The 71,472-nt window shown below is 47.3% G+C and overlaps 1 protein-coding gene across 1 annotated transcript; it reads left to right on the plus strand.

The window, feature by feature from the left end:
* Positions 5,788-40,914, plus strand: LOC100621771 (arylsulfatase F-like). The gene is made up of 11 exons (XM_021080179.1): positions 5,788-5,982; positions 7,121-7,179; positions 8,786-8,935; positions 11,884-12,005; positions 13,808-13,930; positions 21,658-22,081; positions 26,596-26,732; positions 32,195-32,329; positions 36,084-36,246; positions 38,157-38,278; positions 39,431-40,914. The coding sequence occupies exons 2-11, from the start codon at positions 7,169-7,171 to the stop codon at positions 39,781-39,783; spliced, it is 1,740 nt and encodes a 579-aa protein (XP_020935838.1). The 5' UTR covers positions 5,788-5,982; positions 7,121-7,168; the 3' UTR covers positions 39,784-40,914.

Here is a 71,472-nt window from a genome sequence, read left to right on the forward strand (position 1 = left end):
TTTCTCCCACTGCCAGATCCCCACACGTGAGAGTTTGATGTGGGGCTCCGAACTGTCACTCCTGTAGGTGAGTCTCTGTGAAGCAGTTAGATTCCAGTCTGTGGGGCTTCCTACCCGGGAGGTGTGGGGTTGTTTATATTGTGAAATCGCCCCTCCTGCCTCTTGATGGGTCCTCTCTTTGTTTTCAGGAGTAGGACATCTTTTGAAAGTTTCTGGTACATTCGGTTGAAGATTGCTCATCATTTGTAAATTTTGTTGTTTTTAGGAGAGAAGTTGAGCTCCAGTCCTTTTTTTTTTTTTTTGTCTTGTCTTTCTAGGGCTGCACTTGTGACATATGGAGGTTCCCAGGCTAGGGGTCTATCGGAGCTACAGCTGCCAGCCTATATCAGAGCCACAGCAATGCCAGATCTGAGCCGTATCTGTGACCTACACCACAGCTCATAGCAGTGCCGGATCCTTAACCCACTGAGCGATGCCAGGGATTGAACCCCGCACCCTCATGGCTCCTAGTTGGATTTGTTAACCACTGAGCCATGATGGGAACTCCCAAGCTCGAGTCCTTCTATTCCACCTTCTTCCCCAAGCCTGATTTATTCCTGTTCCTGCCACCACGTCCCCCTCCCCCTGGCCCCTGCCTGGTGCGTGCATTGAGTGAGTGAGCAGAGAGGGCAGCCCCTTTGTCTGGAATCCTCCTCCTCCTCTGTCTGGACTCACTCATGTCTCAATTGGCCATCAGGCTCACTTGGCTTTGCAGAGGCTTCCCACGCCATGCCGGCTGTGCCCCAGATGGATTTGCTCCAAAACAGAAGCCTGGGCATGTCTGTCCTGGGCCTAAATCATAGCCTAGTGCTCCTTGCCTGCGAGCGAAAACCCAGCTTCCATGGGATGCCTGTAGTTTATGATCCTGGCTCCCCCCCCTCCCGAGAGAACACTGCCCTCTATGACCGGTCTTCCTCCCCCCTTGAACCCCAGACTTACCTGGATCATAGTGCAAGAATTCCCTTTTCAGAGATTCCACCTGTTCAGGCCCTGGTGGAATTTCTTCTGCAGAGTTCCCAAGCGTGCTCTCCTTTCCACCCTGGATGTGTGCCATTTTCCTTGGTGCTCTTTGCTGGCACTTCTTCACTTCCATACCTCTCTCCTAGTCTGGGTTTTAGGGCTCTCTGGGATTCTGCCTCAGCTCTGGAGCTGGGGGGTCCACGCCTGGAGTCCCCCGTATCATGGGCACTCTACAAAAAATGGTCTGAAGGGATAGCGTGTTGCTTTGAGGGAGGGGCAGGTCTGCAGGTTGAATGCACTTTTGGATGCTTTTCCTGGCGAACATTGCAGCATGCAGTTCTTTGCAAAGCGATCGATGCTGAGGCGTGTCTGAGACTGGAGAGCATTCAAGGACAATTTTGATATCCGAGAGGCAAGAAGGGTTAGGCACAAGCTACATTCCACATCAGAAAGGGAGTGCGTGTTCTTGGATGTTGCTCACCTGAGAAATTCATCACCTGTCATTTGCTCCCTTTGTCTCCAGGCACAGTGGGCCAACCTGTGTCACTTAGGATGAGTTATGGAGCCCGCAGCATCTCATCACATGAAGCATGCAGATAAGGACAACCTCGCCGGGGAGCATCTGAGATCCTTGAGGAATGTGGCTGGGAGAGTCCCTCCGAGCTGCTTTGGTGAGAGCTGCTTTGCTTCGTGTCTGCACACACAGAACCGCAAAACCGTGATTGCATCTGCCAGGCTCCTGAATTCTGGGGTAGCGGGAGGTTAAGGACCTGAGGACAGCAACCCACGAGAGGCAGCCCACGGGTTATAATCTGACGCTGACTCCTGTGAGAGATGCCCCCTCCATTCCTGAATGTGCAGAATCCACATGTTCAAAGAAATGCAAGCTTTATAAGGCAGAACCCCCTATCAATCAATTTACTTATTTATTTTTCTGTTTAGGCCTGTACCTGCAGCATATGGAGGTTCCCAGGCTAAGGGTGGAATCAGAGCTGCAGCTACCAGCCTGTACCACAGCCACAGCAACAGTGGAACCCAACGAGCTCATGGTAACACTGTGTCCTTAACCCACTGAGCGAGGCCAGGGATCAAACCCGAATCCTCATGGATTCATTTCCACTGAGCCACAAAGGGAACTTCACTATCACTTTCCTTGGGAGACTCGATTGTGCTCAGGCTCCCCCTAGCTAGCATGGACTCAGTATCCTATAAAAAAGCCACACAGCAGAGCTCCCATTGTGTCTCAGTGGGTTAAGACCCCAGCTAACATCCATGAAGATTCGAGTTCCATCCCTGGCCTTGCTCCGTGGGTTAAGGATCCGGTATTGGCGTGAGCTGTGGTGTAGATTACAGATGCAGCTCAGATCTGGTGTTGCTATGGCGGCGGTGTAGGCCGGCGGCTACAGCTCCAATCTGACTCCTAGCCTGGGAACCTCCATAGGCCACAGCTGTGGCCCTGAAAAAAAGAAAAAAGAACCCAGAAAGCCACACTGCAGGTGTACAGTGATATCACTTGCCCTTCTCCTTCGGGGATCGTGTCCTAGTGCCAATTTGGAACTGTTTGCGTGAAAATCAGGTCCCCACGACTACCGGAGTTGTCGACATGCCCTTTCTAACCATGATCCATGAGGGTTTTGTTTCTGATGATACAAGTCAAGAAATCTCACCCCCAGGAAGGCAAATATACCATATGATGTCACGTCTATATATGGCATCTAAAATACTACAAATGAGCGTAGTGACAAAATAGAAACAGACTCATAGGCACAGAAAACCAGCTCGTGGTTACCAAAGGGGAAAGGGAGGGAGGAATAATTTAGGAGTCTTCGGAGCTTGGGATTAACCCGTCTATAGAAAATAGATCAGCAACAAGGATTTGCTGTCTAGCACAGGGAACTGCAGCCAGTATCTTGTCCTGACCTCTGATGGAAAAGAAAGGCCAAGAACACATTTACAGGAGTAATTGCAGGACTTTGCTGTCCCCGTGCAATGCATGCAATATTATAAATCAACTCCGTTTCAGTGGGGGAAAAAAAAAGGAACCGTTGCCTCAGTTTGGGCGAAAGGCTTGCTCCGTTTTCATCAGTTCTTTGGTCTCATCTGCCGATCTTTCTTCCATGAAGAAAGAAAGCACAACCGCTGTCCTACACCGTAGTGGCATTCGGTCAACACCCTCCATTGGAGAGCGTGAATCAGACTTTGAAACGGGACCAGCCTGGCCACGCTGCCAGCGTTTGTAACCGAAAGCGGCAGCTGGCAGGCTCAGGGTGTGCAGAAAATGCAAAGAGCCCCAAGTCCTGTTGAAACAAAGGACTTAAGACAGGACCCAGCAAGTCCCCAGCGACGTGCAAATGCACAGGAGCAAGAAAATTTTCTGGGGTGGAAGGAAGTGTCCTGGGGAAACCCCCAGAGGGAAAACTTCACCCACAAAACAAACCAAAAAACCCATGGGCGGGACAGTCAGAACCTTAGCGGGTGGAAGAAAAAGAAGCCATGGAACGAATGTATGCCTCTGATAGGAATTGAACTGGGCTCCAATAAAAGAGGAGTATATGAAATTCATTTCCGTGTCCATGTTTCAAATACGTACATTTTCTTTTTTTGAGATTTGCAATTTTTTTTTTTTTTGGTCTTTTTGTCATTTCTTGGGCCGCTCCCGCGGCATATGGAGGTTCTCAGGCTAGGGGTGGAATTGGATGTGTAGCCGCCGGCCTATGCCAGAGCCACAGCAACGCGGGATCCAAGCCACATCTGTGACCTACACCCCAGCTCACTGCAACGCCGGATCCTTAACCCACTGAGCAGGGCCAGGGCTCGAACCTGCAACCCCATGGTTCCTAGTCGGACTCATCAACCACTGAGCCACGACAGGAACTCCAAGATTTGCTTTTTAAAAAAAACTCTATTATGGAAATTTTCAAATATTCCAAAGCAGTGGGCTAATAAAATGAACCTGGACTTGTCTACGAAATGCAAATCAGGGATGCAGGTGACCGCATTTGCATATCATTGCAACGTTATTGCCTTATTATGGTTAACCTTATTTCATCTCTAATCCTGCCTCCTGTTCTGATTCCTTTGAAGCAAATAGGATGTATTATTTCATCCGTAAATATTTCAGTATACATCCCTAAATAATGACTTTAAAAACATAGTACCAATACCTTTTGTACTTTTAAGTAATTAAGAAGAATTCCTTAATATTAAATATGTTCCTATTTCCCTGATTGTATCATTTTTTTAAACAGCCTGTATGTTTAAAATAGGATGCCAATAAAATCTGTATCTCGTTAAAAAAAAAAAAAAGAAAAGAAAAGAAAATACACCTCTGAGATATTTCAAACATGCTTGTCAGGGGGCTGCTGCAGGATTTGGTATTTAAGACATTTTTATCCTCTGTGATGTATTGCGCCGGATGAAAACTCTGCCGTTTGAGGCTCTCCTGACAGAGACCGGGTCCCAACCTTTTTTTAAAATTTTTTTTTTTTTTAATTTTAGTTGATTTGCAATGTTTGGTCAACTTCGGCTATACAGCAAAGAGATCCAGTCCCACCTAGATATACATTCTTTTTCTCATTTTATCTCCCATCCTGGTCTAACCTAAGAGACGGGATAGAGTGCCCTGTGCTGGACAGCAGGAGCTCATGGCATCTCCATTCTCAAGGTTGAAGTTGGCATCTACGGACCCCAAACTCCCCGTCCATCCCACTCCCTCCCCCTCCCCTTGGCAACCCCAAGTCTGTTCTCTGTGGCTGTGCGTCTCTTTCTGTTCTGCAGAGAAGATCGTTGGTGCCATATTTTAGGTGCCACATAGAATTGATGCCATGTGGTGTGTGTCTTTCTCTGACTTGTTTCACTCAGTCTGAGACTCTCTAGTGGCAGCCCTGTTGCTATGAAGGTGTCTTGTAAAGCACAGCTGCTTTACAGCTGTCGTGCTAGTTTCTGCTGTGCAGGAAAGTGATCTCATGATATATACACACATACAGTCTTTTAAAACTATTCCTTTCAATTATGGTTTATTGTAGAGTTTCCTGTGCTGGACAGCAGGACCTCATGGCTGATCCCTTCTCAGAGTCCCCGTTTGCATCTCTGAACCCCAACTCCCCATCCCTCCCACTCCCTCCCCCTCCTCCTTGGCAACCACAAGTCCCACACAGAGACAATTTTAATACAACCTGTCATCTGGAAAAGCAGTATTCTGGTGAAAGAGGGCCGTGTAGGGGGAGCATATGCAGATGGTTGGCAGACCCAACTTGCCTACCTCGTTGATTTCTTTGCCTGACTGCTCATGAACTTCTCCTTGGGCGTAGAGTCCCTGCGTGTTTGTTCCTCTATACCCACCTCTCATGTATAATGCCGGGTTAGGGGTTATGGGGTATTCCTTCTCTGACTTCACGACAGCCACTATCTGGGGCATGGCATTGCCAATCGGGATACTGCCTCTTTGCCACAGTCCCTCCCTGTGACCTGTCTTGTAGGACGCGATTCAGAAAGGATCCCCAGGGCAGACGCTGTATCCTTCTCTCCTTCTCGAGGCACCCGGACCACCCTAAGGCCACGCTGGAGACCAGCATCCAAGAAGCAGAATCCAACCAGCTCCTCACACTGGGAAAGCACGTTCCTCCTTGGGAAAGCCAGGCTTCATTTCACCAGAATGAATCACTCTGGTGAGAGTCACGGCTCAGAACACTCAGTTCTGACAAGGGTGGCAGCAGGTATTATGCTGAATTCATTTTTCCCCCCTGGACTTGTCAACACGAGATGCAAATGAGGGGTGCAGGTGACCTCATTTGCATATCGGCGTGAAGGACCTGGAGGAGCAGAGAGGGGAGCCACCATACCTCCTCCGGCTGCATGAGCTGGTGGTCCATGCAGCACAAAGCTCCGTGTCAGTGAGAGGAATCAGAAGGGCTAGAGCTCAGGTGGACTCCTGGCAGACAAGGAGCAAAAATCTGAGAGCTCAGGTGACAGCACTACTGGCAGGTGGGTTCAGAGGGGCTGCAGGGACATCCCTTCTTAAGGTTCCTCTCCTTCCCCCCCCCACCCCGTGGCGATGGGCAGTAGATGACCTTGGGATTTTGAAAACTCCTGTGGCTATTTTTTTAGACCTCAGTGGATCAGCTCACAGATGGAGAATTTGATTCCACGTCAGCATTTGACTGAGGTCCCCCCTTCCTTTCTGTTTCTTACCCTATCTTTTTTTGGGGGGGGGGGTCTCTGTCACTTGCTTTGGGGAGGCCATTAGCATGCTGTTCTGGTATCTTTTTAAAGCACACATTCCCTTAATAGCCAGTACGAGGAAAGACACAACTTTCTTTTCTTTGATTGCCATGAATTTTCCTTGGTCCTCATCGAACCCCCTACCCCCGATTTTATACAACGATTAGCTCTCCTAACATCCTGCCATATCCTGGTTTGGATTGGGGTTAACACACACAAAAAAAAGAAGAGGTAGATCCGTCAGGTAAGCTTGTCATTTCAGGAGATCCACATGCATCTGCCCTGTAGACTTTCTGAGCTTAAACCTTTAGGTTCAGCAGTTCCTGAGACTCTTCACATGTCACCTGGGCATGTTTTAAGGTAGGTGTTGGGAGTCAGAAAATTTACTCAGGAGCCAAAGGGAACCAGGTAACCCTAGCATTTGGCACAGCAGGAGTTCTATAAAAAGAGGCTCACAGAGCCAGCATGTCCTGGATGCAGGGTGCATGCCATGAGATTTGGAAATCCAGTTTCAGAATGTTAGCCGAGCCTCCGCTCCCAATTCCAGAGAGAAATCCACAATGGACGCTAACTTTTTTTTTTTTAATTAATATATATATATTTGGTCTTTTTAGGGCCGCCCCTGCAGCATGCGGAGGTTCTCAGGCCAGGGGTCGAATCAGAGTTGCAGCTGCCAGGCTACACCACAGCCACAGCAATGCCAGATCCAAGCCACGTCTTCCACCTACACGACCGCCCACGGCAACGCGGGATCCTCAACCCACGGAGCAAGGCCAGGGATCGATTCTGCGTGCGCAGGGATAGCAGTCAGAGTCGTTTCTGATGAGCCACGGCGGCAATTCCTGCACCCTAATTTAATAAGCTTGCACATAACACCTTTTTTTTTTTTTTTTAAATCCAGGACCTTTGATCTTCAGCCAAAGAACAGGAAGCGGCTTGGACGGACGTGATGAATTTCAGGTAAGGGAGTCGGGCTTGAGGGGCTGAGCCTGCTGAGTGTCCTGGACAGGTTGGGGTCCTCGGTGACTTGCGTATTCCAGACAGAGGCCCTAACGCCATGTTTTCCTTCTGCGCTCAGACTGATTCCAGCGCGTCTCTGAGAAAGAATAGGAAGCAACACAGGTATTCGGCACAGCACGGGGCATTGCATCCACTGTCTTAGAATAAACTACGAGGCAAAAGACTAGAAAAACAAAAATATATATATACACGCATACAACACCAAATAACTTCGCTGTACACCGGAAACTAACACAACGTAGTAAATTGACTCTATTTCAATTATACCAAAAATAAAAAAATAGATGAGCGATCGAGGCAGTGGAGCCCAACAGAGACACATTTCCAACACACTTAATCTTTTGTAGCAATATTGTAAAAACAGGAGATGGGAACAGCCATGCCACCAACTCCGGGCAGATAGAAAGCGTCTCTGCCCTGCTGGTGATTCGGAAAAGCCCTGGGGAAAAGGTTCGTGTTCCGCAGAGAGAGGCACCATCTCCCGTGGGTCCTGTTGGTTGGGAGTCAGATAAAGGAGCAGCTGGGGGCGGGCGGGGTGGCCTGTGACACCTTCTTTCCTTCCTCTGGGGGGGAAAAGATGCGAGAGGGGGTTTGAAATAGATACAAACACGAGCTGGCGCTGGAACTGAGTGTTCAGGGGTTGCAGAGCCATGTCGCGGGGGGGGGGTGGGGGTGGTCGGAATCCAGCGGGAAGCGAATTCACTGCCTTGCTGAGAATGTGCCACTTCAATTGGGATGGAGCAAAGGGGTGGAAGTGGACTAAAAATTGGTGTCTGGATGCCAGGCTGGCCCCTTTGCAGAATTCAGGTCCTGGGCCCTTCTTCACGGCTCCTTTCTTCTGTGGAATCCCCCTCCCTTCCTTCTTTTCTTCCTCCCCCCTCCCCTTCTTTAAATTTTTATGGCTGCACCCGCCGCCACATATGAAAGGTCTCCGCGTTGCAGAGTTGCAGCCGCAGCTGCGCCAGATCCTTTAACCCACTGCGCAGGTCCGGGGATCAAACCTGTGCCTCCACAGCCACCCGAGCCGCTGCAGTCAAGAGTCCTAGCCCACTGCATCTCGGTGGGAACTCCTCTTTATCTTTATTTACCTTGCTTGTTTCTCTTCTCTCCGAGCAAAGGTCCTTTCAGCAAAGCTCCTCCTTGCACAGGTGTCTCTGTTCTGGTGTGAGGGGGGGATGCTTAGACGCCGGTCATCAAGGGAAAGTTCTAAGGACATGTTCCCTTTTCCAGGGAGGGACCAAACCTCCTGAGTTTTCACGTCTTCTGTTGGAGGAGCGCTTTGCCTCCGGGTAAACGTTTTCAGACTCCCCGCCTCGAAGGGCAGATGGTGTATTTGAATTGTGAGCCCAGGAAAGCCTCTCTCCGGGCCCAGCGGGTACCCTTCAACAGCGGCAGCCAGGACTTGGCAAGAGAAATTCATGAGCCTCGTCTGTGTGTGCCTGGGGAGGGTGGGCATCTCCAAGGAGCCCTGTGAGGTCTCCAGGAGACTGGAGTTGAATGTGGCTCCCTCAAGCTCCTGCCTGTAATATCCATGTTTGCTTTTCAGGACCCTCTTGTTCTGCCTGTCTTGGGTGTGTTTCCATTTAGACACCTGCCGGTCCCAAGTGGTAAAGGATGAGAAGCCCAATATTGTCCTGGTAATGGTGGATGACCTTGGCATTGGAGACCTGGGTTGCTATGGCAACAATACCCTTAGGTATGGTTTCTTACTGAATCCTGTTTTGTGTTTCGGTTTTATTTTATTTTTTTTTTAGGGCCACACTCAGAGCATATGGAGGTTCCCCGGCTAGGGGTGGCATCAGAGCTGCAGCTGCCAGTCTACACCACAGCCACAGCAACACCTGAACCGCATCTGTGCCCTATGCCGCAGCTTGCAGCAATGGGGGAATCCTTAACCCACGGAGCGAGGCGAGGGATTGAACCCTCATCCTCACGGACACCAGGTCTTAAACCCCTGAGCCACAATGGGAACTCCCTGAATCCTATGTTTTTCATCCCTCGTTCAGCATTGGAAGTTCATATGGTGTCTGACTGCCTCTACAGGCAAAAGGAAATTGATTTGTTTTTGTTGTTAAAGAAGCAAATATTCACTGCAGGACTTTTGGGGTGGATTCTTAGTTCTGTGCGTACTAGCTGTGACAGCTTGGGGAAGTGACTTGACCTTTGTGTGCCTTATTTTTCTCTCTTTTTCTTCTTCTTCTTCTTCTTTTTTTTTTTTTTTTTTTTTTTTTTAAGGCTGCACTCTCGGGATATAGAGGTTCCCAGGCCAGGGGTTGAATGGGAGCTGTAGCTGCCAGCCTGCGCCACAGCCACAGCAAAGCCAGATCGGAGCCGCATCTGTGACCTTACACCACCGCTCACGGCAACGCTGGATCCTTAACCCACTGAGTGAGGCCAGGGATCAAACCCGCAACCACATGGTTACCAGTCGGATTCCTTTTCTGCTGTGGCACAATGGGAAGTCCTTTTTTTGTGTGTTTTTTGTTTTTGGTCTGGTTTGTATTGCTTTGTTTTTTTTTTGGTGTGTACATGTCTTGTTTTTCTTTGGGATTGAGTGCTCAGGGAAAGGGCATTATCTGTGATTTCATACATGCAAAGCCCTTAAACTGTCCCCTGGCACGTAGCAAGCCCTCTTTGATATAGACTGTTGTAAGGTGGGGTGATTTTGTCCTAGATTAGGCATAGTTTCACAACTCATCATTTAATGCTTCCTCATTGGGGGAAGCCAACAGACTGTTTCACGAGGTGTCGTAATTGAACAGTGGGCATTCTGAAAGAAAAACATCAACAGGAACTCAGAGCTTTCTGATGGATTACAGAAACCTCCTGCATGAGCCACGCCTAGGGAAAGCTTAGAACTTCATGATTAGACCTATGAACTGTATACACGTGAAGAATTCTTTCCTGGTATACCCACGCTACAAATCTCTGATTTGGATTTAAAAAAAAAAAAAAAAAAGAGCTGTTCTGAAAAAGTAGATGTCAAAATTAATTATTGCTTTCTTTTTTGGCTGCACCTGCCGCATGTGGAAGTTCCCAGCCAGGGATGGAACCCTCACCTCTGTGCTGACCTGTGACGCAGCTGTGGCTATGCGCATCCTTAAACCGAGGCACCGAGGCTCCCATGATGTCTAGGACTCATTATATTTCAGGTTCTCCCAAGCAGACGACCAGTCTGTCCCACTCATGTGTCCCTTTGCTTCCCTGCAGCCCCCAGACATCTGTACAGTTCATCCCCAGCAGGGTTTTTCCACCTTCTCCTCGAGCAGAGACATGTATCAGTGGAGGGTGTGGTCTGAATTTCTACTTAGGTCTGAAGTCACCTAAGGTCTGTAAGCGATTAGCCTTAATTAACCAGAGACCCTTAAATATTGTAGATCTAATATCATTAATTATAAATTAAATATATAATGTATTTATTTATAATTAAATGCATAATCATTTGTATAATTATCATCGACTATAATCAGTTATATAAAATTATATTAACTGTAGTTAAATATATATTTAATATATCACATATAAATACTTTTAAAGTTTATTTATATGTACTTATAGATATACTTTATATATACATATATAATTTATATATACATGTATAGATACTCACACACACACACACATTTTTTTTCTTTTTGTGACCACACCTGCAGCACATGGAGGTTCCCAGGCTAGGGGTTGCATCCGAGCTGCAGCTGCCGGCCACAGCCACCGCCACAGCTGCAGCAACACTGGATCCAAGCTGCATCTGCAAGCTATGTCACAGCTTGTGGGAATGCTGGATCCTTAACTCACTGAGCGAGGCCAGGGATTGAACCCACCATCCTTCACCCACTCAGCCCCTAGAACTCCTCCACTATATCCTTTTTGAAAAGGTCATACAATCCTCAGTAGATACCACAGTGCAAAAGGAAATTGCACTTGTCCTACCAAAACAACAGCTGCCTAAACGTAGGTATTTCACCCTCATGGGGGGTGGGGGCGGGAAGGAAGAAAAGGAAAAGGAGCATTGTGGGCAGGTTTCTGCTTTTTTTTTCCCTTCTGAGTTCAGAGAGTTGCGGTGAACAGACAAGTTGGTTACTTTCAGATTTCTCTGCTCATTCTCTCTCTCTGTCTCTCTCTCACTCTCTCTCTCTCCCCTGTCTGTTTCTCTCTCTCTCTCTGTTTCTTGTTCTCCTGTTTCTCTTTCTCTCCTGTCTCTCTCTCTCTGTTTCTCTCTCTCTCTGTCTCTCTCTTTTTTTTTTTTTTTTTTTTTTTTTTTTTTTTTTTTTTTTTTTTTTTTTTTTTTTTCTATTTCTCTCTCTCTCTTCTCTGTCTCTCTCCCTCTCTGTCTCTCTCTGTTTCTCTCTTCTCTCTGTTTCTCTCTCTCTCTTTCTCTCTCTCTGTGTCTCTCTCTGTCTCTATTTCTCTCTCTCTCTCTCTCTCTTCTCTCTCTGTCTCTCTCTCTGCTCTCTCTCTGTCTCTCTCTCTCTTTCTCTCTCTCTGTTCTCTCTTTTCTCTCTCTCTCTCTGTCTCTCTCTCTGTCTCTCTTTTTTCTCTCTTCTCTTTTTTTTTTTTTTTTTTTTTTTCTCTCTGTGTCCCTCTCTGTCTCTCTCCTCTCCACCACCTGTCCTCCCGTCTATCTTCCTGACTCCCTCCTCCCAGGACCCCTCACGTGGACCGCTTGGCCAGGGAAGGTGTGCAGCTGACTCAGCATATCTCAGCAGCTTCCATGTGCACGCCCAGCCGATCTGCTTTCCTGACGGGAAGATACCCCATCCGATCAGGTGCGTCACCCGGGGAAGCCTGCGGTCCCCTCAGCATGTGGGGAAACAGAGGTATGGCTGGACGTGTTGGAAAGTCCCCAAGGCACACGCACACATGTAGCTCAGTCAGGTTTTTCTAACCTCAAGATGACGCTCTTATTCAGAGAGTCCGGTGACGGGGTACGGGCTTGGCTTTCTCCCAGGACAATAAACGGGAAGCTGCCCTGGATGGGAACAATAAACTGAAGGTGTCTGCCTGGATCCAGGCTATGGTGAGGAAAATGAGTCGGATGTGTCACACTTCTGTGGCAACAGTGTAGCCATTGTATGGATGGAACTGTCGTTTTGTTTATCCATTCATCAACCCACAACTGGTGCAGTTTTGTCCTGCTGCTTGGCTGTTAGGCATAGCACCAAGGTGAATTGCCTCTTCAAGTGTTTCTGTAGACACCTCGTTTCCGTGCTGTGGATACAGACCTAGGAGGGGGATTGGCTGGGTTATATGGCAGACCCCAGAGGGATGGTGGGCTCGGTTCCAGACCCCCTCTACCAAGCAAATATCACAGCAAGGTGATGACACGAATGTTTTGGTTTCCCAGTGCCTATAAACGTGAGGTTTCCACTATGCAGTAGTCTACTAAGGGAGTGAGGGCATTATGTGTACAGACATGTACAGGAGTTCCCATCGTGGTGCAGTGGTTAACGAATCTGACTGGGAACCATGAGGTTGCGGGTTCGATCCCTGGCCTTTTGGGTTAAGAATCCGGCATTGCCGTGAGCTGTGGTGTGGGTCACAGATGTGGCTTGGATCCCATGTTGCTGTGGCTGTGGCTTAGACCAGTGGCTATAGCTCCGATTCGACCCCTAGCCTGGGAACCTCCATATGCTGCAGGAGTGGCCCAAAAAAGCAAAAAGACAAAAAAAAAAAAAAGAAAAGAAAGAAAGAAAGAAAAATCATGTGCAGACCTTCATGAAAAAAGCTTTATGGAGTCCTCTTGTGGCTCTGTGGGTTGAGAACCCAACGTAGTGTCTGGGAGGACGCGGGTTCAATTCCTGGCCTCCTTCAGTGGGTTAAGGATGCCGTGATGCCTCAAGCTGTGGTGTAGGTCACAGATGCAGCTCAGATCCAGTGTTGCTATGGCTGTGGTATAGACCTGCAGCTGCAGCTCCGATTCAACCCCTATCCCAGAACTTCCACATGCCACAGGTTCAGCCCTACATAGCAACACAAAAATACTTTATGGCTAAGAAATGCTCACCTTCCTCTGAGCCTTTGGCCAGTCCCAGTAGTAACATCAAAATGTTTCCCATCACAGGTAGCAACATACCTGTGGTCATAATAAGAAGGTTGAAATCCTCTGAGCACTCTCAAAGGGGGATGCTGAATTACGAGGGGAGCAAAGGCTGTTGGGAAAAAATGGTGCCGATAAATTTGCTCGCTGCAGGGTTGCCCCAAATCTTTAACTGGACAAAAATGAAAAAGAAAAAAAATCTGTGGAGTGCAATAAAACCGGGTCTGCCTGTGCTTTGAAAGGGGAGCAGGATGGTTGTGGCTGATGGGCACAGGTGATGGATGGGTGATTTAAGAGGGCACAGAGCATCTGTTCACAGGTGCTATTGTCAGTCTCTTCTTCAATTAACCATTGAAGCTGTCCCTTCAATGCCTAACGGTCTCCTGGAAGCTTTTATGCCCAGTGAGATTTATAATATCCTACTTAGCAGCATCAGATAGCACATGTCTGCCTTCCAGAAAGCTCCATAGCTCTCCCACGCTTTCGCTGACTCATCCTAGCTGTATGATTTTTCCCCCACCTCCCTTTTAGGAATGACTTCTAATAGAATTTCCCGCGTCATCACATCTCTTGGAGTCCCAGCCGGTCTCCCTCTGAATGAAACCACCTTCGCAGCCTTGCTCAAGAAGCAGGGCTATCACACGGCAATCATAGGTAAGATGCCATTGCAGGGTGGACCCGGAGACGTGCTCCTACCTGGACTTCCTGGTTCCCTGAGATCTTTCTTTAAAAACAAGGCTGCATCTTGGCTATGGCAGAGAAGACCCTTCTTCCGACCCAGGCCTGGGCCATCTGCCATCTTGGTCTCTGTGTGTCTTTGTGGTGCAAGATTAAGCTGTATCCATCTCCTGTGGTCTTGTACCGGCTAACGCCTGTCCCTGGCTTTCCGGAACGATGTGTTCTCACCATGGCATGTTGGTCACTGGAGACCCACCAGGCCCCCTCCCATGCATTTCTCCCAAAAGGACCGTGTTCATTTCAGACATAGCTCAGGCATGGCTCAAGACCCCTTTCCCACCTGACCCCCACCCCCCGCTTTGCCAGATGTCCCCATGCTTCGTGCTTCTGTATCACCCCATGCATCTCATCTTTGCAAAGACTCCTCTGTCCTGGGATGGTCTTTGTCCATAATCTTTTGCAGACTCTGAAAGCCTTCATCTCAACAGCCACATATCATGTGAGAAATGTAGGCATTCCCATTGTAGCTCTGCGGTAGGAACCTGCCTAGTATTCACGAGGACACGGATTCCATCCCTGGCCCTGCTCAGTGGGTTAAGGAGCCAGTGTTGCCATGAGCTGTGGTGTAGGTTGCAGACACGGCTCAGATCCCAAGTTGCTGTGTCTGTGGTGTAGGCTGGCAGCTGCAGCTCCAGCTCAACCCCTCTCCTGGGAACCTCTATGTGCCACAGGTGTGGCTCTACAAAAAAAAAAAAAAAAAAAAAAATGCCATGGCATTCACACAACTGGCTTTATGCATTGTTGACTTTTTTTTTCTTTTTATTTTTTTATTACTCAGATGAATTTATCACATCTGTAGTTGTGTAATGATCATAACAATCTGATTTCACAGGATTTCCATCCCATAGCGCAAGCACATCCCCCCACCCCCAAAAGTGCTTCCAAACAAACTTTAAACTATTTTGTTTGAGTTCTGTGAAAAATGTCCTTGGTAATTGGATAGGGATTGCATTGAATCAGTAGATTGCCTTAGGTAGTATAGTCATTTGGATAATATGGACTCTTCCAATCCATGAGCATGGTATATCTTTCCATCTATTTGTGTCCTCTTTGATTTCTTTCATCGGCGGCTTATGGTTTTCAGAGTACAGGTCTTTTGTCTCTTTAGGTAGGTTTACTCCTAGGTATTTTATTCTTTTGGATGCGATGGTAAACGGGATTGCTTCCCTAATTTCTTTTTCTGCTCTTTCATTGTTAGTGTATAGAAATGCTGTCAATTTCTGTGTATTGATTTTGTCTCCTGCGACTTTGCCAAATTCGTGGATGAGCTCTAACAGTTTTCTGGTAGAGTCTTTAGGATTCTCTAGGTATGGTATCACGTCATCTGCAAATAGGGATAGTTTGACTTCTTTTCTTTCCAATTTGGATTCCTTTTATCTCTTTTACTTCTCTGATTGCTGTGGCTAGGACTTCCCAAACTATGTTGAAGAGTAGTGGCGAGAGTGGACATCCTTGTCTTGTTCCTGATCTCAGAGGGAATTCTTTCAGCTTTTCAGCATTGAGAATGATGTTCGCTGTGGGTTTGTCATATATGGCCTTTATCATGTTGAGGTAGGTTCCCGTTATGCCCCCTTTCTGAAGGGTTTTCATCAGAAATGGGTGTTGGATTTTATCAAAGGCTTTCTCTGCGTCTATTGGGAGGATCATATGGTCTTTATTCTTCAGTTGGTTAATGTGGTGTATCCCACTGATGGATTTGCAGATATTGAAGAACCCTTGCATCCCTGGGATAAATCCCACTTGATCATGATGTATAATCCTTTTAATGTATTGTTGGATGCAATTTGCTAGTATTTGGTTGAGGATTTTTGCATTGATGTTCATCAGTGAAATGGGCCTGTAGTTTTCTTTTTTTGTGGTATCTTTGTCTGGTTTTGGTATCAGGGTGATGGTGGCCTCATAGAATGAGTTTGGGAGTATCCCTTCTTCTGCAATTTTTTGAAATAGTTTCAGAAGGAGAGGTGTTAGATCTTCTCTGAATGTTCCATAGAATTTGCCTGTGAAGCCATCTGGTCCTGGACTTTTGTTTGTTGGAAGTATTTTAATCACAGTTTCAATTTCAGTTCTTGTGATGGGTCCTTTCATCTTTTCTATTTCATCTTGGTTTAGTCTTGGAAGATTGTACTTTTCTAAGAGTTTGTCCACTTCTAGGTTTTCCGTTTTATTGGCATAGAGTTGCGTATGGTAGTCTCTTATGACCCTTTGTATTTCTGGGATGTCCGTTGTTACTTCTTTTTCATTTCTAATTTTATTGATTTGAGTCCTCTCTCTTTCTTGCTTGATACATCTGGCTAGGGGTTTATCAATTTTGTTGATCTTTTCAAAGAACCAGCTTTTTGTTTTATTCATCTTTTCTGTGGTTTTCTTTGTTTCTATTTCACTGGTTTCTGCTCTGATCTTTATGATTTCTTTCCTTCCACTAACTTTAGGTCTTGTCTGTTCTTCTCTAGCTGCTTTAGATGTAAAGTTAGCTTGTTTCTTTGAGCTTTTTCTTGTTTTCTGAGGTGGGCTTGTATTGCTATAAACTTTTCTCTTAGAATGGCTTTTGCTGTATCCCATAGGTTTTGGAGTGTTGTATCTTCATTGTCATTTGCTCCTAGGTCTTTTTTAATTTCCTCTTTGATTTCTTCAGTGATGCATTGGATGTTGAGTAGCATGTTGTTTCGTCAACATGTGTTTGTGTTTTTTGCAGTTTTTTTCTTGTTGTTGATTTCTATTGTATAGCTATAGTGTTGTGGTCGGAAAAGATGCTTGATATGATTTCAATTTTCTTAGAGCTACCAAGGTTGGACTTGTAGCCCAGGATGTGATCCATCTTAGAGACTGTTCCATGTGCACTTGAGCAGAATGTGTATTCTGCTGCTTTGGGATGGAATGTCCTATAAATATCTATTGAGTCCCTCTGGTGTAATGCATCATTCAGGGCCTGTGTTTCCTTATGGATTTTCTGTCTGTTTGATCTGTCCTTTGCTGTAAGTGGGGTCTTAAAGTCCCTCACTATTATTGTGTTATTGTCGATTTCTCCTTTTAAGGTTGTTAGCAGTTGCCTTATGTGTTGTGGTGAACCTGTGTTGGGTGCGTAGATATTGAAAATTGTTAATCATCTTCTTGGATTGATCCTTTGATCATTATGTAATGTCCTTCTTTGTCCCTTAAAATATTCTTCATTTTAAAGTCTATTTGATCTGATATGAGTATTGCTACTCCAGCTTTCTTTTGATCCCCGTTTGCCTAGAATATTTTCTTCCATCCTCTCTCTTTCAATTTGTATGTGTGCCTAGAAGTGAAGTGGGTCTCTTGAAGATAGCATATATATGGGTCTTGTTTTTGTATCCATTCAGCCAGTCTATGTCTTTTGGTTGGCACATTTAGTCCATTAACATTTAGGTAATTATTGGTATGTATGTTCTTATTGCCATTTTATTAGTTGCTTTAGATTTGTTTATGTTGGTCTTTTTTCTTTCCTTCTTCTCTTGTTCTTTTCTGCCTAGAGAAGTTCCTTTAGTATTTGTTTTAAGGCTGGTTTAGTGTTGCTGAATTCTCTCAGCTTTTGCTTATCTGTGGAGGTTTTGATTTCTCTTTCAAATCTGAACGAGAGCCTTGTTGGGTAGAATAATCTTGGTTGGAGGTTTGTTCCTTTCATCACGTTGAGTATATCATGCCACTCCCATCTGGCCTGCAGAGTTTCTGCTGAAAAATCTGCTGATAACCTTATTGGGGTCCCCTTGTGATTTGTTTCTTTTCCCCAGCTGCTTTCAAGATTTTCTCTTTGTCTTTAATTTTGGTCAGTTTGATTAGTATGTGTCTCGGGGTGTTCCTCCTTGGGTTTATTTTATATGGTACTCGTTGTGCTTCCTGGAGTTGAGTGAGTGGTTCCTTCCCCATGTTAGGGAAGTTTTCGGCTATTATCTCTTGGAATATTTTTTCTGTCCCATTCTCTCTCTCTTCTTCTTCTGGCACCCCTATAATACGGATGTTGGTGTGTTTCATGTTGTCCCAGAGTTCTCTGAGACTCTCTTCATTTGTTTTCAAGCTTTTTTCTCTGTTCCGCATCTGTAATTTCTACTAATCTGTCCTCCACCTCGCTTATTCTCTTCTGCCTCCTGTATTCTGCTGTTAGCTGCCTCCAGTGAATTTTTTATTTCAATTATTGTATTTTGCATCCTTTCTTATTTAAGTTTTATATCTTGTATCTCGTTGCTCAGTGTTTCCTGCAAGTTATCCATCTTTGCCTCCAGTTCATTTCCAATGTCTTGCATCATCTTAAGCATCAACAGTCTCAAGTCTTTTTCCTGGAGGCTGAGAATCTCCTGATCACTTAGCTGATTTTCTGTTTTTTTTTTTCTTTCTCCCTCATCTGAGGTATAGTTCTCTGTCTTTTCATTTTTATAGGTTTTTGGTGTTGTGACCTTTTACAGATAATAGAGTTGTAGCCTCTCTTACTTCTGATGTGTGCCTCCCTGTGGCTAAAGTCAGTATGGGGGCTTGATGTAGGCTTCCTGATGGGAGGGGCTGATGCCTGCCCCCTGGTAGGTGGAGCTGATTCTAATCCTTCTGGTGGGTGGGGCTTAGTCTCTGGATGGGATTGGGGCAGCTGTGTGCCTGAGGGGTCTTTAGGTAGCCTGTTTCCTGATGGGCAGGGCTGTGATCCCACCTGGATTGTTGTTTGCCCTGGGGCTTCTCAGCACTGACTGACTAATGGGTGGGGCCCGATTTTCCCTAAATGGCCCCCTCCAGAGAAAGGCAGCTGCTGAATATTCCCCCCCCCCAGAGCTTTGCTTCCAATGTCCTTCCCTCACAACAAACCACATTCACCCCTGTTTTCCCAGGATGTCCTCCAAGAACTGCAGTCAGGTTTGACCCAGATTCTTATGGAGACCTTGCTCTGCCCTGGGACTCAGTGCATGTGAAAGTCTGTGTGCGCCTTTTAAGACTGGGGTCTCTGTTTCCCCCAGTCCTGTGGAGCTCCTGGGCACAAGCCCCACTGGCTTTCAATCCCATCCCAGGATTTAGGGGTCAGTTCAGAGGTGAAACCGTGGTGCTCTTTGGGGGTCATGACCCCAGTTTGTGGTTAATGGTACCCCAGTGACCTGGCTTGGTGGAAGCTGACAGGTGAAAGGATGTGAGGGCAGAAACCAGTCTCACCTCGCCAGTCTCAGGGATGAGGACGTGGATTCTTCTGAGGGCTGAAGGACAGAGGGGATGTTCTGACGTGAGGAGTGTTGTCCGAGAAGGTCAGGTACCTGCCCCAGCTGGGCACATTCTCTTGCTGCGTGGGCCTCCACCCACCTCGCGGTTTCATTAACACTGGACCACGGGGGGTGGCCTTCTCCCAGCTCGCCATCGGAAACCCCCTTGATTTTTGTATTTTTTCTTTTTTTTGTAAAGTGCCAGAAAGTCGGTATTTTGATTTCTGTGCATGTTTTAAAAATTAACGTATAGTTTATTTACAATGTTGTGTCAATGTCTGCTATATGGCAAAGTCAGCCAGTTATATGTATGTGTGTGTGCATGTGTGTGTGGGTATACGTATATGTTCTTTTCTCGTACTATATTCCATCATGGTTTAGCCCAAGAGACTGCATGGAGTTCCGTGTGCTGGACAGCAGGACCTCCTGGCTTCTGCATTCTCAATGGTGTAGCTTGCATCTGCTCAGCCCACACTCCCTGTCCATCCCATTCCCTCCCCTCCCCCTCGGCAACCCCACGGCTATTCTCTGTGTCTGTGAGTCTGTTTCTCAGACCTCTTTGATTTGGTAACAAGCTGGACGTGGACAAGAAAAGCCCATCCCAGAGAAGATGCAGGACAGAAACCTGCCCCACCACCATGGCCTCTCAACCACCTGCCCCCGCGGGCCCTCAGAGAGGTGGACGTGCCTCCTCCAGGCAGCCCGAACGATTTCTCCATTTTAGAAGACGCACGTTAGCACAGTCTCGGAGAGTCCACACGCCAGTAGGACTCACGGGAGCTTCTGGTTATGGGTCAGGGTGTGGCAATTTTTACAGCATAAAGCCCTTCCTTCAACAGAGAAGAACATCAGTAGAGGCCCTATGATTTCTGTCCAGTAAGATAGCCATGTATAAATCCTCCATTATTTGCCTCTGTCTATCATCTATCTATCTATCCAGCTAACCATCTACCCCTACATATCTGTCATCTACCTATCAAATCATTGTCTATATATCTATCTACCCATCCATCTGTCTGTCTGTCCATCTATCTATTCATCCATCTATCTGTCTATCTATCTAACTATTCTTCCATCTATCTATGTATCTATCTGTCCTCCATTAATCCATCTATTCATCTATCTATCTGTTCATCCATCTGTCTATGTATCTATGTATCTAGCATCTATCTGTCATCTATCTATTCATCCATCCATCTGTCTATCTATTCATCTGTCTATCTATCTGTCTGTCCATCCGTCTATCTATCCATCCCTCTATCCCTCTATCTGTCATGTATCTATCCGTCCATCCGTCCGTCTATCTATCCATCTATCTATTCATCCATCTGTCTGTCTATCTATCTATCTTTCTGTCCATCCATCTGTCTGTCCGTCTCTCTATCCATCCGTACATCCGTCTATCTATCCATCTATCTATCTATCATCTATCTATCTATCTCCCCGTCCATCTGCCTGCAGATGAATACTCCATTGACCATATCTATCTACCATCAACCATTCATCTATCTGTCCATCCCATGTCTATCTGTCCATCCATCGTGTATCAGCTAACTTGTCTCTAACTTGTGGCTATAACTGAGCTATCGATGTAGCCACCCCGGAGCCCACCCATCCATCCGTCTTCTGTTGTATCCACCTCACTATTGACCTGCTGACCTACCTACCTCTCCATCAGCCACAGTATCTTTGTCTCTCTCAACCTGCTGACCTACCTACCTCTCCATCAGCCATAGTATCTTTGTCTCTCTCATGTTCCTACTTTGTGGCCATGACCTTGTCCTCTCTGTGAATGAGAAATCGCCCAGGTGACATCCTTGCTGCAAACCCACAATGATATTTCTCTCCATTTATTTTCCATCCTCTCTGGTCACTCACAACCAGATCTCAACACAAACTTATATGAGCTAGGGAAACAAACAAACAAAAAAACATGAGTCTGTGCTGAACTTGGATTTTTTTTTTTTAAGGGCCACAGGTGCAGCACATGGAAGTTCCCAGGCCAGGGGTTGAATCAGAGCTGCAGCTATGCCACAGCCACAGCAGCGCCAGATCTGAGCCACATCTGTGACCTACACCACGGCTCACAGCAATGCCAGGTCCTTAACGCACTCAGGCAGGCTAAGGATCAAACCCACATCCTCATGGATTCTAGTTGGGTTCGTCTCCACTGAGCCACAACGGGACGTCCCGAACGTAGATTTTTCAGCCAAAGAAAAAATATCTGCTCCATTAATTACTGCTTTTCTCTTTCTTTTGGCCATGCCGTTGGCATGCCAAAGTTTCCTCTGCCATATCGGTGGCAACACCAAATCCTTAACCACTAGGACACCAGGGAATGCCTGCCTTCTCCATTTTTGTGCTTTGATGGACTCTTTCAAAGGGAGAAGGGTCTCATATGCTCTTTGTGACGTGCCAGGGTATCATGCCTTGCTTGTGTGTGTCTGATTTCAGGCAAATGGCACCAAGGCTTGAATTGCCACTCCCGGAATGACCACTGCCACCATCCCTCCAATTATGGGTTTGATTACTTCTACGGCATGCCGTTCACTCTGGTCGCCCCTTGCTGGCCGGATCCTTCCCGTCAGACAGAATTAGCCATCGCGAGCAGAATCTGGCTCTTTGTGCAGCTGATCGCCGTGGCAGTGCTCACCTTGGCTTTGGGGAAGCTGAGCGGCTGGATTTCCGTCCCCTGGTTCCTCATCCTCGTCATGGTCCTCTTTATCTTTCTCCTGGGCTACTTCTGGTTTTCCAGCTTTCACTCCTCTCTCTACTGGGACTGCCTCCTCTTGCGAGAGCACAAGATCACCGAACAGCCGATGAAGGCAGAACGGGCTGGGTCCATCATGCTGAAGGAGGCGCTCTCGTTTTTAGAAAGGTAAGGCCCCTTCAAAAAAAGAAAAGAAGAAAGAAAAAAAGAAAAAGAAAAGAAAAAAATCCATGGGCTAAGGATGAAAGAATGAGTATTGAAAAAAATAGCAGATGCTGACACGAACTACACTGAGTCCAGGGATGGAATTTCCTGTGAAGGCCATGGTTCGGGCTACACAACGATAGGGCGTGTTTGGAAGGCCACCTGGACCTCCAAGGGCAGTGTCGCTAAGTCTTTGCTATGAAAAGCACAGCTGCTCTGTGGTTCCTGAAATTCATATTCTCTCCGACCAAGATCCGATCACACTAGAGTCAAACCCGCACATTGGTCTTAAAATTCACGGTGCATGTGACAGTGGGAAGTACAGGTGCTTGGGAGTGAGACACTAGGATATGCTGACCATTTCATTATCTCCCTGTTCAGGAAAACCTTGGCAAATTCAAATCAGAACGATTGTCTGTCTTCCTTCCTTCCTTCCTTCCCTCCTTCCTTTCTTTCTTCCTTCCTTCTTCCCCCCACCCACATCTTTCTTCTTGCCTCTTTCTTCCTTCCTTCCTGCCTCTTCCTTCCTTCCTTCCTTCCTTCCTTCCTTCCTTCCTTCCTTCCTTCCTTTCTCTATCTCTCCCTCTCTCTCTTTGCCTCTCTTCACCCATGGCATGCAGAAGTTCCCTGGGCAAGGGCCAGGGGTCAAACCTGAGCCACAGCAGCAATAACGCCAAGTCCTTAACCGTCAGGCCACCAGGGAACTCTGGAAGGGTTATCTGTGAGCATGTGACAGCTAAGGGATGTTATGTTGAGAGCATCACGATGGCCTTTATGAAGCCCCACTGCATCCAGCACACGGGGAACTTTCCCTCATGAAAATGAGAGGGGCCCCTTCTAGGAAAAGTCCGCAAACATGTTTTTCATTAGCTCTTTCATCATTGGTGGAGGCTTTGAGCTTCACCCCGTACCGTCTTGGGATCTGGACTTCAAGGAATCATTTTCACTGAGTGATGGGAACAAGCCCATGGTGAGAAATAGGGGCGTGTGGGCATCAGCGTGGATGCCGTTCTTTCATGCTGTAGACTTTTGGATACATCAGAAGAAGCACCCTTGATAAAATGATAGCTCACCTGAATCTTCACAGGTGAGTCAGAGCCAACTGAAAGGAAGGAGCAGGCTGGCATTCCTGGCAGAAGCTGAAGCATTAGAAAAATGGTGTGTTTGCAAAGATCCGTGAGCCTTTGGTCTCGGAATAGGATGAACCCAGCCAGGCAGCATCAGAGGAAGTCTTGTGTGTTTGAGGGTTGACTCAACTTGGAGTCTCTTAAGGATTGAAGGGACCTTGTGGAACCCGAAAATGAGCATCATCTTTACCCTTTTGCCGTTTAGAGACCAGGAGAGCGAGAACTCTATTTGCATTGTAGATGCAAGAGGATGGCTGCTTTCCTGTAGGGCAAGGAATGCTCCAAGTTCTGGAAAGCTGGACAAAGAGGTCATTAGCATATTGTGAGGTGGCCCCCAGCCCTTGGAAGCTTCAAGAGGCGAGCTGCTTGGTGAATCAGCCTTGGGACCACAAGCTGGTGGCTCAGGGTCACAAATCCGGAAATAGCTTTCACGTGGATTCTTGGTGCGTGGTTTTCTGAGGGCTGCTGTGACCCGTTTCCTCTTCATGTCTGAAAGTGATATAAATGTATTATTATATGATGGTGCTTGAGGTAAGAAAAATCAGAAATTCATCTTCTAGGGCTAAAATCTGGGAGTTGGCAGGACTGATTTCTTCTGTAGGATCTGGGGAGGAATTTCTTCCTTGTCTATTCTGGCTCCTAGAGGCCGCCTGCTTTCCTTGGCTGTATCACTCCCTGTTCTGCTTCTGTTGTCACGGATCCCCTTATTTCTTCTGATTTCTGATTCTATTATTCTTAGAAGGACTCTTGTGACTGCATTGGGCTCCACCCAAATAAGCCAGGGTCATCTCCCCACATCAAGGTATGATTGACTTCATCACACCCTCAAAGTCCCTTCTGCCATGGAAGATAACGTATGCACAGGGATTGGAATGAGCGTGTGGGCATCGTTAAGGTGGAGCACTGTTCAGTTTGGGTTAAGAGTGGCATTTTGGGAATACTACACAGTCATGAAAAAGGCTGTTTGCCACCACACGGATGCAACCAGAGATGATCCTACTGAGTGAAGTACATCAGACAGAGAAAGGCACATACCATATCATATCACTGCTATGTGGAAGCCAAACTATGACACAAACAAACCTACTTTCAGAACAGAAACAGACTCACAGACATAGAGAAGAGCCTTGGCATTGCCAAGGGGAGGGGGCGGGATGAATGGGGAGTTTGGAATTGGTAGATGCAAACTATGACATGGAGAATGGTTAAGCAATGAGGTCCTGCTGTCCAGCATAGGGAACTCTGTCTAGTCTCTTGGGATAGACCGTGATAGAAGATAGTATGAGAGAGGCAATGTATATCTGTGTATGAGTGGGTCACTTTGCTGTCCAGCAGACATGGACACAACACTGTAAATCACTCTATTTTATAAAAGAATTAAAAAGAATGATGTTTTTGGAAAGAGACGGATCTCAGGGCAGTGAACCCTAAGGTGAAAAACGATCTTCTCTGGTCCTCTTCGTGCAGACACTGAGGAAAATCATCCTGCAGAAACCCATCTCATCTGTCTCTAATAACCTCTGTTGATGTTTCCTATGCTTTTGGCTTTAAAGTATTAGTTTCTCGGGGCGTCCATGAAAAAGCACCACGAGCTGAGTGGCTTACGATGACAGGCATTCATCCTCTTACACTGCTGGAGACCAGAAGTCCAAAATCAAGGTGTCGTGTTCTAGACTAGAAGATGCCTCCTTACCTTGTCCAGCTTTGGAGGGTTGTCAGCCGTCACTGTTCTTCTTTGGCTTGTCTATGTGTCACTCCAATTTTTCCCTTTGCCTTCCTGCTATTTTCTTCCCCTGTGTGTGTGTGTCCTGATGTCTGTCTTCCTATGAGGACACTGGTTATGGGATTTCCAGACCCACCTTCATCTACTCTGGCCTCATCTTACCTAATCACATCCCCCAAAGATCCTCGTTCCAATTACGAACACATTCTGAGGTTGCCGGTGGACATGCGTTTTAGAAGGATACTCCTCAAGCCAGCCCCTTCTGGTGCAACTCTTAAAGAGAAAACGCCCTCTTCCTCCCATTCCTTACTCTCTGCAATCTCATCAGAGCATAGTTTTCCCTAAGGCAGTTGCTTAACTTGTGTGCTGCCCTGCTTTGCTGACAGCATGTGTTTTGTGCCTATCTTTAGGACTTGAAGTAGATCAACAGCTTTGCATGCGTCTCCACACGGAAACCAGAGGTGTGAGGACAGCTTGCCAGGTGGTGTCTGTCGTTGCTTGCCCTGGGGTTGTGAAAGTGCGGAGTTTCTAATAAATCCCGCCTGTGCCCCCATTCCTGTGCCTCTCTTGGAGTGTGACCCTAGTCGGGCACTTTGAGATCCATGTGAAAGTGTGCCGCATGCAGCTGGATTTGATTTTTAATTCCCTGGCTGCAGGTGGGTCTTCTTTTATTTCTTGTCTTTTTCATTTTAGGTGATGGCAAGATATGAAATATAGTTCCCTCTGCTACACAGAAGGACTTTATTGTTTATCTATTTTATATACAGTAGTGTATATCTGTGAATCCCAAACTCCTAATTTATCCCTTCCTGGCCCTTCCCCTCTGGTGAACATAACTTTTTTTTCAGCGTCTGTAAGTCTGTTTCCATTTTGCAAATAAGTTCAAATGTGTCCTATTTTAGATTCCACAGATAAGTGATATCATGCGGTATTTGTCTTTCTCTGTCTGACTTCACTTAGCATAAGAATCTCTAGTTGCATCCATGTGGCTGCAAATGGCATGATGTCATTCTTTTTTCATGGCTGAGTAGTATTCCATCACATATGTGTACCACATCTTTTTTAGCCATTCCTCTGTCATTGGATATTGAGGTTGTTTCCATGTGCTTGAGAGGGATAAACTAGCCTATTTCTGTTTCACAAATGCATGTGTATCCTTGTTTTAGATTCCGCATGTAAATAGTATCATATGATATTTATTGTTGTCTGTCTGACTTTACTTAGTATGAGAATCTCTAGTTGCATCTGTGTTGGCACAAATGGCACGATTTTGTTCTTTTTAATGGCTGACTAGTGTTCCATTGCCTATATGTACCGCATCTTCTTAATCCAAGCCTCTGTCAATGGACACAGGTTACTTCTACATCCTGCCATTGTGATGGTCAGGCAGGGATCCTTCTATATGCATTCATCCTACACGTGCACTGGGGAGCCATCCAGATGCTGGAGGGTCCTGAAATCCTCCCCAGCTAGGATGTCTTTGCAAGGGGCTGTCTGGCGCCTGCATCCTCTCTTGCTGGGTGTGGAGAGGAGAGGAGGGAGGAGGCTGAGGGGTTTGCCCCAAAACGACGTGGCTTGCTTTCCCCAGGTATTGCAGACCCCAACGGATGTGGTTGATGTTTTCTCAGGCACCAGGAAGGACCTTTCCTCCTCCTGTTCTCCTTCCTGCACGTCCACATCCCTCTCCCCACGACGGAAGCGTTCATCGATGTCAGCGAACACAGCTTGTATGGGGATAACGTGGAGGAGATGGATGCCATGCTGGGTGAGTGGCAGGACCCACGTGGTGCCTTGATAGCTCAGGTTGCCCAGAAACAGCCTGTCAAAAGGACATTTGGGATGCACGTTTCACGCGTGAGAAGGGTCACTGCCACCAGGTGGAGTTGCCCTTTGAACCCATGACATAAGAGTGGAAGGTCCGGGACAAAGTCGGTGGCAACACGGCGTCCTGTCTCATACATTCTTTTAGCCCACCTGGCAGGGTGCCCAGAGCTGAGGTGGGGGTTGATGGGCAGCGTGGAGCCTGGACCCCAAACCCTCTTGGGCTGATATAGTGAGAGACAGGGCGGTGGCTGTTCCCGGAACCCAGGCAACGCTGAGCAAAGCAGACTCGGCTTTTCCGGCTGAAGGATGTTGGAATGAAACACAGCGAGGGAAACATACAGGTGCTTTGGAAGTCAGGCCCGACCAAGGGAAGCCCTTCAAGCGCTGTCAGTTTTGCGCCATCTTATATATACGAAATCTTTGCAAAGCATAAATTATTATTATTATAGATATTTTAATCAGATATGTGCACACATGTATATCTATGTAGGTGTGTGCGTGTGTGGTGTGTGTGGTATGTGTGTGTGCTGGAGAATGTGTGTTGATGGGAAGTGTGTCTGTGTGTGTATGTGTCCCCTTCCCAGTTTCCACCCCTCCACCAGGACGGGACCACAACACCCTGCTCTCCAAAGCCCTCTTGCTCATCTTCCTCTATCTCCGAGTTTGGTCCCACTTACCCTTTTTGACAGGGAATGAAGTGACTAATTCCAACCCAGGATGTGAGAACTACAACCAACAAACAAGACCCCCCCCGCAAAGAAAAACAAATCACCTCCCACTTGCTTTGAATTTTTTAGTTAATGGAAAGTTTCCAAAATATGCAAGTTCATAAAATGAATGCTACAGCAGGGAGGTACCCCCAAATAAGCTACTTTGGGGGTGGTTGGATTTCAGTGGGGTTTTCTTGGTGGCACTGGGACAGCAGTACACATGGACCGGTGTGTCGAAACCAGGTGAGCAAGCCATGATGTTTGAAAGGCATATTTTCACCAAAAAAAAAAAAAAAAAAAAAAAATGGTACAGGGAGTTGCCTGCCATGGACACTCACAGGCTTTTTTGTTTTCACTTCATCTTTTCTGCTTTCAATTGCCCCTGCGTAACCCTGATTCAGATTTTTTTGACAGCACGTAAAGTCAAGGACAGGATTATTCTTTGCTCATTTTGGACCTTTTATGACTCTTTCTTGTGGTGGTCGGAGGTGGGTCGAAAGGGAGAGGCCAGTAGTTCTGAATACGTATCTCGATGAAAGAAATCGCTGAGAAAGGGATGAGTGGATAACGTTGCTTTCCACCAGCTTTTGTTCCTACGCTGCGTCTTCGGCACGCATCACATGGATCGGATGCAGTTGCCTTCTCCTCCTGCCCCTCTAAGCACCTAGAAAGTACCCGCCTTCACACCCACGGTGTGTTCGGCTTGTGGACTTGGGTGGGGTCCCGCCGGGAGCTGGGGTCTGCAGTGCCCACCAGGAAGGCACGACGCTGTGTTAGCATCCAACACGTGAGACCCAGGGGACGACACTCACAGGCTTTGTGTGTGTTCTGCCTTGTGTAGGCAGAACGGAGCCTTTGCGGGAAAAATCCATCACCTGTTTCGATGGGTCGTTTCAGAAAAACCGAGAAGTTCATTTAACCCCCCTCACCCCACATCTACCCTGGAAGCTGTCCAGATACCCCCACAGTCAGGAAATGCCATTCTCCTTGTCAGAAAGGCTTCTTGGCAGCGGTTCAAGGCTGGGACGTCCCTTGAGGCAGCCGGTCTTTAAAATGACTTCCACACAACCGTCGATCCCAGAGATGGTGGAATCTGTGGATTTGCATCGACACGATGATGCTCGGCCTGGAGGCAGGGGCGTGAACCACGGAGGGGGTGTGCTAGCGTGGTCCCCATGAAGGCTCTAAGAGATGGAAACCGTCTCTGGCATTGTCATGTCATTATCCCCCTGGACAGGTGAGGGAACAGAAGCAGCCGGTATTGGTGACTGACTCCAGGTTGCAGGTGAGACTGGACCCCTAGCTGCCTGGCTCGGTGGTGCCTGTGTGGAGCAGAGAGCTTATAGACAGAGGTGACGCAAAGAGATGGGCTCTTCCGGAGAGATTCTCTAGATCATCAGGCTCTTGGGTGCTGCCATCGCGTGGGAACCAGGCAAACTCCAGGAACTTCAGCGCCTGGCTTCCTCCCTTCCTCCAGCCCAGGCAGAGGCTTCGGAGGCAAATGCCACACGCGGCCCCACCCAGGGGATAACCTTGGGTGCCTTATGCGTCGCACGTCCCTTTCAGCACCTCTTGTCTCAAGAGCGTGTTTCTCAAGAATGGTAAGCAGAGGCTCACTGTCTGAAGGGAGGAGGAGAAAGGGTTGGACCTGTTGGCACACGGTTACCCGTCTTGGGATTGGGCGGCAGTGGGTGGGCAGGGTGTGCCGGGGGCAACAGAATTACCACTGGCAGGGCAGACAAGCCTGGGAGAGTGCAAAGCTGTCTTAGAAAGTTGTGTGTAGCATGACACACAAACGGATATACAGAGAGAAATGCAAATGGATAAACATGCAGCAGAGAAATTGGCATATGTATCATAACATCTAACGTTTTATTATATAGGCAATATAATATGCTCTATACATCTAGCATATTATATGAATCATACAGTATTCTCCAGCATAGTATGTAAATAATGTATTCTACAAATAATATGATATATATGTCTAGCATATTATTAAATAATAATATATATATTTTAGCATATTGTATAAATAATGCAATATATATCCAGCATATTATATAAATAATACAATATACATTTCTAGAACATTATATAAATAATGGATATTTTATCATGTTATGTAAATATGATATTTAGCATATTTTATAAATCATACAGTATTCTCTAGCATATTATATAAATAATATACAAATAATACAATGTATAACATATTCTAGCATACTATATAAATATACATTTTAGCATATTATATAAATAACATATATGTCTAACATTATATAAATAATACAATATATATTTCTAGCACATTATATAAGTAATATATACTTTAGCATACAGTATATATTTCTAGCATATTGTGTAAATAATATGCTATATACTTTAACATATTATATTAATAATATAATATATAATATGTGTTCAGTGTCATATATAAGTAATACAATATATATCTAGCATATTGTATAAATACTGCAGTATATATGTCTCATATTATATAAAAATATAATGTGTAACATGTATTTCCAGTGTCAACTGAAGTTTCAATGTAGGCAATTACATATTTACACCTCCCCAGTTACTTTCAGTATCTTAGTATTCAGGGAGCTTTAAAAAATAATTAGGGACGGGAGTTCCCGTTGTGGCACAGCGGAAACGAATCCGACTAGGAACCATGAGGTTGTGGGTTTGATCCCTGGCCTCGCTCAGTGGGTTAAGGATCCGGTGTTGCTGTGAGCTGCGGTGTAGGTCACAGATGTGGCTCGGATCCTATGTTGCTGTGGCTGTGGTGTAGGCCGGTGGCTACGGCTCCGATTCGACCCCTAGCCTGGGAATCTCCATATGCCACGGATGCGGCCCTAAAAAGACAAATGACAAAAAGAAAAAAAAAATTAGGGAGTTCCTGGTATGGCTCAGCAGGTTAAGAACTTGACTAGTAGCTATGAGGATGTGGGTTCGGTCCCTGGCCTGGTTCAGTGTATTAAGGATCTGGTGTGGCCATGAGCTATGGTATAGGTCACAGATGCAACAGATCTGGCATTGCTGTGGCTGTGGTGTGGGCTGGCAGCTGCAGCTCCTATTTGACTCCAACCCCGGGAACTTCCATATGCTGCAGGTGTGTCAGTAGAAACAAAAAAAAAAATAATTAGCAGGTGGCCATGGAAAAGTTAGAAATACCTTCTTAGCATATACATGTATATGTTCCATATATAATATAATATATAACTTTATATGTGGGTAATATACATTCATAATATATATTTGATACACACGAATTGACACGTGTTTCAGTTGCTGCTAGAAATATATAAAAACTGTATGAGCAATGTACATTGAAAGTTATATATATTTAATACATAAATTTACATATAGACAACACATATTTCAGTTGATGCTGGAAATATACTTGCTGTGCTTTTGATATAAATTTAATATTTACACATAAATTCACATATATATTTCAGTTGACACTAGAAATATATCTATACTGTGTTTATAATGTAAATTTGTATCTCTAGAAAGGTGTTACCAGTGTCTAATTCTTGTTTTAATCTCTCTAAATGCTAAGAATGGAAACATCTCAAAGTACCTTGATATCTGTCAAGAATACAATTATGTTGAAAACCCTGCCGTCTAATAAAATAAATGTCAGTCATGTTATGTATACTATTACTAAAATGTAATTATAATCATGTTATGTCATGTATTATGTATTATAACATTACTATATATGATTAAAATATAAGTACATAATGACTCATATTTTAATATATTATGTTCCATAATTATAGATTTTCTACATTATTTTGCTCTGCAAATTATACACTATATGCATACATAATAACAGTTTTTTAAGATTTTCTGGGATCTCAACATAGACAGTTATATCCATCTCCGCTAATGTCAAATTCGGCTCTTATTCCAGGAACACATGCCTTTAAGTTTTATGTTGATTGCATGGGTCAGGTGATCCAGAAAAAAATAGGTCAAAATTATAATAATAATAAAGTCTTTTATAGCCGGTGTTAATGAAACAGTTTCAATATTTTACCCATAGGCATGATGCCAGCCCAGCGTTTTCAACTGATTTTATTCTTAGGGTTTGGAGAATTTTAAAATATTTATTATTATTGTTATTATTATTATTTACGGCTGCACCTGTCGCATATGGAAGGTCCCAGATCAGGAGCTGAATTGGAGCTGCAGCTGCCGGCCGACACCACGGCTCCTGGCAACACTGAATTCTTAATCCACTGAGCGAGGCCAGGGGATGGAACCTGCATCCTCATAGATGCTAGTCGGGTTCTTAACCGGCCGAGCCACAACAGGCACGCCAAGACTTTTTAAAAATTATTAAATAGATACTAACCATGGAAATAATTATATGTTTTCCAGCACCACCAACCTAAACGTACACATTTGTAAATTTACTGGGAAATCCATCGTGTTGTATCATGGAATATATATACACATTAATATATATATAATGGTTTTAATATACATAAAAACTATGCATAAAACTATATATATAAAGACACATATATGTATATATATAAACTAGTAAAAAAGAAAAGAAAGTGGCACATCTTAGATGGGAACCATTTTTGCAATGAACCCCCACTGGGACCTCGTAAAACCCACGTCTCACGACACCCTTGGGTTGACGTGTCCCCGTTTCTTCTCGCTGCAGGCAAGCTTCTCGACGCCATCGATGACTTGGGACTGACAAACAGCACCCTCGTCTACTTCACGTCCGACCACGGAGGACACCTGGAGTCCAGGGTGGGCCACATCCAGCTGGGAGGCTGGAACGGGATATACAAAGGTGAGGAGAGGAAGCCACTGCCTCTGCTGGGGACGAAGCTCTCCTGTGGCCCTTCTGATGAAAACCCACCAAATGAAGAGATGATGGCAGGGAACACCCAACAAGCTCCTTCCTTCCTTCCTTTCTCAATGTTTTTAGGGTTGCACCTGCAGCACATGGAATTCCCAGGCTAGAGGCTGAATCGGAGCTGCAGCTGCCAGTCTACGCCACAGCCACAGCAAGGTAGCACCTGAGCTGCGTCTGCAACCTACACCACAGCTCACGGCAACGCTGGATCCTTAACCCACTGAGCAAGGCTGGGGATCAAACCCGCATCCTTATGGATACTAGTTGGGCTCATTACGGCTGAGCCACAGTGGGAACTCCCAAACATGCTCGTTTCATTTCACACTTATTATTATTGTTATTAATATATCAATGTTGATGGATGTCGAGGGCCAGTAACCAAGGAAACGAGACTCAGATCTGGTAGCATTGCTCAGGAAGGTAGCTTTCAGGCTGGCAGGACAGTGAAGACACATCTGGAAACTGGCTTCCCGGAGTTCCCATTGTGGCTCAGCTGGTTAAGAACCTAGTGTACTGTCTGTGAGAGTGTGGGTTGGATCCCTGGCCTCGCTCTCTGGGTTCAGGATCCTGCATTGCCGTGAGCTGTGGTGTAGCTCGTAGATGCAGCTCAGATCTGGTGTTGCTGTGGCTGTGACGTAGGCCAGCGGCTGCAGCTACGATGCAACCCCTCGCCTGGGACCTTCCATATGCCGCGGGCGTGGCCTTAAAAAGAAAAGAGAAATTAAAAAACAAAGAAAAGAAAAGAAATTGGCGTCCCCAGGAACCCTGTAAGATGACAGACTATTAATGCCGGGGATGTCTTTAAAGGAATAGAAAATCTACATATTGATTAATTTATAAGACTGTTGAGAAAAGAGCCAGTAAGAGCAAGTATGATGGCCAGGGTTCCGAGGAGGGAAAAAAAAGCTCCTTGGTTATTAAGGATGTTTTGGTTTCTCTCGTCCAGGATGTGACTCAGCAGAGAAATTGGCCAAGCTGGTCTCAGGTTCCACGATTCAATCCACATATACTGATTGTGAGTCCTAAATGCAGCCTTTAGCTGAGGACAGCTGTCCCTCACCAACGCAGTGGCCTGGTTTATAACAAATCCCCTGATAGGTCCAAGAAAATTATCTGCAAGATGTTCAGGACATGTTATGTGTATTGAAAGAGGTTTTAAAGCATTTTCTAGAGGGGAAAACACTATTGTTCATGCAAACATGCAAATGTTAAACGTATTATTTTTATTATGTTCTTTTTAAGGCGGCACCTGCAACACATGGAAGTTCTCATGCTAGGGGTCGAATCGGAGCTGCAGCTTCCAGCCTACACCACAGCCACGGTAACACCGGATCCAAGCCCCGTTGGCAGCCTCCACCGAAGCTCACGGCAACGCGAGATCCTTAACCCACTGAGCAGGACCAGGGGTTAAACCCACTAGTACCCCTCATGGATACTAGTCAGGTGTGTTACCTTTAAGCCACAACGGGAACTCCAAATGTGTTATTAGAACCTATAATTCATGCACCCCAGTCTTGGATCCCGTAGGAAAGGAATGGGTCGGTATTCATGGATTTTTTTGCGTAGATGAGATAAAGCCTCTACCTGGCGGAGGGTGTGACTTAGGAAGCAAAACCAATCCATCATGGAAAGTTTTCCTGTTGAAATTGTCTTTTTTGCCTGTGAGAAGGTTAAAAAAAAATCTCCGTTTCTCAACAAGTGAGGGTTTTAAACTCCACTTTGAGTCATTTCATGGAAGGATAAAGCACGGTGAACACTGTAGGCTGTCCATTGCACCTCATTTAGTCCAGGGAATTTGGTTTAAGTCCACTTATCTTGGTGTTGTTACCATTGCCTGCTGTTTGCATTCTCAGGAACGCCCTGATCTGATGATAAATGAGCCCATACCCATACGATGGCACTTCAGTGAGTCTTCAGGGTTCTGTTGTGGCTCAGCAGTTAATGAACCCAACTAGGATCCATGAGGATGGGGGTTCGATCCCTGGCCTCACTCAGTGGGTTAAGGATCTGACGTTGCCGTGAGCTGTGGTGTAGGTCAGAGACATGGCTTGGATCTCATGTGGCTGTGGCTGTGGTGGAGGCGGGCTGCTGTAGCTCCAATTCGACCCCTAGCCTGGGATCCTCCATATACTGCGGGTGCAGCCCTAAAAAAAAAAGAACATCCCCACCTTGTATGGACTTTAAATTGTTGTGGAGGGAGGCACAGCTGAAAAAGAAAGTATACATAAATTCTGTGATAGTGGAGAAGGCGGTGAATACTATAGAAAAAAATAGAGTGGAAGCAAAACAAAGACGGGGGACAATCGAGCAAAAAAAAAAAAAAAGTCAGGTGGGAAGCATATTTGCTGTTGTAACTTTTTTCCTTTATTTGTATCAGAGTTGATATACAGTGTTGTGCCAATTTCTGCTGAACAGCAAAGGAACCCAGTCAGACACACATATATCCATTCCCTCTCTCATACTATTCCATCCTGGTCCATCCCAAGAGACTGGATAGAGTTCCCTGTGCTGGACAGCAGGACCGCATGGCTCATCCATTCTCAGTGTCATAGTTTGCATCTGTGAACCCCAACCTCCCCGTCCATCCCACTGCTTCCCCCTCCCCCTTGGCGACTACAGTATTTCAGAGGGTTCTGCGGAGAAGGTAAGTTTGAGCTGGGAAAGAAGCAGCTGTCAATCTGACAGAGCAACATTCTAGGCAGAAAGATTAGCCAGTGCGTAGAGCACAGGGAGCTGTACCTAGTCCCTTGTGATGGAGCAGGATGGAGGATAACATGAAAAAAAGAAGGTGTCCGGAGTTCCCGTCATGGCGCAGTGGTTAATGAATCCAACTAGAAACCATGAGGTTGCGGGTTCGATCCCTGGCCTTGCTCTGTGGGTTCAGGATCTGGCGTTGTCATGAGCTGTGGTGTAGGTTGCAGATGTGGCTCGGATCCCACGTTGCTGTGGCTGTGGTGAGGCCGGCGGCTACAGCTCCACTTAGACCCCTAGCCTGGGAACCTCCAGATGTGGTGGGTGCAGCCCTAGAAAAGACAAAAAGACAAAAAAAGAGAAAAAGAATGTGTGTGTGTGTGTGTATATATGTATACACACACACACACACATATATATATGCCTGGGTCACTTTGCTGTGCAGCAGAAATTGACAGACCATTGTAAATCAACCATAATAAATTTAAAAAAGAAAGAATAGCCGGTGCAAATGCGCCATATTGAATATAATCTTATTTAAGAAGAATAATGAAAAAACCAAACAGCTGTCCAAGATCAAGCATTCCGTGAGTGTGTACTGTTGACCCCATCAGGCTCTGCCCAGCACAGGCACTGAGCAGATATTACAGCAGAGGTTCCTTTATCGCTTAGTTAAGGAGCTCCTGTCATGGTGCAGGGGAAACGAATCCAACTAGGAACCATGAGGTTGCAGGTTCAATCCCTGACCTCGCACCGTGGGTTCAGGATCCAGGTTTGCCATGACCTGTGGTGTAGGTCAGAGAGGTGGCTCGGATCCCGCATTGCTGTGGCTGTGGTGTAGGCCAGTAGTTGTAACTCCGATTGGATCTCCATATGCCACGGGTGTGGCCCCCTCAAAACAAAACAAAAAAAAAAGCAAAAAAATACGATAAAAATATCGCTTCGTTAACCCTGGGACTGTTTTAACTGGGACTTGGTTGCCTTGCCCTGAACACAGGTGGCAAAGGAATGGGAGGCTGGGAAGGCGGGATTCGTGTTCCTGGACTGATCCGGTGGCCTGGAAGGTTGCCAGCTGGAAAAGTGATTGAGGAGCCGACCAGCTTAATGGACATCTTCCCAACTCTGGCTGCCGTGTCCGGAGCAACTCTGCCGCAAGACAGGTGATGGAATACCTATCTAGACAATTATTTGTGCACAGAGCTCGTTTTTCTGCTTTAAGCTGGAGCACTTGGGGATAAAGGAAATAGATAAACTCAACCCAGCAGGTGCGCTTTCTCACCAACCCCCCGGGCTGATTTTGCCCTCATTTATGGCTACGACTGTTGAGTCTTGTTCATGGATCCAGGCTTATGTGGCTGTGATCCACGTCGGACACTTTGAAGTTGTCGACCGGAGGAAAACAGACACAGATCCCTGGTCTGGGAACTTTCGTATGCTGTGGGTGCAGCCAAAAAAAAAATAATAATAATGATAATAATACTTGTTAGAAGGGAAGTGTTGAGGGCTGCAAATTTCACAATGATTTTTTTTCTCTCTCTCTCTTTTTTTCCCCTTTTGTTCTACCCAATTGTGTGGAGGGTTTCTTGCCCTTTTTGGAGGTTTAAAGTTTTCCACCAATGTTCAGTAGATGTTCTGTGTACATCGTCCTGTGTGTAGATTTTTTTTTTTTTTTTGGATATGTTTGTGGGAGAAGGTATATTCCACGTCTTTAATGCCTCCATCATCTTGATCCTGCCTCCTTCACAATGATTTTTTTTTTTTTGTCTTTTTAGGGTCGCCCGCCCCAAGGCATATGGAGGTTCCCAGGCTAGGGCTCTAATTGAAACTGCCCCTGCCAACCTACACCACAGCTCATGGCAACACCGGATCCTTAACCCACTGAGCGAGGTCAGGGCTTGAACTCACATCCTCACGGATCCTAGTCAGGTTCATTACCACTGAGCCATGACGGGAACGCTCACCATGATTTTTAAATGTTTCCTTTCCTGTGGTTGTTGATCGACTCATCCACTGGTGGACTTTTGAGTCATTTCCCCCGTGCATTTTGCATGATATGGAAGAGCCATCCTTGTTTTTAATCCCTAAATAATGTGGATAATAATGGATCTGCCTCATCAAGAGGTGATGGACATGGGGGTGGTTTATTGATTTGGATTTTATGATGAAACTTTGCATGCAGCCTTCATGTGGACATACAGTTTTTAAAAGTCGGTTGAGTGAACGCCCAGGAGTGCAACATTTGGGACTGATTTCAAACGGGCTGCACCATTTTGCATTCCCACCAGCAATCGGTGGGGTTCCAGTTGCTCCACATCCTTGGCGACCCTAACTATAATTATTATTATTTTTTTTTTTCGGCTATGTCTAAGGCATGTGGAATTTCCTGAGCCAGGTATCACATGGGCAGCACAGCAGCAAGCTGAGCTGCTGCAGCGACAAGGCCAGATCCTTCACCCACTTGCCGCAGCGGTAACTCCCATAGGTTTGACAGGTTTGCGGTCAGTGCGGTCCAGCATTGATCGGAGAGGAAATACCGTTGCATTTCCTTGATGACCAGGTTTAGGAATATCTGAGTTCATGATTCTGTTTTTTATCTCTAGGTAGGTTTTACTAGGATTCTTTTTAACCTCAGGTATGATGCATTTTCTAATGTAAGATCAAAAACATAAGCTCTTTAGAGGTTCTATAATGCCTCTTTCCCAGAAGAGGGACACAACTGCAAATGAAATTCTGATCTGTGTGCTCATGGCTTCAACATTTGATGGACCGAGCACTAACATATTCTGTCATCTTGTCGCTTTGCTGCAAAAACTCGGGTATTTTCTCTTTCCCATGGGAGTACAATCTCTCTGACAGCATGTGTATTTTCCTAAATATCCAGTGCACGGTCCTCTTGGGCTATGCAATGGAAGGTCATGGGCAGTCATGGGAGGTCATGGAAGATCATGGGATGTCATGGAGGGTCATGGGAAGGTCAGGGAAGGTCATGAAAACTCATGGAATGCACCGACCCTCCTTCAGACAGCCTGGTGGTCAGCTTCCCTTGTCTCATCTTTGCATCCACCCGCAGGATTATAGATGGAAGAAACCTCCTGCCCTTGCTGCAGGGTGATGTCCAGCGCTCAGAGCATGAGTTTTTGTTTCACTACTGCGGCACTTTCCTGCACGCCGTCCGCTGGCATCCAAACAACAGTGAGTACTCCAGCCCCTGCTCCCCAGAACGCCAGGAGGGAGGTCCTTCAAGCCAGTTCCCAACACTTTCTTCTCCCCACTCCCCACCTCCCCACTTCACCCCAGACCAGTCCTTTTTAGGGCTGCCACTCAATATATCTCCTTGGAACATTTTCTGAGAATCACTGTCTTTGGAAAGGCAAGGGCATGCTGTACATATATGCAATGGAATCCTACTCAGCCTTAAAAAAGAAGGAAATAATACCATTTGCAGCAACTTGGATAGACCTGGAAAGGATCATACCAAGTGAAGTTAGTGAGACAGCGAAAGACCACATGTTATCATTTTATATGTGGAACCTAAAAAAGGATACAAATGAACTTATTTACAAAATAGAAACAGTCTCACAGACAGAGGGAACAAAATTACTGTTACCTAAGGGGACAGGTGCAGGGAGGGATGGACTGGGGGTGTGGGATTGGCCCATTGCACCCTGAGGTTTGTGGAGTGATTGGCCAACGGGGACCTGCTGTCCAGCACAGCAAACTCTACCCAGTGTTCTGTGATTGTCTACGTCAGAAAAAATTCTGAGAGAGAATGGGTGTGTGTAGACATACATCACAGAATCCCTTTGTTGTACCCCTGAAACTAACACAACATTGTACGTCAACTCTATTTCAATAAAACTTGAAAAAAATGAAAAAGAAATTTGAATTTTGAGGAAGAGAGCAAATAGCAAAAGATAAGTAACGTAAAAGTTCCCGTTGTGGCTCAGCAGGCTAACAACCCAACATAGTGTCTGTTAAGGATGTGGATTCAATCCCTGGCCTTGCTCAACGGGTTAAGGATCCAGCGTTGCCGTGAACTGTGGTGTAAGCTGCAGACGCACCTCAGGTCCCACCTTGCTGTGGCTGTGGTGAGGGCCAGCAGCTGTAGCTCTGATTCGACCCCTGGCCTGGGAGCTTCCCTATGTTGCAGGTTTGGCCCTAAAAAGAAAAAAATAAAGTGTCCAGTCAACTAGGGGATTTTGAAGTTCAGGATTGCTCTAAGGATGAAATGATATTTAGCATTAACCTGTAGGCAGAGAGACCCGAAAGATGTTGGAGAAGGTAGAAAGAACATAGGACAGTTTCCCAGGGCTGGATGTCTCTGACATGTGTTTTCTCATCCAGGCGAGGCTGTGTGGAAGGTGCACTATGTGACCCCGGTATTCCAGCCGCCAGGGGCGCAGGCCTGCTACAAGACCCTCTACTGCAGGTGTTCAGGGGAACTGGTCACTTACCACAACCCTCCTCTTGTCTTCGACCTGTCCAGGGACCCCTCTGAGTCCACCCCTCTGACGCCAGACACGGAGCCCCTGTACGACGTCATAATCAGGGCGGTGGCAGATGCCGTGGCCAAACACAAGAAATCCATTCTCCCGGTGCTGTCACAGCTCTCAGAACTGAATCGTGATAGCGTGTGGCTGAAGCCCTGCTGTGGGGTGTTCCCGTTTTGTCTGTGTGACAATGAGGGGGATGCCTAAGCCGTGGGGTCAGGCAGAGGTAGTGGTTGAGGGCAGGCAGTGAGGGTTGCCAGCTGGCGCATGTTCTGGCAGGGATGGAATGAACTGGGGAACAATTCTACCATCTCAGAAAGAGCTGCTGCAGCTGAACACACTGCCTCAGTCCTCTGACACCCATGAAGCCTTGGAGGCAGAGTTTTGGGTGAAGCAAAAAGAATAGCTGTATGGCTCTGCCAGGGAGAGGAGGCCACCAGCAGGCAAATGCTTCCAAACTGTGTGTCCTCCCTTGAGAGGGGACAGCAAGGGGTTTTATGGGTTTAGTTTGAAAAATAGCATTATTGATTAAGGTGTCTATATTATTCTCCCTTCTTACATTATTTCAGAATCTTCAAGTCTGGCATTGGGGGGCCTGGTGATGGTTTCTGGTTGTCTTCAGCTCTGCCTTCTCTCTGGAAAGAAGATTGCTTATAGGGAAGGGGTGTTAGGGCTGTTCAATTACAGAAGAAAACACTAGATGCAATAAAACACTTGGTGCAATAGAACTCTTAACTGGAAAGTAACCATGAGTAAAAGAAAGCAATTCAGCCAGGACGAGATCATTTGTGAAAAGCCTGTTAGAGCAAGGGCATGGACAATGCTGGGCTGAACTTCATGGAGACTTGTTTCCACTGGTTTTTAGCTGTCACCACATTTCCTCATCATGAACTCTGGAGTCAGCCTATTGGAGGGGAGGGGAGGCCTGGGAGATGAAAGGCAAAGCCTTTTCTTTCAAAACACAACGATGTAAGGGCTTGTACACAGTTCCAATACTCTGGGGTGGATGGTTTTCAGCTGAAGGCAACTAAGATCCAGCAGACTCAGGAAAAGCTTTGCACATCCCCCTTAACTGCCTAAAAGAATTTAGATCAAGAACTCTCACCAGAGATAAACTTTTCATATTGGGAAGCCTTATCTGCCCCCAATGGCAGATGCTGCTTGACTAAATCTGGTCTGCTCTTCTTCCTCTGAATTGTCTTCCTCCTATTTGAAGTCTCAGACCCTCATTTCCTTCTCCTTGCCTCAAGTGGGAGTATAAACCTCGGTTGCCTGACTGCATTGGAGTTTTACATCTTTTGAGGATGTATGTAATTAAATTACTTTTCCTCCTGTTAATCTTTTTTTTTATTTCTTTTTATGGTGGCACCTGTGGCATATATGGAATTTCCCAGGCTAGGGGTCGAATCAGAGCTGCAGCTGCCAGTCTACACCACAGCCACAGCAACAGATCCAAGCCACATCTGTGACCTAGCCCATAGCTTGTGGCAATGCTGGATCCTTAACCCACTGAGTGAGGCCTGGGATCAAACCTGTGTCCTCATGGAGACAGTGTAGGGTCCTTAATCCACTGGGCCACAGTGGGAACTGCTGTTGATTGCTTTTATATTAATTTAGATATCAGATCATCTTATGAACCTGGAAGGCAAAGAATAAACATTTTACAGCCCTCTGAAAGCCAATATGCCCAGACTTTCAGATGAGTGGATGTCTGTTGGTTGTAATGCTTTCTATTAATTTTTTGTTTGATTCTTGGTGCTCAATGTCAATCTAATTTTCAAGTTCACTGTTTTCTTTTTATGGCCACACCTGTGGCATGTGGAAGTTCCTGGGCCAGGGATCAAACACTCACCATGTAATAATCCATGTGCCAGTTTCCTGAGGCCGTCATGACACATCACCCCAACACATTGCTTAAAACAGCACAGGTTTCTTCAGACCAGAAATTAAGGAGATGCTCTGATCTCTCTGATGTCCTGAGTAGAAACTTCACTGCATCCTGCCAGTTCCTGAGGGTTCCTGGTGGTCCTGGGCGTTAACTGGCTTATGGACGGATCTCTGCCTCTCTCTGTGTCTGTCCCTGAATTTTCTTCTCTCTATTTTTTGTCTTTTTAGGGCTGCACTTGCAGTATATGGAGGTTCCCAGGATAGGGGTCGAATCAGAGCTGCAGCTGCAGCTGCCAGCCTACACCACAGTCACAGCAACACCAGATCTGAGCCGCATCTGTGACCCACACCCCAGCTCATGGCAACACTTGATCCATAACCCCCTGAGCGAGGCCAGGGATGGAACCCACCTCCTCATGGATAGTAGTTGGGTTTGTGACTGCTGAGCTATGATGGAACTCCAGAAGTTCCTTCTCTTTAGAAAGACATGCATCCTTGGATTAGAATCCACTCTAATTCAGGAGGAACCTCAGCTTCACTTGATCACATCTGCCAAGACCCCATTTCCATACAATATCTGGTTCCCAGGTACCAGGGTCATGGGCACCCACCTGTCATTTATGGGGGAATGTTCAGCACACGCTACCTCTGTATAACAGATGTTTCCTAACTCAGCCAGGGGGACATAGCTTGTTAGATCCTGGGCTAACCCTGGACCCCACATTTGCCTTGACCTCTGTAACTCACTTCCCACCTCCAAGGGAGGCTTTGTAAGATGAGAGCATGATGCATTATTTTTGTCACTCTGGTAAAAATAACAGGTAAGTCTGTTTGCAGAGATGCTTGGCTTTCTATCCTCCATCCAAGTTTTGAGGCTGACATCCTCCGGAAAAAGATGTGGGAGAGATTTTGTCTATACCTCCCACCAAGACCAAGGTGCTGGACACGCTGGTGAAAACACACACACCCTCACACACTCATATGCACACATAGCACAGAGATGCACGCACATGGTACAGACCCAGGTGACACAGTCAGCATACACATTCCTTTTAAATCAAAGTGGCATCTGCCTGAGCCCAAGATAACCCAGTTTGCATATTCTCACAGGGTGCTGCTGGGTTTCAATTGCTGCAGAGGTTACTGGGTTTGGCTACAGGGGTTATTGGTGGCTGCAGGTTGTGGGTGTGAGTTATGCTTTTATAGAGAGTCTGGTTGTTGTCTGGCTGTGTCTTCAGCATCTCAGTGGTAAAGCTCTGGTGTCTTTTGTTACACAGGATCATCACCTATGTTGCCCGGTGGCTTTTTCTCCCATCATGGGCTGAATCATTTTCCTGCATCCCTTCCATTGTCTGGGGTGGAGGAAGTCAGCTAGCTCCAGGCTGACTGTCCTGACTCACTGGTGTCCAGTTCACTAGCAAGCAGGTCCCTGGGGAGTTGTCTCAATCTGGAGGATGGTGGTGAAACTGATCACACTTACGTCTTGAACACAGCCAGAGCCCAGAGTGGGACTTAAACTCACCATTTTCAATTAGACTCTCTCACCTGGTATCTGGACCCACTGAAGTCCAGGTTCCTTGTGTCTCCGTGCAGAAGAAATTCAGAGAGAGAGAAAGTGATAGGCAAGAAATAGATTTATTGAGATAGCATGCTAGTGAGAGATGCCAGCAGGCAGGGAAGGAGACTCCGCCCCAAGGATCTGGTGGGCTCCAGTTTTATCATCTGAGGGGAGGAGGGATTGGAAAAGCCCACCCCTTCCTTTCTGGGAGTAGTAGCTCCTCCTTTGTATCCAGTAAGGTGTGTATTCAAATCAGCTGAAGGCCGGTCCTCAAACTCCTGCCCTTGGTCTGAATCTGAATGCAGGTTTCGCACCTATGCCCCACCCAATGACCCGAGGCTTATCTCACGCCTCCACTAGTCAAAGCCTGCCTCATGCTGGTGGCTTTCTTGAGCTGTGAACTTACAGTGGTCTCCCAAAGTCCCCCAGGTTTCCCTTTCTGTCTGTGGTCCCTTCTGACTTCCACACTATGTGTAACTATCTTCCTCCAGCCCCATCATTAGCTGTCTCTTGGGAAGCCTCAGATGTGCTGTCACCCATTCATGGGAGAGGAAAAAAAAATGATTGTGCTGCCCTGCTCTGTGGAGATCCCTCCCACACCCTGGCTAAGATGTCAGGGGCATCTGGCAAACATTCATTCTGGGGAATCACCCCAAAGACTGGCATTTCCTTAGCAAGTATCATTTTTAATGCAAACCATCTGCTCACAGAGGGAAAAAAAAACAAAAAGAAAGCATGACCTCAGTTTGCTGCAAAACAGATGATTCTTTGGTTTGACACCAAGAGGCAGGGCACGAATTAACTCTTTAAATCGCTGACCTCTTTTGAATGATTTCCGTGCTTTCCACGAAACCCAGGGGTCAGGATGGTGTGGGTGTTTATCCATTCAGAGCCTTGAAACTCTGGAAGTTTTTGGAAGCTTTCCTTCTTCAGTAGTTCTTGCAAAGAGAATGAACAGGGTATCAGGTTACATTTAGAACAAAGACCCACAGTGTGAGTTGGGAGAGGCGGGGTGGATTTTAAGGAATAAAGCCGGGAAAAAGAGTAGCAGAGAATTAAAGAGAAGGGGACCCAGTTTGTAAATTTAGAGTGGGCCAATTGAAGCAGAAATCAGACCTGAAAATGGGGCAAAAGAACACATGAATGGATGAGGGGATAAGATGGACAGTTGACTGCGATGAAACAGGGGCTGCTGTGGAATTTAGAGGTGCTTGCAAGTGTGTGTGTGTGAGAGAGAGAGAGAGAGAGAGATACCGATGATCAGAACGTTTCTGTTCCTTAAAGAGAATGTTGATTCAAAATATAATTAGGATTAACTAAAGAGTGGTTTCTTTTAGGAGGGATTTGTAAATTACTGGCTTACCCTTACGCTTCTCAGTCCAATGCTTCTCTGAGGCTAAAAAATAAATAGAGCTGGGGGGAGGAGTCCTTGGACTTCCTGGAATCCTTCGTGTCAATCCCTTTCCATGGTGATTCCACCTTCCTCCTAAGGAATGCCATGAGAGGAAAGCCATGGATTCCTAGGCACCTGCAACTGATTTTTAAATGTTTTCCTTTTTTTTTTTTTCTGTACTGTTTGTGTATGTGCTTAATGCCAACTGGAGCATTGATAAGAAAAAAACAGCAGGGAAGGACTGGAAAATGAGGAAGTGGGGAAGAAACCGCCTTGGTTAGATGGGGTAAATTGTGACTTCAAGTCGGCTTTCAGCCATCAGAATGGATGCTTAATAGCTGTAGCTAATGGAATCTGCGCTGCTGAATGAGAAATCGGGCTCCCTGGGTCAAAGATCTGTCTTTGTCACTGTGCTGGGTTTGGTATCCTCTGTGGCTTGAGAACCAGCGAGGGGCAGACATCTCAGGCACGCTTCAGGTGGGGTCCCTAAAGGACCCAAGATGAGGGAAAGAGAGCAAGTGAACCAAACCAGAAAGAAATGCAGCAAAGCTTGGACTTTGATATACGAAGGAGGGAATACCGGTTGGGCCAGTTTGGAAAGGCCCATCGGTGCATATTTCACCGCGACAGGGCTAAATACTGAAGGGCCAGTGTATCTCAACCAGGAGGAAGGCTGTCCTGACCTAGTGGGTCTCACGAGCTGGCAACAGGAATGCAGTGGCCTGGGGTCGGGTGACCTCAAGGCTCTGAAAGCCTGTGTGAGGATCACAGCCCACCTGGCATGAGACTTCTTGGTGTTTCAAGCATGGGGAGGAAGGCAATCCCACCAGCATATGGGCCAAGGTCCCTGGAGCCCCAGGCGGCTGCTGAGCCTGAGCCAGGAGGACAGCCTGGGAGGTGCTGTTAGAGCAGATGTCCACAGGAGGGCGGCAGAGGACCTGGTGGCCCCAGGTGCAGCTCCAAGGCTGCAGGTGCAGGCCCAGGGTGGGGCTTGAGGATGGGCTTGTTGGGCAGCCCCCACAGCAAGCATCCTGTGGGTCAGGGTTGTGTGCTGGGCCCCTGGTCCTCTCGGCTCCAAGATGCGTCATGGCAGGCAGAGGACCCAGGTACCCCCTTAACATCGGATGGGGAGGGGCAGCCTGGTTGGGTGGCCATGTGTTTTGAAGGCTTGATGGATTCCCTGGGTTTGTGAAGGCCTTGGCTTCCCACAGGGGTAGGAGGTGGGACCCACACAGCATCTGTGTTGCATCGTGGGCTGGGCCTTTTTAAGCCCCCAGCTGGCGGGGCTTTAGGGATGTGGGAGAGTGGCTGGGGGTGATGAAGGGGTGGGGGCTTGGCGGAGGACTTTGGTGGCATTGTGCTGGGTGGCTGTGCTGCCCCCTGGGCTGTTGTCACTCCAGAGACCTAGGGAAGTGTCATTCCTGCCTTTGGAGATGAGCCTCTCTTTTCAGGATGGCACCCGGCTAAGGAGGCCTGACCCAAACCAGGTCTGCTGAATGAAGCAGGGTTCATTGGTATCATCCAGAACACTCTCTGGGAGTTCCCCGCTGGCTCATCGTGGAAGGGCCTCTCTCCGTCACAGCTGTGGTGGTGGGAAGGGATGCGGTGGGAGATCCAGCCCTGACCAGACAACATCCCAGGGGGGCAGGGGGCACCCCGACCACTTCATCCCTCCACCTGGATATGGAAAAGCAGGGGCGCCATGGAGAAAGAGGTCTATCATCACAGAGATCCCTTCCCACAGGGTAGCCGAGGGCCTCGACCGATGGGGGAGGCGATCCTTGAGGCTCGCCTCTCATGATACCAGTGGTGGCAGAGGGTTTGAAGGACGAGCCCAGGGTTGGACAGCAGTGGTGGGGAGCCAGTTCCTGGCCAGCGAGCCTCTGCCTTCCACCGAGGGGTGCAGAGGAATGAGGTGAAGGCCAACCAACATAAGGAAAAACGTGAATCGAGAATTGAGTTCTCACCTCCCGGGTCATGCCCTCTGCTCAGACATCCCAGTCCTATGATATTCTGTCAGGAACAGTGGAGGGCCTGTGCCTCTCACATTCTCCAGAGGCGGGAGGCTGGACCCAGACACCTTCCCTGCTGAACGCAGAGCCGGTCATGCTGAGGGTTGCTTTGTTTCTGAATCGTGTTTTCTTTCGTCTAGAACTCACTCAGAGGGCTCCATTTGTCTTCTGCAGCCACATCATCCAGTTGTACATGAATAACAATATTCTTTGTCAAACAGTCTCCTCCATGTCATTGCCTAAGAAGAGATGAGATCCTGTTCCTTGAGGTAGACAGCAGGATCTCATTACTCTCCCCCCTCCCCCGCACGTGCAAGTGTTTGCATCTCTTGCCCCACAAGTCCCAGGCCTTCCCACACCCTCCCCCTCCAATCGGGCAACCACCAGCCTGGTGGCCACTCCAAGCATTTCCTTGGTGGAGAAAGCCACACGGGTGCCCATTGTTAGACTCCAGGTTGGAGGGGTTTGCCAAGGGAGGTGTCTTTTGCTTTCGGACTTGTTTCCCTCAGTATGGCAGTCTTGAGTTCCTTCTCTTTGGCTCTTTGGGGGGTTCTTGTTTAGGGCTGAATAGTATTCCATTGTGTATATGTCCAACCTCTTCCTAGTCCCTTCATCTGTCGATGGACATTCAGTTTGTTCCCATGGCTTTGCTTTTGTGAATTGTGCTGCAATGAACATAGTGGGGGCTTTAATTTAAAAGAACTTTTTAAATGGAAATGTGCCAAAGAGGGGTATTACAGGGTCATATGGTCATATGGTCATATTTACTTTATGGATTTACGTCGATCCTGTGGTCCATCGGGTTTGTACAAAGTTACACACACACCCACCCACACTGTAGGATGGCTCCCTCTTTTCCCTACCCTCTCCAGGATTTGTTATTTCGAGGCTCACTCATCGCAGCCATTCAGACAGGTGTGAGGGGGTGCCTCAGACCCGTTTGGACTTGCGTTTCCCTCCTAATGAGTGATGGCCATCATTTTTTGCCGTGCTTGTTGCTCTCTGTATATCTGGTGTAAGAAACTATCCATGTGGGTATTTTGCCCATTTTTCAGCTGGGTTGTTGGCTTTGTTGTGCTGTGGGGTTGTGTCAGTTGTGGAGCTGGTAATTTTGACATCACAACTTCACCTGGGCTTTGGGATCTGGCTCAAGTGCCTGTGGCTTGTGCATGGAATGTGGTAAAAGGGTGACATTGGGGTAAGCAGCTGTGCTCACCCCACCCTTTTTCTCTCAGGAGGTCTCCTGCAATGCCATCCTTTCACTCCCCGTGAGACTCATTTGTTCTCTGAGTACACCTGGTATGAAGAACTGATCTCAAGCCAGGTCGGGTGAATTAAGGCTGCCAGATTTGATAGGGATGGAGTCGGCATAGGTAGTTCTAGGAGTCCCAGTGAAGGACCAGAGAGAGAGAGGGAAACCAGGGGACTCCGGAGACCACTGTAGGTTAATAAATTGCTCAAGAAAGTCATCTGACCCCAGTGGCCTTGCTTGACTAGTGGAAGGGCAAGAACTGCCTCAGGTCCTCGGGTGGGGGATGGGATGCGCCCTGCATTCGGATTCAGACCAAGGGCAGGAGTTTGAGGACCGGCCTTCAGCTGATCTGAATACACAGCTTACCAGAGACTGAGGAGGATGCACTCCTCCTGGAAAGGAAGAGGCGGGCTTTTCCAACCCCCACACGCCCTGGAGGATAAGACTGCAGCCCACCAGGTCCTCGGGGCAGAGCCTCCTTCCCTGCCTGCCTGCATCTCTCACAAGCATCCTAGCCTCATGAATCTATTTCTTGCCCATCGCTCTGTCTCTGCATGAATTCCCTCTGCACGGAGACATGAAGAACCGGTACCTCAGTGAGTCCTGAAATTGGGTGAGTGCTACTTAAAACATGGGTTGGAGTCCCAGTTTGGATCCCGGCACAAGGGCTCAAGTCCCAATCTGGGTTAAGGCTGGGTTCGAGTCCCAGCATGTGGGTTCAAGTCACAGACTGTATTCTGGCTAGGTAGGCCACGAATAATGTCAGTTTCAGACGGATAGAAAGTTCCATGGAGATCCCTTGTGGCTCCCTTGGTAAAAGATCTGTCTTTGCCACTGTGGTGGGTTTGGACTCCTATGTGAACTGAAAACCATGAGTGGGCAGAAATCTCAGACACACGTCAGGTGTGGTCCCTGAGGTACCAAAGAGGAGGGAAAGAGACCAAGAGAAACAAGCCAGAACGAAAAGATGCAAGGCTTCACTTACAAACAAAGGCATACAGTTGCACAATTATGGAAAAGTCCGTAGGTGCATGTACACACACCAACAGGGATAAATACCTAAGGGCAGGCATATCTGAAACGGGAGGAAGGCCGTCAGGACCTGGTGGTTCACACGAGCTGTTTACTGGGACACAGTGGCCTGGGGTCAGGTGGCCTCAGGGCTCTCAAAGCCTCTGCGAGAATCACAGCCCACCTGGCATGGCACTTCTTGGTATTTCATGCACCGGGAGGAAGGCAATCCCACCAGCATATGGGCCAAGGCTCTTGGAGCCCCAGGTGGCAACTGAACCTCCGCCAGTAGGAAAGCCTGGGAGGTGTTGTTAGAGCAGATGTCACAGGAGGGTGCCAGAGGACCTGGTGGTCTCAGGTGCAGCTCCAAGCCTTCAGGTGCAGGCCCACGGTGGGGCTTGAGCGTGGGCTTGTTGGGCAGCCCCCACAGCAAGCAGCCAGCAGGTTGGGGTTGTGTGCTGGGCCCCTGGGCCTCTCAGCTCCAAGATGCATCATGACAGGCAGAGGACCCAGGTACCCCTTGGGCATGGCATGAGGAGGGGCACCCTGGTGGGGTGGCCACATGTTTCAAAGGCTTGAGGGATCCCAAAGTCCTTGGGTTCCCCCAGAGGCAGGAGGTGGGACCCACAGAGCATCTGTGTTGCATTGTGGGCTGGGCCTTTTCAAGCCCCCGACTGTTGGGGCTTTAGGGATGTGGGAGAGAGGTTGGTGCTGATGAAGGGGTGGGGCTAGGGAAGGACTTTGGGGGCTGAGCTGCTCCCTGGGCTGTGCTCACAGCAGAGACCTAGGGAAGTGTTTTTCTTGCCTTTGGAGATGAGCCTCTCTTTTCAGAATGGTACCCGGCTAAGGAGGCCTGACCCAAACCAGGTCTGCTGAATGAAGCAGGGTTGATGGGTATCATCCAGAAAGCTCTCTGGGAGTTCCCCGCTGGCTGCCCAGTGGAAGAGCCTCTCTCCATCACAGCTGTGGTGGTGGGAAGGGCTGCGGTGGGAAGGGCTGTAGTGAGGGATCCAACCCTGACCAGACAACATCCCAGGGGTGCAGGGGGCACCCTAACCACTTCATCCCTCCACCTGGATATGGAAAAGCAGGGGCACCATGGAGAAAGAGGTCAATCATCACAGAGATCCCTTCCCAGATTCGCTGAGGGCATCGACCGATGGCGGAGGCGATCCTTGAGGCTCTCCTGACACGATACTCTGGTGTCAGAGGGTTTGAAGGACGAGCCCAAGGTTGGACAGCAGTGGTGGGGAGCCAGTTCCTGGCCAGCGAGCCTCTGCATGCCACCGAGGGGTGCAGAGGAATAAGAAGGTAAAGGCCAACCAACATAAAGAGAATTGTGACGGCAGAAATGCAGAGTTCTCACCTCCTGGGTCATGCCTTCTGGACGGATGTCCCATGGCCATGAAATCCTGTCAGGATCAGTGGAGGGCCTGTGCCTCTCACTTTCTCAAGAGGCGGGAGGCTGGACCCAGACACCTTCCCTGCTGAACGCTGAGCCGGTCGTGCTGAGGGTTGCTTTGTTTTTGAATCATGTTTTCTTTCGTCTAGAGCTCATTCAGCGGGCTCCATTTATCTTTCATGGTGACATTGTCCAGTTGTACATGAGTGAAGCCATTCTTCTCGACACAGTTGCCTCCATGGCATCGCCAAAAAAGGGTGCAGATCCTATTCCCTGGGGTAGACAGCGGGATCTCACTGCTTCCCCCACTGCACATGCAAGCATTTGCATCTCTTACCCGACAAGTCCTAGGCCTTCCCACACCAGCCTGGAGGCCAGTCCATGCATTTCCTTGGTGGAGAAAGCCCCTTGGGTGCCCATCAATAGACACCCAATCTATCGATCGATCGATCAGAGCGGTCTGCCGAGGGAGGTGTCTTCTCTTTTGGACTTGTCTCCCTCGGTATGACAGGCTTGAGTTCTGTCAATTTGGATGCCAGTGGCTTTTGGTGGGGTATTTTTCAGGGCTGAATAGTACTCCCTTGAATACAGATCCAACCTCTTCCTAATCTATTCATCTGTGGATGGACTGAGAGCTTGTTTCCATGTCCTGGCAAAGGTGAACTGTGCTCCAAGGAACAGAGCGGGTCAACTAAGGAATTTAAAAGAGGATCTGTTGGGGGGGAATATATGTTGAAGTGGGGGAGGGCTGGGTCACTGGGTGGCTTGAGATGGATTGTTCGGAGGTACCTCGATCCTGCTGTCCATCGTGGTTGTCCCCATGAAGCCACCCACCCCCGCACACGGTAGGAGGGCACCCACTTCTCCAGCCCATCTCCAGGATTTGTTCTTGTAGACTTGCTATCGATGGCCATTCGGACAGGTTTGCCGGGGTCCCTCAGAAGCGTTTGGATATGCACATCTCAGCTCACGTGTGATTGTGATCAATTTCTGTCCGGGGCTGGTGGCCCCCACTCTCTCTTTCTCTCTCTGGGTCCAGAAAAGGTCTACTCAGGACTCTGGACCCCCTTTCTCTGGGGCTGTTGGGGTTGTGCTCCTGTCGGGTTGGATCAGGGGCTGGGCTGGTCGTTGGGAACCCCCAGGCTGACCTGGGCTCTGGGGTCAGAATCGAGTGCCTGTGGGTTGTGCCTGGGAGGGGGTCAGATGCTGGTCTCTTGGGGGGCAGCGGGGAGCAGCCCCGTGCGTCCTCTCTCAGGAGGGCTCCCGCATCTCTGTCCCCCCGGGTCCATGGGAGCCGCCTCCCTTTCTCTCGACACACAGGGCATGAAGACCCGATGGAAAGCTGCATCGGGTGAGTTAAGGGGGGGCGGATGGATCCACAGCAGGCTCTCTGGGAGATCCGTCCTGGCTCGCTGGGTCAAAGATCTGTCTTTGTCACTGTGCTGGGTTTGGTATCCTCTGTGGCTTGAGAACCAGCGAGGGGCAGACATCTCAGGCACGCTTCAGGTGGGGTCCCTAAAGGACCCAAGATGAGGGAAAGAGAGCAAGGGAAGCTAGCCAGAAAGAAATGCAGCAAGGGTTGGATTTGATATACGAAGGAGGGAATACCGGTTGGGCCAGTTTGGAAAGGCCCATCGGTGGGTATTTCACCGCGACAGGGCTAAATACCGAAGGGCCAGTGTATCTCAACCAGGAGGAAGGCTGTGCTGACCTGGTGGGTCTCGCGAGCTAGTGGCTGGAGCCCAGTGGCCTGGGTTCGGGTGGCCTCAGGGCTCTGAAAGCTTGTGTGAGGACTACAGCCCACCTGGCATGAGACTTCTTGGTGTTTCAAGCATGGGGAGGAAGGCAATCCCACCAGCATATGGGCCAAGGTCCCTGGAGCCCCAGGCTGCTGCTGAGCCTGAGCCAGGAGGACAGCCCGGGAGCTGCTGTTAGAGCAGATGTCCACAGGAGGGCAGCAGAGGACCTGGTGGCCCCAGGTGCAGCTCCAAGGCTGCGGGTACAAGTGGAGGGTTCAGCGTGAGGGTGTGTTGTGCAGCCCCCACAGCAAGGACCCAGCGGGTCAGGGTTGTGTGCTGGGCCCCTGGGCCTCTCGGCTCCAAGATGCATCATGGCAGACAGGGGACCCAGGTACCCCTTGGGCATGGCATGGGGAGGGGCGATCTGGTTGGGTGGCTGCGTGTTTTGAAGATTCAAGGGGTCCCCTGGGTTTGCAAAGGGCTTGGGTTCCCCCAGGGGCAGGATCCAGGACCCACGCAGCACCTCTATAGCATTGTGGGCTGGGCCTTTGTAAGCCCCCGGCTGGCAGGGCTTTAGGGATGTGGGAGAGTGGCTGTGGGTGATGAATGGGTGGGATCTTGGGGGAGGACTTTGGTGGCATTGTGCTGGGCAGCTGAGATGCTCCCTGGGCTCTTATCGCAACAGAGACCTAGGGAAGTGTTGTTTTGCCTTTGGAGATGAGTCTGTCTTTTCAGGCTGGTACCCGGCTAAGGAGGCCTGACCCAAACCAGGTCTGCGGAATGAAGCAGGGTTGATGGGTATCATCCAGAAAGCTCTCTGGGAGTTCCCCGCTGGCTGCCCGGTGGAAGAGCCTCTCTCCATCACAGCTGGGGTGGTGGGAAGGGATGTGGTGGGGGATCCAACCCTGACCAGACAACATCCCAGGGGGGGCAGGGGCACCCTAACCCCTTCATCCCTCCACCTGGGTATGGAAAAGCAGGGGCGCCATGGAGAAAGAGGTCCATCGTCACAGAGATCCCTTCCCACAGAGTAGCCGAGGGCCTCGACCGATGGAGGAGGCGATCCTTGAGGCTCGCCTCTCATGATACCAGTGGTGGCAGAGGGTTTGAAGGACGAGCCCAGGGTTGGACAGCAGTGGTGCGGAGCCAGTTCCTGTCCAGCGAACCTCTGTGTGCCACCGAGGGGTGCAGAGAAATAAGAAGGTGAAGGACAACCAACATAAGGAAAAACGTGAATTTACAATTGAGTTCTCACCTCCCGGCTCATGCCTTCTGCTCAGACATCCCAGTCCTATGAAATCCTGTCAGGATCAGTGGAGGGCCTGTGCCTCTCACTTTCTCCAGAGGCGGGAGGCTGGACCCAGACACCTTCCCTGCTGATCGCTGAGCCTGTCGTGCTGAGGGTTGCTTTGTTTCTGAATCATGCTTTCTTTCCTCCAGAGCTGATTCAGAGGGCTCCATTTCTCTTTCACGGCAGTGGCATCCAGTTGAACACGAGCAAAGCCTTTCTTCTCAGTTGCCTCCATGTTGTTGCCCAAAGAGGGAGGAGATCCTGTTCCCTTGGGTAGACAGCAGGACCTCACTGCTTCCACCCCTGCAGGTGAAAGCATTTGCATCTCTCACCCCACAAGTCCCAGGCCTTCCCACACCCTCCCCCTCAAATAGGGCAACCAGCAGCCTGGTTTCCAGTCCATGCATTTCCTTGGTGGAGAAAGCCACATGGGTGCCTGCTGGTAGACAACTGATTGATCGGACAGGTATGCCAGGGATGTGTCTTTCTGTTCTGGACCTGTCTGGCTCTGAGTGAGAGTCTTGAGTTCCCTCTCTTTGGCTGCCAGGGGCTTTGGGGGTGGGGGGTTCCCTTTTAGGGCTGAGCAGTATTCCACTGTGTATGGGGAACACCTCTTCCTCATCCATTCCCCTGGCAATGGACTTTGAGTTCATTGCCATGTCTTGGCTGTTGGGAAGTGTGCTGCGAGGCACAGAGTGGGTCAGGGAATGACTTTCAGAGAACATATTTTTTGGGGGATGTATGGCAAAGCGTGGGAGGGCCGGGTCACAGGGTGGTTCGAGATGGATTGTTCGGAGGAACCTCGATCCTGCTGCCCATCGTGGTTGTCCCCATGGAGCCACCCACCCATGCACACGGTAGGAGGGCACCCGCCTCTCCACCCCATCTCCAGGATTTGCGCTTGGTAGTCCTCCCACCAATGGCCATTCAGACTAGTTTGCCGGGGTCCCTCAAGGGATTTTAATATGCATCTCTCTCCTCCTGCTGGGGATCATTTCTGCCTGGGGGTGATGGCTCTCTCTCTCTCTCCAGGTTCAGGAAAGATCTACTCAGGACTCTTGCCTCCCTTTCTCTGGGGCTGTCAGTGATGTGCTCCTGTTGGTTGGATCAGGAGCTGAGCTGGTCATGTGGAATCTGCAGGCTGACCTGGGCTCTGGGGTCAGAATCGAGTACCTGTGGGTTGTGCCTGGGAGGTGGTCAAATGCTGCTCTGTTGGGGAGCAGCAGCGCTCAGCCCTGTGCTTTGTCTCTGAGGAGGGCTTCTGCATCTCTGTGTCTCTCAGTCCATGGGAGCCGCATTCCTTTCTCGTGACACACAGGGCAGAAGTCTTGATGGAAAGCCGGGTCGGGTGAATTAAGGAGGACTCATGGATCTAAAGAAAGCTCTCTGGGAGATCCTTCCAGGCTCCCTGGGTTAAACATCTGTCCTTTTCACTGGGGTGGGTTTGGTATCCTCTGTGGCTTGAGAACCAGCAATGGCCAGAAATATCAGGCATTATTCAGGTGGGGTCCTTAAAGTATGAAAGACGAGGGAAAGAGAGAAAGAGAAACAAGCCAGAAGGAAAAGAAGCAAGGCTTCATCTTACATCACACAGACAAGGGCAAAACGGTTGGACACTTATGGAAAGGTCCATAGGTGCATATAGGCAAATGCACAGGGCTAAATACCTAAGGGCAGGCATATCCCAAATGGGAGGAAGGCCGTCCTGACCTGATGGGTCACGCAAGCTGGGGGCTGGAACAGAGTGTCCTGGAGTTGGTTGGCCTCAGGGTTCTGAAAGCCTCTGCGAAAGCAATAGCACGCCTGGAATATCACTTTTGGGTATTTCAAGGCAATCCCACCAGCATATTGGCCAAGGCCCCTGGAGCCCCAGGCAGCTGCTGAGCCTGAGCCAGGGGGAAAGCCTGGGAGGTGCTGTTAGAGTAGATGTCCACAGGAGGGCACCAGAGGACCTGGTGTCCCCAGGTGCAGCTCCAAGGCTGCAGGTGCAGGCCCAGGGTGGGGCATGAGGGTGTGCTGGGACCCCACAGCAAACTCCCAGAGGGTCAGTGTTGTGTGCTGGGCCCCTGGGCCTCTCAGCTCCAAGATGTGTCATGGCAGGCAGGGCACCCAGGTGCCCCTTTGGCATCAAATGGTGTTGGGCTCTGGCTGGGTGGCTGTGTGTTTCAAAGGCTTGAGGGATCCCCTGGGTTGTGAAGGCCATGGGTTCCCCCAGAGGCAGGAGCTGGGACCCACACAGCATCTGTGTTGCAAAGTGAGCTGGGCCTTTTCAAGCCCCCGACTGTTGGGGCTTTGGGGATGTGGGAGAGAGGTTGGTGCTGATGAAGGGATGGGGGGTCGGGGGGAGAACTTTGGTGGCATTGTGCTGGGCAGCTGAGCTGTTGTCGCTCCAGAGACGTGGGAACATTTCATTATTTTTGTTTGTTTGTTTCATTGGCTTTTTTGGTTTTTATGAATTTTTCAGGATTTATTTTTTATTGAGGTACCTTTTGTTTACAACATTACATATATTTCTTGTATACAGAATTAGTTTTACTTAAAAAAAATTTTTTTCTCTGTACAGCATGGGGACCAAGGTATACATACATGTATACACATTTTTCCTGTCATTGTTGTGTTGTAATGTTAAGTATCTAGACATAGTTCTCTGTGCCACACAGCAGGATCCCACTGTAAATCCATTCCAAGAGCAATAGTTTGCATCCAATAACCCCACACTCCCGATCGCTTCCACTCCCTTCGTCTTTCCCCAGGCAGCCACAAGTCTATTCTCCAAGTCCATGATTTTCTTTTCTGTGGAGAGCTTCATTTGTGCTGTATATTAATTTCCAGTTGTAAGTGATACCATATGGTATTTGTCTTTCTCTTTCTGACTTACTTCACTCAGGACGAGAGTCCCTAGTTCCATCCATGTTGCTGCAAATGGCATTATGCCATTCTTTTTAATGGCTGAATAGTATTCCATTGTATATATATACCACACCTTCCTAATCCAGTCATCTGTCGATGGGCATTTGGGTTGTTTCCATGTCTTGGCTACTGTGAACAGTGCTGCAATGCACATGTGGGTGCGTGGTTTTTTTGTTTTTTTTTTTTTTTTTTTTTTTTTAGGAAAGTTTTGTCCAGATAAATGCCCAAGAGTGGGACTGCTGGGTCATATGGTAGTTCTGTGTATAGATTTCTATGGTACCTCCATACTGTTCTCCACAGTGGTTGTACCAGCTTCCATTCCCACCAAGAGTGCAGGAGGGTTCCCTTTTCTCCACACCCCCTCCAGCACTTGTTATTTGTGGACGTATGAATGATGGCCATTCTGAGTGGTGTGAGGTGGTATCTCATGGTAGTTTTGGTTTGCATTTCTATACTCATCAGGGATGTGGAGCATTTTTTCATGTGCTTGTTGGCCATCTGTCATCTTCCTTGGAGAATGGTCTATTCAGGTCTTTTGCCCATTTTTCCATTGGGTGATTGGCTTTTTTTGCTGTTGAGTTGTATAAGGTGCTTGTATATGCTAGAGACTTAGCCCTTGTCCGTTGCACCATTTGAAACTATTTTCTCCCATTCTGTAAGTGCATGGTGTGAGGGTGTGTTCTAGTTTCATTGCTTTGCATGTGGCTGCCCAGGTTTCCCAGCAATGCTTGCTGAATAGACTTTCTTTTTCCCATTTTATGCTCTTGCCTCCTTTGTCCAAGATTAATTGACCATAGGTGTCAGGGTTTATTTCCGGGTTCTCTCTTCTGTTCCATTGGTCTGTCTGTCTGTTTTGATACCATTGCCACACTGTCTTGATGACTGTGGCTTTGTAATGTTGCTTGAAGTCTGGGAGAGTTATGCCCCCTGCTTGGATTTTGTTCCTCAGGATTGCTTTGCCAATTCGGGGTCTTTGGTGGTTCCATATCCATTTTTAGATGGTTTGTTTTAGTTCTGTGGAAATTGTCCTGGGTCATTTGCTAGGGATTGCCTTAAGTCTATGGATTGCTTTGGGTAGTATGGCCATTTTTACAATACTGATCTTTCCAATCCAGGCACATGGAATATCTTTCCATTTCCTTATGTCTTCCTTAATTTCTTTGATTAAAGTTTTATTGTGCTCAGCATATAAGTCCTTTACCTCCTTGGTCAGGTGTATTCCCAGGTATTTGATTTTTGAGGGGCAATTTTAAAAGGTACTGCATTTTTGTATTCCTTTTCTAGCATTTCCTTTTTGGTATACCGAAATGTGACTGATTTCTGAATGTTAATCTTAAATGCTGCTACTTTGCTGAATTTGTTAGCCAGTTCAAGTCGTTTTGGGGTTGAGTCCTTAGGGTTTTCTGTGTATAGTATCATGTCTGCATACAGTGACAGCTTTATCTCCTCTCTTCCTATTTGGATGCCTTTGATTTCTTTTTTTTTGTCTAATTGCTGTGGCTAGGACTTCCAGAACCATGTTGAATAGCAGTGGTGAGAGTGGGCATCCCTGTCTTGTTCCAGATTTGAATGCGAAGGCTTTCAGTTTTCCCCATTGAGTATTATATTTGCTGTGGGTTTGTCATCAGTGGCTTTGATTATGTTCAGGCATGTTCCCTCTATACCCACTTTGGTGAGAGTTTTGCTCATGAATGGATGTTGGACTTTGTCAAATGCTTTTTCTGCTTCTACTGAGATGATATATATATAGGTATGCCTTCCATACTGCTGGTTACATGCTTATAAATATATATGCATCCTAGTGATTTTGGATGGATAGATAGATGATAAATAGATAGAGCTGATAGATAATGATAGACTTGATAGAAAGGTAGATATAGATAGATGACAGATAGATAGAAATCTTCCTACCAGCTTTATCTCTATATCAACATTGATGTCTGTTTCTATATATCTATAGATAGATACACCCTCCTGTGGTTTTAGAGATATAGATATATAGGGATAGAGATATTTTATTGGTCTTGTCTATATATCACATTCTACTGATTGTATATATATACATATATACACATCATATCGGTCATACACATGTAACATACACACATTTTATTGGCTTTATATATATAGAGAGAGGGAGGTGGTGGAGGGGAGAGACTGGTTGATTGCCAGGAACGAGCTCATGCAATTATGGAGGCTGAGAAGCCCCAAGACACGCAGGTTGAGCTGTCAAGCTGGAGACCCAGCCTTTAGGCATCAACTGCCATGCAAAGGGGGGCAGGCTGGAGAGCCAGGAAGAGCCATGTTTCAGTGGACTGCAAAGGCAGGAGAAAGATGAGGTCCCCACTCAGAGGCTGTGAGCAGGAGGAATTCGCTCTTACCTGGGGGGGGGTAGAGTTAGCTCTTTGTACTAGTCAAACCCTCATCTGATTAGACCAGGCCCACCCACCCTGGGGAAGTCCTTATGCTCAATTCGGTGCGTTGATCCAAATGGTAATCTCATCCTGAAACCCTGTTACAGACGCTTCCAGAATAGTATTGACCAAGCATCCAGACACCTGTCAAGTTCATGCAAACAACAGAAACCGTGGTATGGGGGTTCCCATTGTGGCTCAGTGGTAATGAATCTGACTAGTATCTATAAGGAAGGGAGTTTGATCCCTGGCCTCACTCAGTGGGTTAAGGATCCGGTATTGCTATAAGTTGAGGTGTAGTTGCACAAGTAGCTCAGATCTGGTGTTGCTGTGGCTGTGGTGTAGGCTGGCAGCTACAGCTCCAATTGGACCCTGAGCTTGGGGGCTTCCATATGTCAAAAGATGAAAAACAACCCCCCCAAACCCCATGGTACATCCCCAAGGTACTCTGGTCAGCAAAGTAGTGATTGTTGACCATGACAGAGCTTTCCTCTGCTGCTCTGTCTCAGCCCACCATGTCAGTGCAGGGTGTGCTGGTTAATTTTTTTTGAAGACTATGGCCAGGTTACAATGTCCCGTCATTTAGTCAAACCCTAGTGCAGGTGTTTGATGACTACAAAATACCAGGGTCACTTTGCTGTACAGCAGAAATTGACAGAACATTGTAAATCAACTATAGTTTTAAAAAATTAAAACAACAACAACAACAGGTGAATGTATGTGGTCAATGAGATGAATGTCTACAACCAGTAAATTCATAAAGCAGCCTATGCTCCCTGTGTGGGTGGGCCTTGTCTCATCAGGTGAAGGTCATCCAAGCCTGGGCTCTCCCAAAGAAAAGGAGATTTCTGCCTGAGTTTCCAGCCTGCAGTCCTGCAGAATTCTGACGCCAGGCTGCAATCTCAACCCTTACCTGTGCCTTCGGCCTGCTCTATGGATTTCAGGCTGCTGGTGTCCCTTAAAACACACCCACCTGCCCACATGTACCTGTTGACTTCCCTGCAGAATGCTGGGAACACAAGCACAAAGGAAGGGACTCAGCCATCACCCCAACACCATAGCCTGTGTCCAGTCTGAGGAAGATGTCCACTCTGCAGAAAAGCCACTCAGCACAAGGTCCAAGGATGTGCCCGAGAAGTGGTCCATGTTCCGAACGAGCGAATCCCAAACTGGGTTTCCTGTGAGTGTGTTTAACTCTCTGATTCATACCAAGGAAGTGGGGTTGAGCCTCTGACTGTGTCTGATGGGATGGGGTCTCCGGGTGTGTGTGTGTGTGTGTGTGTTAGTGTCATCGTGTGCTGGGCGCTGCCACTACCACATATATGAAAGATGAATGGGGTCCACAGGCAGGAGCCGGGACCCACACAGCATCTGTGCTGCATCATGGGCTGGACACTTGCAAGCCCCTGACTGTCCCGGCTTTAGGTACATGGGAGAGAGGCTGGTGCAGATGAATGGATGGGGCGGGGGGACTTGGGTGGCATTCTGCTGGGCAGCTGTGCTCATCGCTGTGCTCTTTTTGCTCAAGAGACCTAGAGAAATTTCCTTCTTGCCTTTCAAGATGAGCCTCTCTTTTCAGGACGGCACCCGGCTATGGAGGCCTGACCCAAACCAGGTCTGATGAATTAAGTAGGGTTGATTGGTGTCATCCAGAAAGCTCTCAGGGAGTTCCCTCATGGCTGTCGGGCTGAAGAGTCTCACCCTGTCACTGCTGTGCTTGTGGCAAGAGCTGCATCGGGAGGTCCAACCATGACCAGTCAACATCCCACGGTCCCAGGTGGCACCCAAATAAATTTATCAATTAAAGAGATATTGAAAAGAATGAGCTCCGTTGATAAAAAAAAGTCAATAGGAGTTCCCGTTGTGGCTCAGTGTTTACAAATCCAACTGGAAACCATGAGGTTGGGGGTTCGATCCCTGGACTTGCTCATTGGGTGAAGGACCCGGCATTGCCATGAGCTGTAGTGTAGGTTGCAGACTCGGCTCGGATCCCGTGTTGCTGTGGCTCTGGTGTAGGCTGGTGGCTATACCTCCGATTAGACCCCTAGCCTGGAAACCTCCGTATGCTGCAGGTGTGGCCCTAGAAAAGATGAAGACAAAAAAAAAGTCAATAAATACATATATATTCCTACAGAGTAGCTAAGGGAATTGATGGATAAGGCAAAAATAAAGGATCTCCTGACACAATACCTCTGGTGGCAGAGGATTTTAAGTGAGAGCCTGGGGTTGTACGATAGCGGCGTGGATCTAATTCCTGGGCAGACAGCATCTGTGTGTCACAAGTGGGTCCAGAATAATGAAAAGGTAAGAAAAAAAAATAAATGATGTTAATATAGAAATAAATTCCTACACCACAGGTAATTACTTCTGTCACATTGCTAAGAAATCTTGACAGTTTCAGAAAACTCAGCTTGCCTGTTTTTTTTTTTTCATGAGAGGCAGGAGTCTGGCCCAAACACCTTCTCTGGTGAACGCTGAACTGGTAATTTTTTTAAATCACATTTTATTTCCATTCTAGCTGATTTATTATGCTCAATTTCTGTTTAACTGCAAAGTGAATGGTCACACATGTATAACTTACTTTTTTTCTCGCATTAGCCTCCATCTTGTTCAAAAAAAAAAAAAAAAAAAAAGGCTAGATCCTGTTCCTTGAGGTAGACAGCAGGATCTCATTACTCTCCCCCCTCCCCCGCACGTGCAAGTGTTTGCATCTCTTACCCCACAAGTCCCAGGCCTTCCCACACCCTCCCCCTCCAATCAGGCAACCAGCACCTGGTGGCCAGTCCCTGCATTTCCTTGGTGGAGAAAGCCACATGGGTGCCCATTGTTAGACGGCAGATGGGAGGGGTTTGCCAAGGGAGGTGTCTTTCGCTTTCAGACTTGTTTCTCTCAGTATGGCAGTCTTGAATTCCTTCTCTTTGGCTCATTGGGGGGTTCTTGTTTAGGGCTGAATAGTACTCCATTGTGTATATGTCCAACCTCTTCCTAGTCCCTTCATCTGTCGATGGACATTCAGTTTGTTCCCATGTCTTTGCTTTTGTGAATTGTGCTGCAATGAACATCGCGGGGGGTTTAATTTAAAAGAACACTTTTTTTTCCTGGAAATGTGCCAAAGACTGGGATTGCAGGGTCATATGGTCATTCTATATTTAATGTTTGGATTTCCCTCGATCCTGTGATCCATCGGGTTTGTGCAAAGTTCCACACACACACCCACACTGTAGGATGGCTCCCTCTTTTCCCCACCCTCTCCAGGATTTGTTATTTCGAGACTCACTCATCATGGCCATTCAGACAGGTGTGAGGGGGCACCTCAGACCCATTTGGACTTGCATTTCCCTCCTAATGAGGGATGGGCATCATTTTTTGCCGTGCTTGTTGCTCTCTGTATATCTGGTGTAGGAAACTATCCATGCGGATATTTTGGCCATTTTTCAGCTGGGTTGTTGGTTTTGTTGTGCTGTTGGGTCGTGTCAGTTGTGGAGCTGGTAGTTTTGACATCACAACTTCACCTGGGCTTTGGGATCTGGCTCAAGTGCCTGTGGCTTGTGCATGGAATGTGGTAAAAGGGTGACATTGGGGTGAGCAGCTGTGCTCACCCCACCCTTTTTCTCTCAGGAGGTCTCCTGCAATGCTATCCTTTCACTCCCCGTGAGACTCATTTGTTCTCTGAGTACACCTGGTATGAAGAACTGATCTCGAGCCAGGTCGGGTGAATTAAGGCTGCCAGATTTGATAGGGATGGAGTCGGCACAGGTAGTTCTAGGAGTCCCAGTGAAGGACCATAGAGAGAGAGAGGGAAACCCAGGGGACTCTGGGAGATGATTGTAGGGTAAAAAATTGCTCAAGAAAGTCATCTGACCCCAGTGGCCTTGCTTGACTAGTGGAAGTGCAAGAACTGCCTCAGGTCCTGGGTGGGGGATGGGATGCGCCCTGCATTCAGATTCAGACCTAGGGCAGGAGTTTGAGGACCGGCCTTCAGCTGATCTGAATACACACTTTAAGGGATAATAAGGAGGATGCACTACTCCTGGAAAGGAAGAGGCGGGCTTTTCCACCCCCACACCCCCTGAAGGATAAAACTATAGCCCTCCAGGTTCTCAGAGCAGACCCTCTTTCCCTGCCTGCTTGCATCTCTCACAAGCATCCATTCCTCATAAATCTATTTCTTGCCCATCGATTTGTCTCTCCCTGAATTCCCTCTGCATGGAGACATGAAGAACCAGAACCTCAGTGAGTCCAGAAATCGGGTGAGTGTTTATTAAAACATGGGTTGGAGTCCCAGTTTGGATTAGGCACAAGGGCTCAAGTCCCAATCTGGGTTAAGGCTGGGTTCGAGTCCCAGCATGAGGGTTCAAGTCACAGACTGTATTCTGGCTCGGCACAGGCCACTGATAATGTCAGTTTCAGATGGAGAGAAAGTTCCAGGGAGATCCTTCCTGGCCCCCTTGGTAAAAGATCTGTCTTTGTCACTGTGGTGGGTTTGGACTCCTATGTGAACTGAAAACCATGAGTGGGCAGAAATCTCAGACACATTTCATGTGGGGTCCCTGATGTACCAAAGAGGAGGGAAGGAGACAGAGAAAACAAGAATGAAAGAAAAGAAGGAAGAATTCATTTAACAAAAGAAGGAATAACGATTCAAAATTGATGGAAAGGTCCACAGGTGCATATACGCACACCAAAGGGTTAAAGACATAAGGGCAGGTGTATCTCAAAAAGGAGGAAGGCTGCCAGGACAGGAGGGCTTGCCAGGTTGAAGTTGGAACACAGTGGATGGGGGTCAGTTGGCCTCGGGGCTCTGAAAGCCTCTGTGAGAATCACAGCCCACCTGGCATGGCACTTCTTGGTATTTCAAGAACTGGGAGAAAGGCAATCCCACCAGCATATTAGCCAAGGCCCATGGAGCCCCAGGCAGCTGCTGAGGCTGAACCAGGAGTAAATCTTGAGGGGTGCTGTTAGAGCAGATGTCCACAGGAGGGCGCCAGAGGACATGGTGGCCCCAGGTGCAGCTCCAAATTGCATCACAGCAGGCAGGGGACCCAGGTACCCTTTCAGCATCAGAGGGAGATGGACAGCCCAGTTTTGGGCTTGAGGGTTTGCTGGGTGGCCCCCAGAGCAAGCCCCCCCATATGCAGACCTACGGTGCTAAATACCTAAAGGCAGGCTCACCTGAAAAGGGCAGAAGTCCATGCTAACCTGATGGGTCAAGCAAGCTGGGTGCTGGAACGGGCAGTGTCCTGGGTAGGTTGGCCTCAGGGCTCTGAATGCCTCTGTGAGCATAATAGCCTGCCTGGAAAGGCACTTCTTGCTATTTCTAGACCTAGGAGGAAGGCAATCCACCAGCATACTGCCCAAGGCCCCTGGCACCCCAGAGGTCTGCTTAGGCTGAGCTAGGGGGAAATCCTGAGAGGTGCTGTTAGAGCAGGTGTCCACAAGAGGGCGCCAGAGACCTGGTGGCCCCAGGGGCAGCTCCAAGGCTGCAGGTGCAGGCACAGGTGTGTTGGGCAGCACCGACAGGAAGCACCCAGCTGGTCAGTGTTGTGCTCTGGGCCCCTGGGCCTCTCGGCTCCAAGATGCATCACAGCAGGTGGGGGACCCAGGTACCCTTTCAGTATCAGAGGGAGATGGGCAGCCCGGTTGCGTGGCCATGTGTTCTGAAGGCTCGAGGGATCCCCTGGGTTGTGAAGGCTTTGGGTTCCCCCAGAGGCAGGAGCCGGGACCCACACAGCATCTGTGTTGCACTGTGGGCTGGGTCTTTTCAAGCCCCTGACTGTTGGGGTTTTAGGGATGTGGGAGAGAGGTTGGTGCTGATGAAGGGATGGGGGTTTGGGGGGAGGATTTTGGTGGCATTGTGCTGGGCAGCTGAGCTGTTGTTGCTCCAGAGACCTGGGAACATTTCATTCTTTTTGTTGGTTTGGTTGGTTTTTTATGTTTTGTTTTTGAATTTTCCAAGATTTATTTTTTAATTGAGGTAACTTTTGTATACATTACATAAGTTTTGTGTGTACAAACTTATACTTTCACTTAAAAATTTTTTTTTCTCTGTACAGCATGGGGACCAAGTTATACATACATGTATACACATTTTTCCTCTCATTGTTGTGTTGTAATGTTAAGTATCTAGACATAGTTCTCTGCTACACAGCAGGGTCTCACTGTAAATCCATTCCAAGAGCAATAGTTTCCATCCAATAACCCCACGCTCCCGATCATTCCCACTCCCTCCCTCTCCCCCCTGACAACCAAAAGTCTATTCTCCATGTCCATTATTTTCTTTTCTGTGGAGAGCTTCATTTGTGCTGTATATTAATTTCCAGTTGTAAGTGATATTATATTATATGGTATTTGTCTTTCTCCTTCTGACTTATTTCACTCAGTACTAGAGTCTCTAGTTCCATCCATGTTGCTGCAAATGGCATTATGCCATTCTTTTTATGGCTGAGTAGTATTCCATTGTGTATCTATACCACATCTTCCAAATCCAATCACCTGTCGATGGGCATTTGGGTTGTTTCCATGTCTTGGATATTGTGAATAGTGTTGCAATGAACATGCAGGTGCATGTGTATTTTTTTAGGAAAGTTATGTCCAGATAAATGCCCAAGAGTGGGACTGCTGGGTCATATATATGGTAGTTCTGTGTATAGACTTCTAAGCTACCTCCATACTGTTCTCCACAGTGGTTGTACCAGCTTCCATTCCCACCAAGAGTGCAGGAGGGTTCCCTTTTCTCCACACCCCCTCCAGCACTTGTTCTTTGTGGACTTATGAATGATGGCCATTCTGAGTGGTGTGAGGTGGTATCTCATGGTAGTTTTGATTTGCATTTCTCTAGTCATCAGGGATGTGGAGCATTTTTTCATGTGCTTGTTGGCCATCTGTCATCTTCCTTGGAGAAATGTCTATTCAGGTCTTTTGCCCATTTTTCCATTGGGTGATTGGCTTTTTTGCTGTTGAGTTGTATAAGGTGCTTGTATATGCTAGAGATTAAGCCCTTGACCGTTGCATCATCTGAAACTACTTTCTCCCATTCTGTAAGTTGACTTTTTGGTTTCTTTTGGGTTTCCTTTGCTGTGCAAAAGCTTGTCCGTTTGATGAGGTCCCATTGGTTTATTATTTCTCTTATTTCTGTTGCTTTGGGAGCCTGACCTGAGAAAATATTCATGAGGTTGCTGTCAGAGAGTGTTTTGCCTATGTTCTCTTCCAGGAGTTGGATGGTGTCTTGTCTTCTATTTAAGGCTGTCAGCCCTTTTGAGTTTATTTTGGTGCAAGGTGAGAGGGTGTGTTCTAGTTCCATTGCTTTGCATGTGGCTGCCCAGGTTTCCCAGCAATGCTTGCTGAGTAGACTTTCTTTTTCCCATTTTATGCTCTTGCCTCCTTTGTCCAAGATTAATTGACCATAGGTGTCAGGGTTTATTTCTGGGTTCTCTCTTCTGTTCCATTGGTCTTTCTGTATGTTTTGGTACCAGTACCACACTGTCTTGATGACTGTGGCTTTGTAATATTGCTTGAAGTCTGGGTGAGTTATGCCCCCTGCTTGGATTTTGTTCCTCAGGATTGCTTTGGCAATTCTGGGTCTTTGGTGGTTCCATATCCATTTTTGGATGGTTTGTTCTAGTTCTGTGGAAAATGTCCTGGGTCATTTGCTAGGGATTGCCTTGAATCTGTGGATTGCTTTGGGTAGTATGGCCATTTTTACAATATTGATTTTTCCAATCCAGGCACATGGAATATATTTCCATTTCCTTATGTCTTCCTTAATTTCTTTGATTAAAGTTTTATAGTGCTCAGCATATAAGTCCTTTACCTCCTTGGTCAGATGTATTCCCAGGTATTTGATTTTTGAGGGGCAATCCTAAAAGGTACTGCATTTTTGTATTCCTTTTCTAGCATTTCCTTTTTGGTATACCGAAATGTGACTGATTTCTGAATGTTAATCTCATATGCTTCTACTTTGCTGAATTTATTAATCAGTTCAAGTAGTTTTTGGGTTGAGTCCTTAGGGTTTTCTGTGTATAGTGTCATGTTGTCTGCATACAGTGACAGCTTTATCTCCTCTCTTCCTCTTTGGATGCCTTTGATTTCTTTTGTTTGTCTAATTGTGGTGGCCAGGCCTTCCAGAACTGTGTTGAAACGCAGTGGTGAGAGTGGGCATCCCTGTGTTGTTGCAGGTTTGAGTGAGAAGGCTTTCAGATTTTCTCCACTGAGTATTATATTTGCTGTGGGTTGTCCTCAGTGGCTTTGATTATGTTCAAGAATGTTCCCTCTATACCCACCTTGGCGAGAGTTTTGCTCATGAATGGATGTTGGACTTTGTCAAATGCTTTTTCTGCCATCTATTGAGAGGATCATGTGGTTTTTGACTTTTCTTTGGTTAATGTGGTGTCTGATGTTGAGTGATTTTCGAATGTGGAACCATCCTTGTGCACCTGGGATGAACCCCACCTGGTCGTGGTGTACGATCTTTTTGATATGTTTCTGGATTTGGTTGGGTAAGATTTTGTTGAGAATTTTTGTGTCTATGTGCATCAAAGATATTGGCTGATAGTTTTCTTTCTTGGAGGTATCTTTGTCTGGTTTTGGAATTAGGGTGAGGGTGGCATCATAGAATGTCTTTGGGGGTTTTCCTTCTTCCTCAGCCTTTTGAAATTGTTTAAGGAGGATGGGCAGCAGCTCCTCTTTATATGTTGGATAGAATTTGCCTGTGAAGCCGTCTGATCCTGGGCTTTTATTTGTAGGGAGTGTTTTACGACATATTCAATTTCATTTCCAGTGATTGGTCTGTTCAATTGGTCTGATTCTTCTGGATTCAGTTTTGGCAGGCTGTAAGATTCTAGAAAATTGTCCATTTCTTCCAGATTGTCCAATTTGTTGGCATATCTTTGTTCATAGTATTGTCTCATGGTTTTTCGTATTTCTGCTGTATCCATGGTGATTTCTCCTTTTTCCTTTCTAATTTTGTTTATTTGGGTTCTTTCTCTCCTCTTCTTAGTGAGTCTGGCCAGGAGTTTGTCCATTTTGTTTACCTTTTCAGAGAACCAGCTCTTGGTTTTATTAACTATTCTGTATTGTTTTTTGAATCTCTAGTTTATTGATTTCCTCTTTGATGTTTATGATTTCCTTCCTTACGCTGACTTTAGGTCTTTTTTGTTCTTCTTTTTCTAATTCATTTAGGTGGTGGGTTAAGTTGTCAATTTGAGATCATTCTTCTTTTCTGAGAAAGGCCTGGATTGCTATGACTTTCCCTCTGAGCACTGCTTTTGCAGCGTCCCATAGATTTTGAGAGGTTGTGTCTTCATTGTCATTTGTCTTGAGGTAGTTTTTAATTTCCTTCTTGATGTCCTCATTGACCCTTTGGTTTTGTAGTAGCATGTTGTTTAGTCTCCATGTGGTAGGTTTTTTCTCATTTCTTTCCCTGTGGTTGATTTCTAGTTTCATACCATTGTGGTCAGAGAAAATAGTTGAAATAATTTCTCTGCTCCTGAATTTGTTGAGTTAGTTTTGTGCCCCAGGATGTGATCAATTCCTGAGAATGTTCCATGTGCGCTTGAGAAGAATGTGTATTCTGATGTTTTTGGATGTAGTGTCCTGAAGACGTCAATGAAGTCTTCCTTTCCTATAGTTTCCTTAGGATCTCTGTTGCCTTACTGGTTTTCTGTCTAGAGGATCTGTCGCTTGATGTGAGTGGGGTGCTAATGTCTCCTACTAAGATTGTCTTCCCATCAATTTCTCCCTTTATGTCTGTTAATATTTGTTGTATGTATCTGGGTGCTCCTGTATGTGGGGCATATATGTTGACAATAGTAATATCCTCTTCTTGAATGGATCCTTTAGTCGTTACATAGTGTCCTTCTTTGTGTTTCTTTTCCTTCTTTTCATTTCTTAAAATGGCCTTCATTTTAACGTCTATTTCATCTGATGTGAGTATTGCAACTCCTGCTTTCCTGTCACGTCCATTGGCATGAAATATTTCCCCCTACCCCCTCACTTTCAATCTATATGTGTCCTTTGTCCTAAGGTGAGTGTCTTGTAGGCAGCAGATTGAAGGTTTTGGCTTTTTAATCCAAGCAGCCCCTCTGTGTGTTTGATCAGAGCATTCAGTCCATTGACATTTAAGGTGGCGATTGATAGATGATTATTTATTGCCATTTTAAACCTCGTGTTCCAGTGGATTCTATGTTTCTCTTTTCTTCTTTTCTTTTTATGGTTGGGTGGTCTCCAATTATTTTCTGCTCGAGTGTTTTTCTTGTCATTTTTTGTAAATGTAATGTTCGGTTTTGATTTGTGCTTGCCCTGTTTTTTAAGTATGTTAACCCCTTCCTATAATTTTGTGTTTTAGGCTGATGGTCTTGTAGGTTCCAACACTTCATTACCATACCATTACTAACAAAAAATAAAGTTAAAAAAAGAATCTATTTCCTTACTTCCCTTGCCCACATGTTATGTTTTGATGTTTCTTTTTTTTCTTTTTAATTTTATTTTGTTTTAAACACCTTCATGATTAGATGTGTATGCTGGCTTATTTGAGTGACTGCTCTCTGATTGTGGTTTCCTCCATCCTAGTGCTTCCTCTTTTTATTTGGCTTAAGAGAAGCCCTTTCAATATTTCTTTTAAAATGGGTTTCATATTGCCGTACTCTTTTCGCTTTTGTTTGTTAGAGATATTCATTATTTCCCCTTCTATTTTACATGATATTCTTTCTGGATAGAGTAATCGAGGTTGCATATTTTATCCTTTCAGTGCTTTAAATATCTCTTGCCTTTCCCTCCTGGGCTTCAGCGTTTCTGTAGAGAAATCAGCTGATAGCCTTATGGGGGCTCCCTTATAAGTGACACTTTGCTTTTCTCTTGCTGCCTTTAGGATCCTCTCTTTATCATGAACTTTTGCCATTTTTATTATAGTGTGTCTTGGTGTGGGTCTGTTTGGGTTCACCTTGTTTGGGGCCCTCTGTGCTTCCTGTATCATGAACTCAGTATCCTTTAGATTTGGGGAGTTTCCAGAGATAATTTCTTCAAATATATTTTCCATCCCCTTATCTTTTTCTTCTCCTTCTGTAATTCCTATTATGCATAGATTGGCCCACTTTATATTACCCCATAGGTCTCTTATATTGCTTTTATGGTTTTTCCTTTGGTTTTCTGTCCGCTGTCCTGTTTGGTTGATTTCCGTTATTCTATCTTCCACATCACTAATTTGTTCTTCTGCATTATTCATTCTGGTTTTTACTGCCCTTAGCTCAGGTTGTATCTCTGCCAATGAATTTTCTAGATTTTCTTGGCTCCTCCTTATATTTTCTAGTTCCTTTCTGAGGGAGTCTGCAATCATGTTCATATCTTAATTCGTTCAGTATTTGCACTATCTCCCTTTTGAAGTCCACGTCTGTCAGACTGCAGAGCTCTGTTTCATTGGTGACTGCTTTCGGTGGGTTCTCCTGTTGGTTCCCCTGGGAATGGTTTCTGAGCTTCTTCATCTTGCCTGTTATTTTCTTTTTCGTGACGGAAGTGCAGTCCCCATGGCTGGGCAGGGTTTGCCCTGACACTGCTGTGGAGTGTTTCCCAAGGGTTGGCAATGTTGGCTGGAATTCTTTGAGGCAGAGGGGCATTTCTCGAGGGCAGGCAGGACTGGCAGGTCGGCACCACGATAGAGGCAGACTTCCTGTGGCCAGGCAGGGCTTTCCCCAGCACTTCTGGGCTGCAGAGCTCTTCCAGAGTGTGGGTGGTGCTAGGCAGCTGCTCCATGGGCATGCAGCTCCCGAGAGAGGATCAGATAGCTGGGCTGCTGGGAGACAAAGGAGCACTTCCCCAGGGCAGCCAGAACTGGCAGGACTGCGCCCCCCTCAATGGAGGCAGACTTCCCATGCCCAGGCAGAGCTTGCCCTGGAGATTCTGGGCCACAGAGCTCTTCCAGGGGGCACTGCTCTGTGGGAGTGTAGCCCCTCCAGAGGACAGTCAGGCCAGGCCAGGGAAATCCCCAGAGGTGGTTGGCTTCCCACGAGTGGTGAGGCCATCCCTCCAGCATGACAGGCAGCCTCAGGTCAGGCTTGTGTGGTGTAGGGGAGGGGCGATGTACTGGGAAGCCCTGCTCTCTGCTAGCAGGTGGGCAAGCATGCTCACGGGGGTGCAAGGAGTGTTCTATGGTGGCCCCACCCTCTTCCTCTCCTCTCCCCAACACTGGCGCCTTGTCTCTCCTGAAGGTCCAGCTCTTCTCCCAGGTTCCCTCTGTTGGGACTTTCCACTCCCCAGCCCTTAGCGTATTGCTCCCTTCAAGTGTGATGCACTGCTTCCTAGTCCCCCAGGCTGTCTCCACACCGCCAACCCCAGCCCGCTTCCAGGGGCTAACCTCTGGAGCCTAGGTCTCCATGCCCACCCCCACCAGAGCGTCTTGGTTTTGGGTGACTGTGCCAGTAGTTCAGATGATCTGTTCGGCTCTCACTCTGCTTTTCAGATCTCAGACCTAGTGCTGTGCTCTTCTCGGTATCTGGAGATCCCTCCAACTCTGTTGATCTTTCCGTCAATTAGGTGACTTTCCAGGGTGTGGGTTCCCTTTCTCCTTCACAGTTCCCTTACGGGAGTGCCCATCTGGTCCTGATTCTCCTTCTCTAACTCTCCTCTTTTCTCTTGTTTTACCCAGTTATGTCACGAGATTCTTGCCATTACCGGAGGTTTAAGTTCTGCCTGGTTTTAGTTGCTGTTCTGTGTGATCATTTAAGATACAGATGTGTTTGTTGTTGTTGTGTTTGTGGGAGAGGGTGAGTGTGTCTCCCTACTCTTCCACCATCTTGCCTCTTCACCTCTTTCCTGACTTTTGAGGTGAGCCTCACTTCCCAGTTCGATGCCAGGCTATGGAGCCCTAGTGAAACCAGGTCTGATGAATGAAGCAGGGTTGATGGGTATCATCCAGAAAGGTCTCCTGGAGTTGCCCCTTGGCTGCCCAGTGGAAGAGCCTCTCTCTGTCACAGCTGTGGCTGTGGGAAGAGCTGCCTTGGGAGATGCATCCCTGACCAGACAACATCCCAGAGGAGCA

Source organism: Sus scrofa, chromosome X, assembly GCF_000003025.6.
Source record: "Sus scrofa isolate TJ Tabasco breed Duroc chromosome X, Sscrofa11.1, whole genome shotgun sequence".
Lineage (NCBI taxonomy): Eukaryota > Metazoa > Chordata > Mammalia > Artiodactyla > Suidae > Sus > Sus scrofa.

What these genes read in the sequence shown, in the direction of transcription:
- LOC100621771 (XM_021080179.1), top strand. An exon ending in TATGGCAACAATACCCTTAG is followed by an intron (nt 8,936 to 11,883) that starts GTATGGTTTCTT and finishes CCCTCCTCCCAG; the next exon opens with GACCCCTCACGTGGACCGCT. An exon ending in AAGATACCCCATCCGATCAG is followed by an intron (nt 12,006 to 13,807) that starts GTGCGTCACCCG and finishes CCTCCCTTTTAG; the next exon opens with GAATGACTTCTAATAGAATT.